The sequence below is a fragment of the Ornithodoros turicata genome, unplaced genomic scaffold (genome assembly GCF_037126465.1).
Source record: "Ornithodoros turicata isolate Travis unplaced genomic scaffold, ASM3712646v1 Chromosome93, whole genome shotgun sequence".
In the NCBI taxonomy this organism is placed as follows: domain Eukaryota; kingdom Metazoa; phylum Arthropoda; class Arachnida; order Ixodida; family Argasidae; genus Ornithodoros; species Ornithodoros turicata.
The window spans coordinates 346,013-418,101 of record NW_026999397.1 but is presented as its reverse complement, the minus strand read 5'-3'; the positions used below and the strand labels follow the sequence as shown (position 1 = coordinate 418,101).

The window sequence follows — 72,089 nt, the reverse complement described above, 5'->3', positions numbered from 1 at the left end:
TACGGGACTTTGGAGGTGTCGGAAGCACCGGCGGGGGCCTTGAATTTCCAAATATCTCGGCAACTGTCAGGATTTCTCAGAAGCCACGAGCATGCAGACGAAGGGGAAAGAAACGGGAATTCGTCACAAAAAAACGCGTCCCGATATGACAGCTGCAGGCCAAGATATTAGACCCGGAAACCCATCGAGCGACAAAGCAACATCGCATGATGGGGTTCAACAAGAGGTTCAAGAGGGCATTCAAGGGCGTTCAAGAGGGCATTGCGGCAGTATGACAGCACGCTCACTGATGTATCCTCTGTTTGTTATTCAGGTACTGATGTCGCTGTGCTGCAACACCTTTCCGGGAGGAAGTCCATTTGCAACCGTGCACATAATTCCAGCTACTAACGCCGACGGTGTGAGCTACGATGTTACGCCGAAGCTACAGTCAACCCTGCTGTGTCCTGATTTTCCACGCCAGAATGTTATCTTCATCTACGCCCCCGCACTATCTACTGTGACGTCATCGGAAGACACGTTAAAAGCACCAGAGCTTCCCCAGTCTGACAGAGGGCATTGCGGCAGTATGACAGCACGCTCACTGATGTATCTTCTGTTTGTTATTCAGGTACTGATGTCGCTGTGCTGCAACACCTTTCCGGGAGGAAGTCCATTTGCAACCGTGCACATAATTCCAGCTACTAACGCCGACGGTGTGAGCTACGATGTTACGCCGAAGCTACAGTCAACCCTGCTGTGTCCTGATTTTCCACGCCAGAATGTTATCTTCATCTACGCCCCCGCACTATCTACTGTGACGTCATCGGAAGACACGTTAAAAGCATCAGAGCTTCCCCAGTCTGACAGAGGGCATTGCGGCAGTATGACAGCACGCTCACTGATGTATCCCCTGTTTGTTATTCAGGTTGGTAAGCGTAACTACCCTTCCTACTCTAGTAATGACTTGTGTTTGATACTGCTGCCGTGCCCTCAAGTTTGCATCGCATTCTATGTCAATATCTCAGAGATGCTCCTCATGTTGTCGGGCGACGTCGAATCAAACCCGGGCCAACGATAGAGGAACAGCTTTCGCTCCTGATTAGTGGTCAACGGGAGATAACCAAACGGATCGAGTCTGTGAATGAAAGTAATAGGAAACTTGAAGCCGTTATCAGTGAATTAAGGATAAGTCAATCTAGTTTAGAAATGAAGATCGAGAGCCTGGCCAGCAATATAGCTACAATTGAGGCTACCGTAGATATGTTAAGTGGAGGCCAAGCTGTCGTGAGTGAGTGTGTGTCTGACATTGCCAGTTTTAAACACACGTTGCAAGAATTTGAACAGAAAGTTGATGACCTTGAAAACCGACAGAGGCGCAACAACCTTATCGTTCACGGCGTACCAGAAGAGGAAGGCGAATCTGAGGGCAACCTAAAAATAAAAGTGCTGAAAGAAATTTTCGAAAATAAGCTTAACGTTACGGTTTCCTCAGTTGAACGTATACACCGATTGGGTAGGCGGTCTTCAAGTAAACCTCGTGTTGTCATACTAAGAGTTTTCGATTTCCGCGAGAAAACTGAGGTGTTGCGTAATGCAAGTAAGCTTAAAAACACGAAGCTGTTCATTACGGAAGACTTCCCTAGTAGAATTAGGGCAACAAGGAAATTGTTATGGGACAGCGCTCGCGATGAAAGGTCACGAGGTGCTAAAGTACGGTCGAGTTATGACAAGTTGTACATAGATGGTGTGTTGTACGTTTGGGACTATGCTTCTGGTCAGCGACGCAAAGCAACCTCTGTAAAGGATGCACCACTGACCAGTACTAATAAAGCTTGACTTAATGGAAAGACTGGTTCTGATAAATTTCGGCTTCTTAATCTAAATGCCAGAAGCATGGTGAACAAAATAGTAGACATAGAAAGTTTGCTTTTGTCTCATGATCCGGATGTGCTCATTGTTACGGAGACTTGGCTTCACAGTGATATTGAAAGTAATGAAATAATTCCACCCAACTATACTGTTGTTCGTAAGGATAGATCCTCTAGAGGTGGAGGCGTCGCTGTTGTCCTAAAAAAAATATTGAGTACATTGTGCTGCCGGAAGTTGTTGATGTCGAAATGGTTTGGGTGAAGCTGTTCCTCTCATTTGGAAATTTGCTTGTAGGCGGCTTTTACAGGCCTCCTTCTGCAGGCATATCCGTTCTGAATAAGCTATCTGATTATATAAACACTCACGTTGCCCGCCATCCCTATGTAATCCTTGGTGGTGACTTTAATTTGCCCAACATTGACTGGTCTGCTCTCGCTGCGTTGACCAACGCTGAATGTTCCCGCGCTCTCGTCGATATGACATTCTCGTTCAATTTACTCCAGCTCGTTAAGGAGCCTACGAGAACGCAGGGCACTACCTCGTCAATATTGGATTTGATGTTTGTATCAAACAAGATATTTACTAGAGAAGCGGAATGCAGCATCCTTGAAGGCATATCGGACCACAGGATGGTACTGTTAGAATTTGGGACCCTTCACCAAAAACGGCAGCAGTTAACAACTCGCGTATTTAATGACTTTTCTAGGGCAGACGACAATAGTGTAATTGATGAGCTTTCCAACTTCTTTGATACCTTCAGTGCCCTAGCAATTTCATCTGTGTCAGTGAACTCCCTGTGGGACCTCTTTAAACGAACAGTGCACGAATGCATCCGGAAGTTCGTGCCCCAACGACGTAAACGGTTTCGTTCCGAAAATCCATGGATAACTCGCTCAATAATTCATAAGAAAAGGAAAGTACAAAGATTAGTTAGGAAGGGCGACAAGAACCTATCTCTTGATATCAGGCGGCTTCGTGCTGAACTGAGAGCGGATATACGGGAATCAAAAACACGGTACTTCAACATAACACTACATAATCTGCTAACATCGGACCCATCCAAGTTCTGGAGGCACGCCTCGCCGAACAAAGATAATCAAATAATGATAGCACATGGCGATAATATTGTTCACGACGGCTGCTCCGTATCCTCTCTACTCAATGAACATTTTGCTGGCATATTTACCATTGACGACGGGTGCTTACCATCTGTGCCCAGTTTTCCCACAGAACCAGTGCCACGACTTAGCATTAGCGAGCAAGGAATCCTTACTCTACTCCTTAACTTAAACGGCAAGAAGGCCATAGGCCCAGACGGCATCCCAAATACTTTTCTAACTCGGTACGCCGAGTGGTGCACCAAGTACCTTTTTCTTATTTTTAACGTATCTTTGACACGTGGGGAGCTCCCGGACGATTGGAAGATAGCCAAGGTTGTTCCTATTCCTAAAACAGGTTCCAAACTAAATATTGCAAATTACCGGCCGATATCCCTTCTGAGCACATGTAGTAAAGTATTAGAACATATCGTATATAAGCATATTTCAAAATATCTGGAAAGTAAGAATTTCTTCTCCACCAGTCAACATGGCTTTCGCCACGGTCTAAGCACAGTGACACAGCTTGTGAACATTACCCATGACCTTGCCAAAGTTGTAGACGCTCGTGGACAAGTCGACGTTATTTTTTTTGATTTCGCTAAAGCATTCGACAGAGTCTCTCACAGTAAATTATTATTAAAATTGAAGGAAATTTTAAATGATGAACTCTTTACCTGGCTTTCCAACTACCTTGACAATAGAAAACAATTTGTCCATGCGAATAACGCCGACTCGTCCTTCGTACCAGTTACATCCGGTGTTCCACAGGGCTCGGTCTTGGGTCCTTTGTTGTTTTTAATTTTTATAAATGATGTTGGTATGGGTATCGATGTTAAAATGAACTTTTTGCCAATGACTGTGTATTGCATAAGGAGATCAATGGGGGTGATGACTATGCATGTTTAAATAATTGTTTGCAGAAAATGGCTGACTGGTGTGAGACATGGCAGTTACCTCTTAACATAAATAAGTGTGTGGTCATGAGTGTCACTCGGAAAAGGAAACCGCTCACCTTCAATTATTGTATTAACTCAGTGAATCTCTCAAGGGTCTCCGAATACAAATACCTGGGCGTTTTTCTTACATCAGACCTGCGCTGGAATAAGCACATCCAGTACATAATAAAGAAGGCTAACAAGAAATTATGGTTCTTAAAACGTCATTTCCGTGAATGCACAGCTCATACTAAGTTAACGGCATTCAAAACATTAGTCCGTCCTATTCTGGAATATAGTGATATTGTTTGGGACCCGTACACCATTGCGAATATTCGACTTCTTGAATCCGTACAAAGGAGAGCGTTACGTTTTATTTTTAAGTCGTACCATCGTCTCACCTCAGTTACTCCTCTTTACGCACGGAGTGGCTTAATACCGCTGGAAGAGCGTAGAAAGACTCATAGGCTCCAGTTTCTTTTTCATTTACTCAATGGTCAATTTCGAATCAATCATCAGGACTATATCACTCCACACGCACCCAGATCAACACGGCTAAGCCATCAGCGCACACTCAAACCATTCCAGTGCAGGACTGACTGCTTTAAATATTCGTTCTTTCCTCGAACCGTCGAAGAATGGAATTCTCTGTCATCTGCTCAGGTCTCACACCGCTCTGTCACGGCATTTGTGAAATGCATTTGTGGCTTGAACGCAGTTACATGATGTGACATATGTGTCCTGTTGTAAATTATTTTGGACTTTCTGTGCCCCTCCTACTGGGACCCTTTCAGGGTTTGTAGTATTTTATAAATAAAAAAAATAAAAAAATAAAAAAATAAACAACCACTGGACGAATCAAAAACGCCAAGTACTGTAATATGCCAAATGTGTGCATGGAACGCACGCATCATTTTATGTTTGATGTTTGGTCGATCAATAATGGACTTGTATGTATGTTCCAAAAATGAATCGAACATCAGTCATTTTAAGCTGCAGCTTAAAATAACTGATGAAACACATATCAGCCCTACTAAAATCAATATAAAATTTTTACATGTATTTTTATAATTTAATTAATTAATTTCTTGATTTAAAATTTTTACATGTAAAACTTTTATATTGATTGATTCCTGCACGTTCTTGCTTGTTTCAGGGTTTCAGGGACTTATAACTGGTCGACAAAGGATGACTCCTATGTGGCCGTATGTGACCCTGTATGACTCCTGCATGGTCTAATATAGGACCCGTGTAACTCCTACATCCTCAATGCAGGAACTTATGGGTCCTGCATGGTCCTACATGACTCCTGCATGGGCTCGTTTAGGATCCCATAATGGCCTACACAGGAGTTATATAGGACCTTATGGCTCCTACGTGACTCCTGCATGGGCTCGTATAGGATCCTATAATGACCTACACAGGAGTTATATAGGTTCCTAAATAACCCATAAGGATCCTGTAGCATCCTATATAATTTTACACAGGATCTATATGAATTACTTATGGGTTTTTTCAATAGGGTACTAACGTGTCTTCGAGGAAGTTACATTGCAACAGTGAGTGGATGTTGTCGGATAATGGTACAGCTTCGTCCAAACTTAACTTGAACACGGCGCCAGCCTGCGGAGAAAGAGGGACGACACCCTAGCGGCTCTAACTGGAATTATCGGGAGAGAGCGTTGAGGGCTGTCCTACTCGCATCACGGGGGTGCCCGTCTGAGAACTGGCGCTCCGCTTCGAATGGGCAATGATTGGAGACGCAAAGCTTCAGCTTGTTTGTAGTGATTACGTGACCTTGTGCCACCTGATATAACTGATCGCTGTGAAGCAACATCAGTTGTCTCAAAATTGCCGTTTCCTTGCTATTAACTGCGCGGGAGAAGCTTTGTGCGTTCAAGCGCCACAAGATAATTTTACTCGCATAACGAACCCGGGTTATTCTTGAAGCAGCATAGAAGTGGTAATGGACAGTGAATACGTGAACAATGCGAGCGAGTAACCATTGTGATGTCACGTGGAAAATTCCATTCTTACGACGTTCTACAAGACTTCCTTTACCATAAATTATTTCGACGTATAGCAAGCTGCTCATCCTCGTTGTTGTTGTTTGAAGAAATAAAGGGTAGAAGGGGGGAAGAAAAATAAAGGGTAACATTCATAAGAGCACCGGCTACTCCACATTATTTAGTTAACATGTTTAACTTCTTCGCTAGCACACTGCGACACAAGGCCCGGCGTCGGGAACTTGGCGCCCCCATCGCCCGGCAGCAGCCGCAGTAGCCCCCTCCTGCACTCACGGTTGGGTCGCCGCAGGAGGGAGACCCCCACGTATAGCTGTGCGTGGCTTTCCCGTGTCTGGGGAAAGTGGGATCCTGGCGGTTGAGTGGACCCGGAGGTTGTTTAGGACCCTTCGGGGCCCCTCGGGGAAAGCAACACACCGCTTTGGCCCCTGCTTCCCATAGTCGGGTGGTCCTGGAAGACCCGGCCAGGATTATTCAGCTAGTCGCCATCTCCCTTTTCATTACTTTCTCTTCCTTGGTCTCCTTCTTCTCTCCTTTCCTCTTTTCACCTGGCTTTGGCGGCAAGGGTCAACCTTGGGCAGTCTTTCACTCTCCAGAAGCTGCGCTTGGGTATAGTGTAGGCGTAACTGCTACTGCGTGAAACGCGGTCCCCTGGTTGGGCTCCGTGGTGTGCGGCAGGACCCTTGCATCGAATTGTATTGTCACCTTTATGGCTTCCTCTTCCTTAAAACCCCGAGATCGGAATCGGAAACGGTTCCGCACCGAGTACCAGCAAATTGATTTAAATACCTCAACACCCGAACCATGGTTTCCAAAGTTTCTCGTTGTCCACTCGAATGACGACACAAGACCACTGCCAAAGGTATCTCCTTTTGTAATAGCGAAAGCACTTGAACAGCTGATAGGTAAAGAATACAATGCCAAGAAACTGGGCTCTGGAGATATCCAAGTCCACGTTGAAAAGCGAGAGCAAAGCAGTGCACTTCTTTCACTGACAAGCATCAGTGGGATATCTGTCACAGTAAGTTCACACCGGAGTCTCAACATTGTTAAAGGAGTAATTTCTGAGAGCGACCTTCTTGACTGTTCGGAATCGGAACTTCAAGAAGGCTTACAACAGCACGGTGTGGTTGCTGTAAAGCGAATAGTCATGCGTAGGGATGGGAAAGAAATCCCAACAAAGCACATAATCCTTTCTTTCAAGCTCCACAAGCTGCCAGACACAATCAAGGCCGGTTACCTCAGTTGCAATGTGAGGGCTTACATCCCCAATCCGAGTCGCTGTTACAAGTGCCAGCGGTTTGGCCACGGTTCTCAGGTATGCCGTGGGCAGCCCGTCTGTGCTAAGTGCTCCGGCAAAGACCATTCGTCAGAGTCGTGCAGCAATGATTTTCAGTGTGCCAATTGCAAGGGTAACCACCCCGTTTACTCCAGATCATGTCCTTGTTGGAAGGAGGAGAAACAGATCCTCAAGCTGAAAACTGAGCAAAATATTACATACAGTGCAGCAATGGCACAATTGGCGTTCCAGAAGAAAGGAACCTTCTCTGATGTGGTGCGCAGGGGAGTGGCACCACTCAGAGTATCGGTGGAGACCCAGACCTCTGGGGCTCCCCTCCACACTCCCCAACACAAAGAGAGGGACACTGAGGGTTCTCCTCCAGTGGCCTCTCAGACGAACAGCCAGGGAGATGCAATGTTAACCTCAGAGGAGGTTGTTGCATCCCCTTCCGTTTGGGACGGGATTGCCATGGGCCTGTCCCAAAACACGAGTCAGAGCATGGATCTCGATGACGACGACTGCTGCTCTCAGAAGTCGTCTTCGAGTCTACCAAGTCTTTCCATGGGCAAGGAACAGAGAGGGAAAAAAGCTGGCCGAGGACGAGGAGGAAAAGCCAAGGAACAACAACAAAGGGTTCCTCCACCGAGAATACAAGCTCCTTAATCCCTCCGCATTCATGGACAGTTGTTCCACAAGGTCTTTACGCCTTAGAGTAGTCGTTCAGTCCATATTCTTTTTCCTCTTCTGTGCATTTCTTATGGGTTCCCAGAGCATTATTCAGTGGAACTGCCGGGGTTTGCTGAAAAATCTTGATGATGTCCATGATTTGGCAGACAAACATCATGCTGTCTGTTTCTGTCTCCAAGAAACAAATTTGATTCCAGACACCCCTTTCCACCTCCGACGGTGGAACGTTTACCGTAAGGACCGAACAGACACGGCACGTGCTTCCGGAGGTGTGGCCATTCTCACGGCCAGAACACTTCCCACGAGAGACGTTCCACTTTCCACAAATCTTGAGGCCATTGCTGTACAGATCTGCACTGACCGTGTAGTGACGGTATGCTCTTTATACCTACCGCCATCAGTCAGGGTCGAACAGAGACAGCTTGAAGACCTTATTAATCAGCTCCCATCGCCTTTTCTACTACTGGGAGATTTCAATGCGCATCATTTCCTCTGGGGTTGTTCCAGAGTTGACACCCGAGGCAAAATGTTTGAGAAATTATTAGCATCCTTGCCAATCTGCCTGCACAATGCAGGAAACGCTACTCATGTTAATGCTGCTTCGCAGTCCTTTTCAGCCATAGATATTTCGTTGTGCAGTCCATCTGTATTTCAGGACATCTCATGGACAGTGGACGAAAACCCCTATGGTAGCGATCACTTCGCTGTCGTTTTAGAGATCAATCGACCATCAGCTGCTATTAGAACCCGCCCACCTCGTTGGAACATACAGTTAGCAGACTGGAACCTCTTTAAACAAGAAGCCACACTTTCTATAGAGTCCCTCCTTGGGCTGAACATTAATGACGCAAATAACTATGTAACAGACACTCTTGTAAAAGCAGCAACCAAGTCCATTCCACAGTCATCAGGTCAACTGCCCAGGCGTTGCAAGCCTTGGTGGTCAGAGGACTGTGGAAATACACGAAAAGAGCAGAACCGTGCTTGGGGCAAGTTCCGGCGGTATCCAACCCCAGCAAATCTACTGGCGTTTAAGAGAGCTCGAGCAAAAGCGAGGTGGACACGCCGGCAAGCAAAGAGTGAATCGTGGAAGGGTTTTGTCTCCTCCTTGAATAGCAACTAAGGTTGTGTGGGATCGATTAAAGAAAATAAAGGGCAGTTACACAAGCTTCTCTATTCCTCTCTTGGAGAGGAATGGTACGGTGTGCCAAACTTTAGAAGAACAAGCAGATGTGTTGGGAGAACACTTCCAGAGCGTTTCTTCCTCCTCTCACTACACTAAGGATTTCTTAAAAGTCAAAGATGATGCTGAGAAATTCAAAATTACATATGGCACCAATGACAGACATGCTTTTAATAAACCATTTTGTTTGATGGAGCTGCTGCGTGCTCTGTCGTCTCCAAAACAAACAGCACCAGGGCCAGATCGAATCACGTACAGCATGTTGCAGCACTTATCAAAAACATCACTAGAAGGTCTTCTGCACTTTTTCAATTCAGTTTGGAATCAGGGTGAACTCCCATCTCGTTGGAAAGTGGCGACAGTCGTTCCACTTTTGAAGCCAGGGAAAGATCCTTCCAACGCATGTAGCTACAGGCCTATAGCCCTTACAAGCTGTTTAGGCAAAACCTTCGAGCGCATGGTTAACTACCGCCTGATGTACTTCCTCGAAGAAAATGGATGTCTCGACAGGTATCAGTGCGGATTTAGAGCCGCCCACTCAACCACTGATCATCTGCTGCGGCTGGAAACTGTCATCAGGGAAGCGTTTGTCAGAAAACAGCATTGTATTTCCATATTTTTCGATCTTCAAAAAGCGTACGATACAGCATGGCGATATGGTATCGTTCGCGACTTGTACAATTTCGGTGTACGCGGTCGTATGCTCCGCTGCATCGCAAATTTTCTACAGGACAGAACTTTTAGGGTCCAGTTGGGCACATCACTCTCACGTTCTTTTATTCAGGAGAACGGTGTGCCACAGGGTTCCGTTCTGAGTGTCACACTCTTCATAGTCAAAATGAACTCTATTGTGCACGCTATTCCGCCATCCGTCATGTACTCACTATACGTTGACGATGTTCAGATATCTTGTTCCTCTACAAGCATTTCAAAATGTGAGAGACAACTCCAGCTCTGTGTGAACAAATTAGCAAAATGGTCATCTGAGAATGGGTTTAATTTCTCACCTGAGAAAACGGTTTGCGTGCCCTTCTCAAGAGTAAGGGGTATGTTTCCTGAGCCAGAATTTAAATTGAATGGCCAAGATATTACGGTCAAATCTGAGCACAAATTCCTGGGTATACTTTTTGACCGCAAACTCACTTTCAACCCTCACATAAGGAACCTAAAAAGTAAATGTGGGAAATCACTGAACATTCTCAAAATCTTGTCACATAGATCCTGGGGTGCAGACCGTGAGGTTCTGCGTCGCATCTACACATCTTGCATCCGTTCCAAGCTTGACTATGGATCTGTCATGTACGGCTCTGCACGAAAGTCCGTCTTGAAAGCTCTAGACCCTGTCCACCACCAGGGACTGCGACTGGTCATTGGAGCGTTTCGCACATCGCCGGTCGAGAGTCTCTATGTGGAGTGCAACGAGTGGTCATTAGAAAGGCGGAGATTTTACCTTGCCTCCACATATGCACTAAAAGTACGAAGTTATCCACAGCACCCAGCTTTCTCTTGTGTTATTCAGACACGCTGCAAACAGTTATTTCTTAACAAACCGTCATGTACACCTCCTTTCAACTTGCGAATCCTTCAGGAAATTGAAACACAATGTTTTTCAGAGTACGATTCTACGCCTGTAGGAACTAGTGGGAGGATTGCTCCTTGGCAACCACCGCCCGAACACAATACATCTTTATTGCAGTACAAGAAAAACGAAACCCCCACAGCCGTACTCCTGCAAGAGTTTCTGTCTATAAAAGAAGGTTTTGGGGACCATGTCGCATTTTACACAGATGGTTCCAGAACGGACACCGGCGTCTCATGTGCAATGGTTACAGACACATCTTGTAGATCGCATCGATTGCCAAACACAGCTTCCATTTTCACCGCAGAAGTCTATGGCGTAATCTTGGCACTTAATCATATACTACAACTTTCCATCAGGTCATCAGTTGTGTATACTGATTCACTTAGTTGCCTGCAGGCTATATGTAGCCTGCAGCCACCAAAAAACCTGCTCGTTCTGCGAGCAAAACACCTGTCTAGCCGCATAATAAACAGAGGTCTTTCCTTGGCACTTTGCTGGGTGCCCAGCCACGTCGGGATACCCGGTAACGAGCTCGCGGACGCAGCGGCTACCAACGCACTCTCAGGTGACATAACCCCCTTCGACGTACCAGCACAGGATCTGAGGTCTGCCTTGCGTAGAGCAATTAACTTAAAATGGTAACACGACTGGGACACACAGACAAATAATAAATTACATTTGATCAAGTGCAACGTAGGTAAGCCTGCAGGAGTTTTCAAAGAGAGGCTTTATGAAGTAGTCATGTCTCGTTTGCGTATCGGCCACACATTTCTCACACATGGGTTTTTAATTCTCCAGAGGGACCCACCTCAGTGTGTGCACTGTGCTGAGCAGTTGTCTATTCTTCACATTCTCATCAGCTGCCCTCTCCAGGAACATCATCGCCAAACTCATTTTTCTGAGTTCTACCGGTATAGAATTCCTCTTCACCCAGCCCTTTTGCTGGGCGATGAGCCGCTTGTAAGTTTTAGCAGAGTTTACAAGTTTTTTAGGGACACTGGATACCTAAGAGATATCTGAATTCACATATTTTTTTACGTATATATCAGTTTTAAATTGATCGTTATCTTTTAACTGGTAAAGAGATCACATATCACAGTATTGGCGCATTATAGCCTTAGTTGCTCATGCGCCATAAAAACCCGAATCATCATCATCATGCGACACAAGGGGAATCACTGGGAGAATGGAACAAGCTTGTCAACTGGCTGGCCATCGCGAACATATGATACAATATGGCGCGGAATGCAGTGCTTTAAGCAACAATCTTTTCCAGCATAATGCATTTACGTGTATTATTATTCCATTGATTTCATTCGTTTGCTTAATTCCAATCAATGTGACGCCGCTACAGCAATATGACGCATACCAATGACATGGTTGCTAACGGCGCGGACAATCACTATCAGATGGCGAAGATTTCAATCGCCCGCAACAATCTTCAGAACAGACTGGAACGATGTGAAGATAACAAATATCCACGTAAAAGCCAGCGCCCGTTCGAAGCGGAGCACCAGTTCTCAGACGGGCACCCCTGTGATGCGAGTAGGACAGCCTTCAACGCTCTCTCCCGATAATTCCAGTTAGAGCCGCTAGGGTGTCGTCCCTCTTGCTCCGCAGGCCGCCGCCGTGTTCAAGTTAAGTTTGGACGAATTTGGACGAATGCTCAATTTGACTTGCATATGATTTCACAACATTACCCAGCATAAATTTACACTGTTCAAAGACAGCTCTGGCCACGCTGTGAGGCAGACTGTGCGTCTCAGCTACAATAAGAAAGAACATGCACATTGTCTTCCTCTCCTCGTTGCAAAAGTCATTAAGTGAGCGTACTGACTCGACTGGCTGCCCAGTATCATGGTAGACGCCGTCGGGGTTACGTGAGTCCGCACATTCTGCAGCAACTTCGTAGTCCTTGCATAACGCAGCGCTGGCGTCTGTGCCTCCCAAAGCACATTCTTCGGCAGGTACTTCGATGTTGCTCCCGTGTTCCCACAGTGCTTGAGGGTGCTTACGGTATAGGTGACTCTTATTGCGTTGTATCCCGTGTTGCTGTTCAGGCAACCATCAATTCCACAAGTGACAGAGAAATTCGGTTTCCAACTGTGGCGAGTCCAAATGTGGTTCACCACCGTGATTAGCCTTTGAGAGAAGAAAGGACATCTTGGATAGCTGGTCACATTCGTGGCTTTCGCCTGCGTTTTGTGCGAATGCTAAAATGCAACTTACCCTTTTGATCGCACACCACAGTAACGCAAGCTTACAGAAACGTGACCATGTTGAGTAAAAGCAATAGTAAAAACGCAACTGCTGTCATGTTGTCGCCCTGGGTTGTGCGTACGCGTACAGTGCTCTGTGCAAGAAAATGTGCGAACCGGGTACTCTACCAACGCTACTGCGCCGGCTTAAACGCCGACTTATTCCTACCTTGAAAAAGGGTAAAGCAAAACGGCAATTCCTTTTTGCCCATTATGTAATGACCATTACGTATTGTTCATAGTTTTAGGAAATGAATAGGGCAACGTGATGCATGTAGTACCTCAGCGTTGTTATGGTCTTTCGTAGTGCAAAAAGAGCCTTACTTTTGGCAAAAATGGAACATACGACACAGAAGACTGTTTCTACTTACAAGCTATTGTGCTATTTTATCAGCTGTGGTCACTTGATCGCAGTGAGGGTATTCGATGAAGGAATATCTGTCATCGTGTCACTCGCCCATTATCTTAATTGAGAGGCGCGAATCGGTTAACATCGCCGATACAGTCGCAATGATGACGGCACGTTTCCTACTTGAACAAATTGTGTATGCACTCTACTGTCAGGGACGACGTTGGGGTAAATTGGGCGGCTGACGTGGGGTTTTGACGAGAACGACAAATATGAAACATGAAAAAGAAATAAAAAAAGAAGTAAATATACATTAATTGCAGATAGTTGTGCCACCCACAAATACCAGCGCACAACCGTCTGGAGCGGCTTCCAATTCAATCAGTTCCCATCGCGTCCAGAGCGACTCTTGACGCCCATCCTCGACGTTCAAAGACAGCAGGTGGAACGGTGAGAGTCGATACGCAGCGATAGGAGGGCGATGAGAAATCTAACTCTTCAGGGAGCCCAACACTAACTTTGCATGAACGCCATTGCGGCTTTCCAAGTTTCGGGTACGCATACAGAGTCACAGGGTACAAGTTGCTTAGACACGCTGTCCTCCTGAAGGGACGTTAAATACGGGGTGCCGTGTGGTGAGCTTTCATCGCACGTTAAACAACCCTCAGGTGGGCAAAAAAAAAAATCCACAGACCGACCGCTGTGGCGTCGCTCATGATCTCAGTTGTCTCGCGACGTGAAACCCCCAATTATCATTATCATACATAGTCACATTGCACAAGTCAATGCAATACGCTATAAACCTGCAATAGTGTACAAGAATGCAATCAATATCAAAATAATAAGATATAAATATTACCTATATCCTCAATATAATTCGCTGGGGAAGCTATTGCTTAACTGAAGCGTTCGTGAGCAAGACGCTCTTACGAAATTGAGAAGAAAGTTACCACGGTGACTATACACTGTCATTTATTAGTATAGATGTGGAGAATACATAGAGTAAAGTGAGTGTGGTTTTACCCATGCACAACCTCGATAACGACGCACTCAGTTGACATCGAGGCGGTCGTTTATCCAGTTACATATTGCACTGTACATAGGACGAAAATTAAGGGCTGTTGGGGCGTAGGGGGACCTGGATAAGTCACTACAACCAAGTATACCTGCTATTCGTGAAATAAGTGCTTTGTCGCCTATATTCTGTCACTTATCTTTTCTCGCCATTCTGAGAAATGGGTAGTTTCATTTTAAATCGAACAACGTGTGAAAGTCGTATTTTTTAATTCGCCCAGAAAAAATATATGTTTGAGGACAGTTCAAACGACGCAAATCGCGCCACGAGCGACGCTCGTGCGTGGAGTAGTTTCCGCGTAGGAGAGGGGAAAGTCTGAGGCTGCTTGAGCACGCTTTCTTCTGGACCGACTTTGACGAGATCTAGCACCGCTAATTTTATCTCTAGGAACTGGACGGTTTTTGTAATTATAGGCTACACCATAGACATTGTCGACAGTCACCCACAGAACTCTGAGAGCCACAGATTTTCTGTTAAAAAATGCCAAACTTGGCGTAAACGTTCAAAAAGGCCAAACTTTGTTACCAAGTTTCTTCATGACCGAACGTCTGAGAAGATCGAGCTTAGTGCCATTCGATAGGACATTGAAAGAGCTTTCGTGCTGTACAGAATTAATTTTTCTCAGCCCAGTTGTTTCTGTGTTATTAGCTTGAGAATCACACATGGTAGGCAAAAATTGCCAATGTTGCATCTCAATTTTCTCAAAAATGCCATCTTCGATTTCCTTGATTATTTTTCAAAAGGTGGCGTCATGTCTCTACTTTAGACCCCAAGTGAGACAATCTTTTATTTTTGCCTGAGAGACGCGCAGCGATTTTTTTTGTCAGGCAGGGTGCACGAGGCTGCGGCCTTGCGCGCCCCACCCACGAGCACGCGACCTTCAACCTCTTCTTCGCTACATGTTTCGCGTTGACGGAGAAATCAATGACCACACGGCGTGAGCTTGTTGTAGTGTCCCCAGAGCATCACTTTACGTTTACCCAATGGTCTCTCAGTTCCGTCAGGCTCATTCAAACCGTGGGAGAGTACATGAGTTGCCTGTGCGTCCTTCACAAGAAGCCCCAGTTCGACGAACATAACGACAAAGCAGTGAGAGGAAACGAAGCGCTTCGTAGAGATCTTTATCCACTGGTAACATCTTAGCTTTTGTTTCAGGTTGCCGCCAGTCCCTCAGGCAGTGTGAAAGGCACATCCTTTTCATTGGTAAAAGAACGAAAACCGAAAGTTTCGAAAAACGTAAAATGTGCCTATTGCGAGACCCCTGCAGGTGGTGGCTGCCACCATTGGATTAGCATCATCCGATAGCTTTAGACATGACCTTTCACATGATATAAAGTGACTGGGTTCAAGCGCATTCTTTGTCCGCCTAGTATCGCAAAACCACGAATGGTACGCGAAAATTTTGCATGTTCGATCATAATATATTTTTCACGATTTATTCCACAGGGGCAGAACTATGCCGGTACTTTGCGCTGCTGGTAAAGTACCTTTTCTCTTTTTGATTGAGACGTAGGGCTACCTTTCCGCGGAGCGATTTTTCCACACAAAGGAGCTCTTCGTATGTTTACGAGCGCGTTTTGCTTCGTAGTCTTTGCTTTGTAGTTTAATGCCCAGATGTTGCGTTATGTACTTCTTTTGCACTTATGGTACGTATGTTTATTTTTTCCTTTGGAGACGCAGGACAATACCTTTGTGGGCGACTTGAACTTGCTATTACGCACTTTCATGGGAGTCGCACGCACGACGTGTGCGTATACGCACGTGCGCATATTCACTATTCTCCCGCACATGTGCTTGAGGCAATGCACATACGCACGCTATGAGGCTGTCATGCGAGTTAATATTAAGAAGGCAGAACTACGGCCACAGGGGACAGAAAGTTACAACACCTGAGAATACAAATTTGTGGTCGCGTGGTTGCAGTCGCCTCTTAACTTGGGCGCAATAAGTGATAGTTCCGAAGGTGTGCATGCTCTCTTGAGTTAGTTCTATGCTCCCTAGCGTTATTTCGGAACCACGACGAGTGGTACAAAACCCGTAAGACCGCTGTGATGACAGTTGCAGCTCTCAAGTATAACACGTTCGCCCTCACCGAGATGTGTAAGTGTCACGGTGGGAATCAAAATTTCCGACAGAACAACGCACAACTAAATTCCCTCGTTTCCGGTAGCCGTAGGTACCTTAAACCCTTGGTGTGGTCTTCAGTAGTCCTTCTGGCATCCATGCGCTTGAACCCATTCACTTTATATCATGTGAAAGGACATGTGTAAAGCTATCGGATGATGCTTATTTAATGGTGGCAGCCACCACCTGCAGGGATCTCGCAATGGGCACATTTTACGTTGTTGGAAACTTCCGTTTTTCGTTCTTTTACCAATGAAAAGGATGTGACTTGCACACTTCCTGGGGGACTGGTGGCAACCTGAAACAAAAGCTAAGATGTTTCCAGTGGATAAACATCTCTACGAAGCGCTTCGTTACTTCTCACTGCTTTCTCGGTATGTTCGTCGAACTGGGGCTTCTCGTCAAGGGCGCACAAGCAACTCATGTACTCTCCTACGGTTTGAATGAGCCTGACGGAACTGGAAGGCCATTGTGTAAACGTAAAGTGATGCTCTGGGGACACTACAACAAGCTCACGCAGTGTGGTCATTGATTTCTCCGTCAGCGGGATACCTGTAGCAAAGAAGAGGTTGAAAGTCGCGCGCTCGTGGGTGGGGCTCGCAAGGCCGCAGCCTCGTGCACCCTCCCTGACAAAAAAATCGCTGCGCGTCTCTCAGGCAAAACTAAAATATTGTCTCACTTGGCGTCTAAAGTAGAGACATGACGCCACCTTTTCAAAAATAATCAAGGAAATCGAAGATGGCATTTTTGAGAAAACTGAGATGCAACATTGGCAATTTTCGCCTACTATGTGTGATTCTCAAGTTAATAACACAAAAAAAACTGGTATGAGAAAAATGAGCTCTATACAGCACGAAAGCTCTTTCAATGTCCTATCGAATGGCACTAAGCTCGATGTTCTCAGAGGTTCTGTCATGAAGCAAATTGGTAACAAAGTTTGGCCTTTTTGAACGTTTGCGCCAAGCTCGGCATTTTTTAACAGAAAATCTGTGGCTCTCAGAGTTCTATGGGTGACTGTCGACAATGTCTATGGTGTAGCCTATAAACACAAAAAACCTCCAGTTCCTAGAGATAAAATTAGCGGCGCTAGATCCCGTCAAAGTCGGTCCAGAAGAAAGCGTGCTCAAGCAGCCTCAGACTTTCCCCCTCTCCTACGCGGAAACTACTATACGCACGAGCATCGCACGTGGCGCGATTTGCGTCGTTTGAGCTGTCCTCTAACATATATTTTTTCTGGGCGAATTAAAAAATACGACTTTCACACGTTGTTCGATTTAAAATGGAACTACCCAAATGTCTTTCTCAGTCTGGTTTCAGACTAACGTTTTTTTTTTTTTTTTTTTGCGTTCATGTTCACTCCTTCACTATATACAGCGCCATACATTTGATGGGACCGTTCCTTGTCCCTGAACAAAAGCTCACGGGCAGAAAACGTTTCTGTGAAATCGGCGTAATCAACAGGCGTATCTGTTCTCGAAGGAAGTAACATGGTCTCCGGAACGAGACAGCTGGCTTGAGGAAACAATATTCCACGATCTGCGATTTTAGGGGATGGTGACAGAACACGAGGGCTAAGTACGTACACTGTACCAGCAATTTTTCTGCTTAACTCCTACAATTCCCACATCCCCATCCATGAGCGGAGTTCTGCGGATGAATCGGAAATGCAAGAAATTTTGCTGACTTACGGTTTTCGGATTGTGTCGGTCTCGTCCAAAAACCCGGTAATCTGTTCCGCTTTTCTTTTTTGATAAACCTAGACTAATAACCTAAGAATGCGCTCCACTTACTTTCGACAATATTAAATTTGCCTCGCGAAACACGGATTGTTAAAGGGTCTCTGACCAGAAGCCTGAGAGCTTTTTCCGCAGTGGCTACCGATAGAATACACAAAAGCAACTTCACATACGAAAATGCATGCCTCAACACCTCGTTGTTTTCGTAAACTCGAATTTTGAACATCGCGGTTCACGCCGACGCTGGCACACCTAGCGTCAAACCAAGAAAACGTACGCATATATAGAAAACTCATCTGGTCATCCCACAGGGATGACGTCAATCGCCCATGCAATCAGCGTGCAGAATGCCGTCACGTTGCCGTCACAATGTCGTCACAACATTTTTACGCCGATGTACTGTTGTCACAATGTCTGGAAATAAAAGTATGTATATACTTCGAAATCTACGACCTGCTTTATAACTGCGATAATCCAATTAGCGACTTCCGTGGGAAGAGGAGCTACAAGGCTACGAGCTACGATCCAGCGCGCTATTTCACAGCGTTCGCGTAATGTGTGTGTATTTCCAAGTTTTCTTTATTTATATCTTTTGGAACAGCGACCAGTTTATCGAGGTACACAGACTTCATTTGCATAGACATGCCTCGGTTGTGTCGTCAAAGCGAGATTTCTCGGCGGGCATTCAGTTCCGTACGAAACTGCGCGTTCAACCGCAGCGGCAGGTATGGTTGGCAGCGGATTTTGCCAATCGTATTTGAAGAATGCAGGGTCATTCCGCATGAAGCGATCCAATTGGGTGGCTCGACCCCCGCGGAAATCGCTGATTTTCGGATTCCTTGTTCTGATAGTTGAGAAATTAACAACCAATAAATATTTTCGCGGAATTCGGCGGCATTTTTTTCGCTACGTGCCCCTAAATGTCGGGAATTGCGTCAAAAACGAGGCGCGTTTGATTGCTTTTCCAGAGAAAACGACAAAATGTTTTTCAGGTTCGTAAACGATAAAGTGACCCAAAAGGATGTTTCTTTCACCCACATCCGAGAAACGTCGTTTTGATGTTGCTTTCAGGACGTAATCTAGAGACAAAAATGCGCGTTTTCGGTGAATGTTTGACATTTTCTGCTGACTCACCGCCTACGAACTGAAGCTTGAAATTTGGTAGCCATGGAGTTGATGACTCGACCAGTCAACGGAAAAAAAATTATTGCTTAGGTGCCAAATGAGACCCGGATATAATTAGGCAAATATGCCGAATTTAAAGAAATCGGCATAATACAACAAAAAATAAACAAATGTGGCCAACGCGATACGAACAATCTGTCAAAGCGAAAGTGAAGATAAATGTGTCATCTAAAACATAACTAAAAATCTAAAGGGTACTTTTTGTTCTTTTTCAGCAAATAATTTTTGAATGAAGCACAGTTACGACAAGGGGCGTATAGGGCGAAGTTGCGTGGCTTTATGTGACTGGGATGAATAAATAGACACAATATGCCAAAAAAAAAGAGTATTTAGGGTAAAAAGGGTTTATTAGGGAATCGTATTGAAAACAATCGGTAACAAACATCTTCTAAGTGAGTAGGAGTTCTGTAATTTCAATCTGTACACAGGCGAACCTAGCAATGCGGCTTCCGAACGTTATACACCTTGGCCTTTGCGGATGACGATGTAACACGAACCCTCACTTTTCCTGTCGATAGGGGTTCAAAGCAGTGGAAATCGCGAGTGCCTGGTATGGCTTTTGCCATCTGGTAACGTGCTTTCAATGCGCCCTGTTCAAGGGTCACATCACTACATGACACCCAAATTGGAACTATACGCTCTAGATTCCCTTGAGCCCAGAGGAAAAGGTCGTGTGCGATGAGTATCTGGCGGTCGAATGGTCCCTGCAGGCTTGCCTTTGCTGGAAGTCGCTTGACGGTGCTTCCAATTCCGTCACACGCTCCTTTGCCGTGAGAGGTACCGAAGAAGTGCCATGTCGCTGCAATACCAAAATCCTCTTCGCGATAGCCCAGTTTTATGAAGTTCTTCTTGTTTTTGTACTGGGAAGCGGCACCATCGGAAAAATAGTGCAACTTTTTGATGTGGGGATGATCTGCGAGGAACCGTTCTAAACATAACTTTTGATACAAGTGAACAGATGCATTGTCATGGGCGAGGGACTCTGATATCACCACGAAGGAGAGATTTTGCAATACTTGATCTTGATCCCTGAAATATACCACAATCGGGTGCACCGTTGCCTGCGACGTATTCCAGTAAAACGACTGGGGTTAATTCTGGGCAATGAAAGAGTAGTTTTTTTGAAAAATATAATTGCATGATGGCCTCATCATGGGGAAGACTGTCTTTTAGTTGCTTCATGTAAACAGACTGTGACGAGCAGATGAAGTGATGTTTCTTTAAGGCTGAAAGTGCACATAGCAGGTTGTGATGAAACTCCTCTACTTGGACAACAAATGTTTGAAGCGACGCACGAACTCCAGGCACCCACTGCTGGTACGTGATATTGTCACAAAACTCTGACATCAGCTGGAGCTTTGTATCCAGTACGCTCTTGACTCCCGGTAATCCCGGACAGTCAGTACAGCTGCCCAGCATGCACTGTTCGCGTTCAGCGCTGCATACCATTGTACCAAGGAGTTCCTTGTAGCCGTTTTCTATCCCAGCCGCGTGGAGCATCATCTTCACATTCTGGTGGTAACTGCAAACACACACAGAATGCGTTCCTGGGTCCCCTGCGAGGACGCACCAGGGTGGCCTTAAGGAAGCAAATGTCGAAAAACCAGCTTTCAATGTAGGATTGTTGGCACGCCACATGATGAAAGCTTCCTTCAGGCTGGCGAGCATGAGACGTTTCTGGTGCCCTTTCAACACGTCTTTCTTCCCCGGCATACAGTATGATATCAGATCGTCCTCGTAGAATTGAAGCACAGATTGCTTTGTGTCGTTGTCTAGAGCTGGTTTTCCCCTAGAGGTGCTTGGTTCGCTGAGGATTCCAGCATTTTTCTTCATTTCCCTAGCTTTCCGCACCATACGATCAGACGCTCCAAAATAACTGGCTGTCTGCTGTCTCGACCATGACGGCGGTGCCAGTGTCAATATCATAACTTTCCGCGATTTATTATCTTTTTCAGCAAATTTGTGTCGCAGTTCATCGAGCACAGTTGTGTAATCTTCGATCAGTACGGGACACGGTCCTTGTGATGTAGTCGGCTCGTCTGTCCCAACCCCCAATGATGTTTCCAATGCCTTCCTGGCTTTTGATTCTATTTTGCGCAGTTTGGCTTGTGCATAGCCTTTTCGTTGCTCCAGGGCTCTTTTTCGCGTCACTGGTGTTTCGCCACGAAGTCCCAGGGACTCGTTGAGCGTCTGCAGATCTTGATCGATGTTGCTCGATATCTGTACCGGACTGGCCCCAGGTTCCGCCTCAATTGAAGTGTCCTCGTCATGATATTTCGCACACTCTATGTAACACTTAGGACAAAACCGATCGCCCGGAGTCAGCTGGAGCGACAGTGCATGTTTCGACAGTGTGGAAGATATTATTTTCGTCCCGCTCACATTCTTCTTGTGTTTGCTGAACGGGTCGACACAACATCTTGAAGCGAGCTTTTGGCTGTATTTTCGTGTGTATATCAAATGATGGTCCTTGCAAATGCCAATGATTGAAGCAGCGGTGCGTTTAGCTCGAGCAGAAATCAGTGACTGTTCCTCTTGACTCAACTCGCTGAACTTCGTGACGGAAGGGGTACGAACATATTTGTTGCAACCCTTTGGGCCAAAAGAGCAGAGCGTACTGTCACTCACATTGGTCGATGTAGATGGTGCATCCATGGTCGGAGCCGAGAGCTCCAGAAGGTGAGTAAACAAACGCCAACCGTAAGCTTCGGGTAAGATGACTGGTCATCTGGCTAGTGAGGATGACTGCCCATGTCAGTCGCAGCAAACTTTCGGAGGTTGCGGCATTCCTCACAGGCCACTAAAGCCGGAAGTGTCGCGACATTGAAGGCCACGCAGGCGTGTGTTGAGCAGTGTGTTTGGGTACCAGGTATTCACGGACCACGCATGAAACAATTCTGTAGACAATTCTCTCTCGCTTGTCTAGCTCAAAACAGACGACAGCTTGGGAGCATCTTTATTTTTCAACGGGTACTCTTCTTTCGAGGATGTACATATGATACCTGATATTGGATCACATAAACAGTTTGGTGTTCTTCTGAATCATGCGGCGGACTGGCGTCGTGCTTTTTTCTTTGGGCTAAAGTGCGCGAGTTCAATTGTTCACACTTCTAATACGAATAATGCAACGAAATAATGTTACGGTTATGAAAAATGTCAGTCTTTACATGTACCGTCCAAGGGAAGATGCCTTCCCTGTGAGAGGGCGAAAATTACGTAAAAGGAAGATGAAGAAAATTTGCTTGCACGTTGCTTTTGAGAACGAATTGCTTCCATTACACTACTGTAGTCATCAGAATTTATCGTTTATTCTGTTTTTTTGTTGTTGTTGTAAAGTTGCGTGTTTATTCATCCCAGTCACATAACGGCACGCAACTTCGCCCTATACGCCCCTTGTCGTAACTGTGCTTCATTCAAAAATTATTTGCTGAAAAAGAATAAAAAGTACCCTTTAGATTTTTAGTTATGTTTTAGATGACACATTTATCTTCACTTTCCCTTTGACAGAGTGTTCGTATCGCGTTGGCCACATTTGTTTATTTTTTGTTGTATTATGCCGATTTCTTAAAATTCGGCATATTTGCCTAATTTTATCCGGGTTTCATTTGGCACCTAAGCAATATTTTTTTTTTCGTTGATTGGTCGAGTCACCAACTCAATGGCTACCAAATTTCAAGCTTCAGTTCGTAGGCAGTGAGTCAGCAGAAAATGTCAAACATTCACCGAAAACACGCATTTTTGTCTCGGGATGACGTCCTGAAAGCCACATCAAAACAAGGTTTCTCGGATGTGGGTGAAAGAAACATCCTTTTTGGGTCACTTTATCGTTTACGAATCTGAAAAACATTTTGTCATTTTCTCTGGAGAAGCAATCAAACGCACCTCGTTTTTGACGCAATTCGCGACCTTTAGCGGCACGTAGCGAAAAAAATGCCGCCGAATTCCACGAAAATATTTCTTGGGTGTTAATTTCTCAACTATTGGAACAAGGAATCCGAAAATCAGCGATTTCCGCGGGGGTCGAGCCACCCGATTGCATCGCTTCATGTGGAATGACCCTGCAGACTATGAGACGGACCCCTCAGTTTGAGTACAAAGAACCTCCGCCTATAGCAGTCCGCAGTGCTTTCCTTGAATCTATCTTCCAAGACTGTTGCATCTGGACGTGACGAGGTTAGTGTCTTCTGTATAATTTATACAGTTATTACTCTCCTTGTGAGAATTACGTTGTGGCATGCAGATGTTAGGAGACCATTTACGCAACAAAGAAAAATACGGATTAAAGAAAAATTGAAGTTTACACACTAAATCAGAAGACTATTCCACAATTCCGAGTGTTGTTGAATGCAGCCATGTCAATGCAGAAAGCAACATCCACAGTACGTAACATGAAGCTGTGTATTCCGCATCTACACTGTAAACTGAAAAACACCCTTATGGGTGTAAATGGCTTGTCCTATAACTGACACCTCTTTTTACACCATATGGTCTTAGAACACCCTTTTCAGAGGGTGTATTCTGTGTAAGACACCCTTTGAAAGGGTGCTTTTCCTTGAAAATGCCTTCTTTTGCACCCTTTAAGCACCCTTCTAGGAGGGTGTAAAGTTGTTAAACACCCTCCTAAAAGGGTGTTTAAAGGGTGCAAAAGAAGGCATTTTCAAGGAAAAGCACCCTTTCAAAGGGTGTCTTACACAGAATACACCCTCTGAAAAGGGTGTTCTAAGACCATATGGTGTAAAAAGAGGTGTCAGTTATAGGACAAGCCATTTACACCCATAAGGGTGTTTTTCAGTTTACAGTGTAGGTGTAACATTATAATTGTCACAGCAGTGTGCACCAATGTAGTTCATGACTTCCTTGGACAAGATGTGGAACCAAATGTTGGAAATACAAGGCAGGGATCAGATAGAAGTTTTCTTCTATTTGTTTTCCTTATAATATGCAGCATACTGCACATAGTAAAGAAGGGCTCTGGATTCTAAACCAACGCAGTTGAAATCCTTAGTTTACCCCAAGCTGTAACATTGTTGTCTAATCTGGGGAAACACCACAGAGTGCAACTACGATAAAATTGCAGTGCACAAAAAAAAAGAAAGAAAGCCTAGTGTACGACAACCATGTCTACAGGTGCAATGTGATGGACCCTCGTTGCAAGGAGGCCCACCAGGGGTGCCACTACAATCCATCCATTCAGCCCCTCAGCTCCTTCAAGACATGAAAAATACAGTAGACAAAGTGTTCACTTAGAAATCAGACATTTACACAAAATGGCCTTGCAAATTCAGGATCTTTTAGCGACATCCCAAGCACTTGTCATTACGGTATGAAATTCACCACTGTACCACCTTACAAGGTTCCACTGTTACGAACCAACTACAGAAATCAGCAGAAACCGTTCCTCTTCCGAACAAATTTTTTCAGCTGATTGGAAACGGCCTTCCTGTGTCCAGTTTCAAAACAGAGTTACACAAACTTGTTGAAGAGTTATTAGAGACAGGCCACTCTGTTATGTATTTGTGTGTGTGTGTGTGTGTGAAAATATGCACAGCTCGGTGCAATTGTGTATTTTATTTATGTTGTTGTGATTTGCTGTATGCTCGTAGTGGTAATATCTCAGTTATCGCATTTATATGGCTTTTTTTAACAATGTTAGGGTGATGACTTCATGGAAGTGGAAGGAACAGGAGAGGAAGACATCTGCAATGGTCATAACAGTTGTCCGTCAGGTACGGGACCAATTTCTTTTATAAATGTGGTATATAGCGTGAAGTTGTTACTAACAAAAGGTTTTTTGTTCCCTTTAAAGGAATCTACAGGTGGCCAGCACGTGTAAGGAATTGACATATCTCAATACAACTTAGACCTGCCTGTTGCACATGAGATGTGTGACTCTACTTACACACACAAGCTTCTGCAGGTTCGATCATGTATATTTTGAAACATGAAAGACACAGTGCTAAAAATATATCTGAGGTGAAAAATTGAGCAGGTCATTGCAGTAATTCTATTAATTTATTTTCACCATTTTGGGAAAAATATAGTGATGGCAAGATTACCTGTGTTGTACTGCCAGACCATTTGCTATCGGAGTTCCATGTCCCAGTTATTATATATAATAGCTGTTTGAGGCTATTACATATTTATTATGCAAGTTTTGTGCCTGTGAGTTCCTGTAAATGTGCTCTGCGGTGATCATACTGGACAGAGAGCTATGCCTGTATAATAACAGTGACTAATGTTCTCCTGCTCATAAACCTATTCCTAGGGTACATCCGCACCCTTGGAAGTCACTGGAGAATCGTGTTAGCTTAGCTCAATTGGTAAGGGCCCTGGATCGGTAACACAGAATATGTGGGTTCAAGTCCTACTACTGGCTAACCTTTCCAGTGACTCCCTTCTTTCATAATTTATTTCTTAGGCACTTGATGCTTTGTATGTATTTGTCTTTTCTATGTGTTCCAGTCTCAGAACATCAACTGCCATGTTCACAAGAACTGGAATATGCCTCTGCAATCTAGAACCCATCCCAACATCTCTTAATCGACAAAGTAGAATTTGTACAGAACCGCACGGTTTGTTGCCCGTGATTATCATCCTTTTCCCAGCGTCTCGGCCATTAAAGCCAAACTCTTTCTTACTCCTTTGATTACCAGATGAAAGGTATCAGGCCTGGCATTCTTTCATAAGTTATATTATGGTAACACTCCTCCCGACCTCACTTACTGTCAATAACCTCACAAGCTACTTCCAAGACTTGATGACCCGCACCAAGTCCCAGCAAACACACATCATTCCCAGATCATCCCGTTTTCATCGCACGGCCTCATCGGGATGAGTTGATTCATGCGCCATCTCCCGGATCTCGGGGAGCGAGCAATAGGAAATCGTCCCGTATTCATCCCTGTGAGAGCTGCGTGCGAAATGCAGACGCCGCGAACCCTCCGCGTCTCCAACTGCGCTTGCGCGGTACGCAACTGTGGCTGCATTTGGTAACATTATTATGGGGTCCTTAATATGATCGTTACCGAACACGATATGTACAGTTTATCAATTTAATTCTTCATGTTTTCGCATCGGAACATCCAGTATTTTTCGGTTTTAATGAAGATACGTGGCTTGCCCTGCTTCTAGGCGTCCAGTGGGAGCGAGGTTCAAACGTTCAAACCGTTAGCAAGCTCGTCCTGGTCGCAGGCTGGAGGTGTTGTGGTGTGATGTTACAATTGTGAGCGAGTTTCGGAAGTCCATCATTTGCCACTGTGCGGAGCTAAGATGGCTACTAGCGACAAATGTTCATTTCTTTGACTGCTTGTGAGTGTAGCTGGGAGAAAAGATACCACACTGGAACCAGACTGATTAAGGTTGACTGTACGTAGAAGTGCCAAAAAAAAATGTGGCTGCCATCACGCACATTTCGACGAAATGTCAGTGTCCCCGTGAGTGAGAGCCTGCAAGCAATATGTTCCGTAAGGTACAGCGGCGAAACTAACAATGTGACGGCAACGAGGGTAGCCTCAGTCCAACAGCGATCCAATGCTCTTGGAACCATAGGTCGGCGCGATCATGGTCGCGGCAGCCTTGCCAGTGCTTCGTGATCGCACTTATGATCGCGATCATCAGGCTTTGATAAGGCATTTCGATCATGATTGCGCCGACCTATGCTTGGAACACGGCGCGTTTCTATCCTGCAATTCTCAAACAAGCGGTTTGCATGTCAGGCACATTTATCAAGACGGTTCCGACGAAGCTACAGAAGGAGAAATACATGTGTTACACCAGTGAGGGACAGATATGCCTCATTTGAGCAACGCTTGCACGGAACAGGCGTTACAGATCGCAAAGTGGCGATGGCTAAAGTGCATAGACGCTTGTACCGACGTTGTCAGAGTACAATTCTGAGGGACGCTCTCCACTGACACACATGGACTTGACCAACGTTCAAGGTAAATTAATCTTCATTACCACAATTTGGGGGATTCTTGAGAGCAGCGAATAATGTGTCAGTACATTGTTCTTTGTAGAAAATTCTGTCACGCCAACTTCTGCACCATGACTGTTCCCCCACACTGAAAGACCTGGTGAAGTGAGACATTGTTACAGAACACGATCACTCCTCGTTGAAAATAGGAGAAATGCTGTCACGCTGTCTTTGCTGCAGCATCAAAAAGCGCAGACCAATCCAGGGTGTGCGGTACGTCTCTACCTACGTGGTAACCTGATTGATTTTTAAAAGGAAAAAAATGGCAACCTTATTCTCACTGTATGATTCATTCCGCTGTTTTGTGGCCTTACATGGAACTTGTTGTACTTTAACGCTGGTAAAATTACAGATATTCGTCATGCAGTGAATGGAGCTGGGCATCCCGACCTTAAATTTCCCATCGGGGTACGCAGAGCCCCGATGTATTGTTATGTATTTCCAGCCAAGCAAAACGCTTTTGAACATGCTTTCAGGATGGTCGGCAAGCAAATCCAACCCAAATTTCAGAACCGCTGGATGACCTTGACAGTTTATGCGGTTCATATCGCTTTCGACATTCACACAGAGTCCCACACAGTCCGCACAGTATACAAGGATGCAGTGGTAGACGAGGGAAATGGATGACCGTCTACATCAGCCAGTGAGGGAGTCAGCCCAGCTGTCTCAGTCCCAGCCAATGAGGCAACCAGACGCGCAAACTTCACAGCATGGTAAGCCAATAGAGATGCTCCCAAACGATATTGTGATGCGTTGACTGTTGCATGGTGAACTAACTACAAAGCAAACCGTTTCAGCTGTGCGTATCCCAAGCAGAAGTCAACAAGATGAGCGGACTCTCCCCCGTACTGCTGCAGTGTATATCCTGCACACGGTAGGAACATTTTCTTGTAGGTTAGAAGTGCATTACATATCATAATTCCGTAGTCAACATCATAAAAAAGAAAAAAAGAACGCGTACTATACCAAGCATACGATTCCCTTTGTCATTAATTTCTTTCGTTTTCTTTCTCCCAGATATTGTGCATGAGTAGCTGGTGCTCTTAACGAGTGCCTACATCTCAATTTTTGTTCTTTGTTATTCCATTCATGTTGCACATATTTCCAAATCTGTAAACACATTTCTAACACTCTGTACTCAAGAAACAATCATGTGCTTTGACGTAAAAAAATGTCATCTCCTGTTTAGATGCCAACGTCTTGCGCACGTCAGCGGAGCAGATGCTTGGCACATCGGTCACAGGTATGTAGCTTTCAACGTTTTCCTTAATTTTGCGCAGACTGCATCTTTTGTACATTGTTTCTTCTTCTAGGTCTTAGGGAGTTAATACGTGCTTCTCGAGGGCCGTCTCAGGAGATCTCCCCACATCGGAAGTATATACCTCAACCTTGCTTCTTTGCTTCCAGCGAAAGGGCACAAAGCAATTTATATAATAAATTTTAGCCTTTACAGCTGAAGTGCACAGAATGGTGCATACCATGATGCTTATTCAGGAGCACCACACCGCGCGGCTTGACCTCGTATTGGCCAAGTTAACAACGGCACCAACGGAAGGGCCTGCAGAAAACGACATCTTGAGGGAGCCATTCTAATATCGTCAAGATCTTCTGCGATTCGATGTCTCGCTTTACCATCACAAAGGCTATAATTGGTACGTTCTGCACAATCCACGCGCATTGTCTACATGTATTTGGGATAAGGTTGTGCGTAAAGTTCTGTTTTCGTCAGTTGAGTAGCTCAGGGCTTTTCTTAATGTTGCGAGGGCACGTTCTTCTGAGTGGTGGGGGCAGTGACGAAAGAGACACCACTAGACTGATTTTATGTCAACTGATGTCAGAGGATGTGGCACAGAACTTCGGTTACAAGGGTCGTAATGGAAAAAAAAAAAAGAACTCCAGCGCCCTCAATCTGGGGCAAGATTGTCATTCGTATGTGCTTTACTCTGCATACTAAAGCGCTTTTAACACTCAAACCATCCATTTGCAGCCTTGAAACTGTCTTGTCCTGTTCTCATGCATGCTCAAACGACTAATACACGACTAGAATGTTGCCCACTAGAAGGTTCATCCAGTGTATAAATTTGTGGATGGATTATTTGCCTCCTGTAACCCTGTTTTCTCTCGTGGGGTTTCATATCCGCAGTGGTACATAATACTTACTTGAGTACTACAGTAATAATAAAGTTGTTATTAATAAAACTATAATAAAGTAATTGCAGGTAATAAAGTATTGAGTACTACATCCACTGCAGCACAATCTTTTTCTTTGCTAGAGATCTCTATTGAAAAGAACGTTTATGCAGGCGAGTTGCAATGCGATACTTTTTCGCAGTCGAGTAGATCTGCTTGCCAAAAGTGCAGAGGGGAGTTATACTGTGATATTTTCTGGAGCAGAGTTTTTCCAATTGGAGTATTGTACACCATATTTCCTTGTAACCTGACTAGAAACGTTGTTCCTTGAAACTCGTTTATGCCAGGGGAAAATCGAAAACTTTCGTGATGTACAGTATGTCTCAGCTACGTATGATGGAACAAGGAACGTAACAAGAAAAGGCGATAAGTGTTGTATATCAAGAACAGTTGTTGAATGTCTCGAAAAGTAGTATGCTTTGTTCACATGTATCTTTTCCTTGAGACGAAGTGTGAGTAATTTGTACTATCTCGAATAATTAGTTTTGGGCCGAGCTGTACGTTCGAAGGTTGTAGACTGTCATGAGTAAACACACATTACATGTGTTTGCTGCGATGCATGCCTTGCGTAGACGATGTTCGCAGCAAAAAGATCGCGAAATTACCACAATACGAAATAATATCAGAAGTGACAATCTGTTTTAGCGAGCTTTGTGCGTTTCGATAGCATAGCGTCCACGCGTATGTGAGAAAAATTTCTGTGGATTTTCAGGTTGTAACGCGGTGCATTTTTCATGAAAAAAAAATGTGTACTTTGACTGAGACACGGGGGTAGGTGTTTCTCAACGCAGTCTAAACCTTCTGGTTCACACATCGACCCTATATAATAAGTGAAAAAGTTTGCTTTGTTATCCCTAAGTTATTTATTAGCAGCAGTGAAGGAAAAAAACGGGTAGGCGGATCACGCTGTTAACAAGGTTCAGCAGTTGCTGTTCGCGTAGAAGCTTCGCCTGTTTTAAAACCGCGGTTCACATGAGCTCAGATACCCGGTATACAAACATTCCTCAGTTTGCTGTTCAACCCACCCCTTTACTATTTTCTCTTCCGAGAGAGATGAGAGAAGTTTGTGAATGTGTTTGTGAAGCGAGAATAGGTGGAAGCTTGCACCTCCACTGTGCTTCAGAGGTTTTTCCAACAGTGTGTTTATGTGCTCTCATTTGTAGTACGTGGTGTGTACAAGGCCATTTGTGGTTGGTAAATAAATATGTTTTACTGATATTCGAAAGCAGTAGTTTCATTGATCTGCGCCATTCTTTGCCCCGGCACTGGGCGGGTAGCGGGAGGAGGTGCTACCGCGATCTGTGTCCTGCATGCATGCTTCACTGCAATACCTCAAAAGACGCACGCAGTATCATCCCAGCTTGATCGCTCGGGTGATCCGTGGGAGGCTTGCAGGGACGTTACTCGGGTGGCCAAGTTGTGCGTTTTTCGGAGTTTTTTCGGGGATTGGCATTCCTACCGGGAATGAACGCATCGCCCCAATGCGTGGTTCGGGGTTCATCGCAGGTATGGATTTTGGTTTGCTGGGGTACTTGCTCCACCTACACAAACAAAAAAATTCCTCTACTCTCCGCACCAGCTAATGGTGTCAAACTGGAATGACCTTCCTGCCCACATAGCATCAGAACAAAATGTATCGCCATTTATTTCCAAGTGCTGTGATCGTTTTCAAATCGAATGAATTTCTTTGTGGTGAGTGAACGAATTTTGTGTACGTCATTTTGGTATTTGTCTTTTTTGGATAAAAACCTCCCCCTTTATGTAAATCCCTTCACAAGGGTCTTTAAAGTAAACAAATGAAATGAAGAACTTCATGATACTTTCATAGTTGGAGCATTTTTAATGCATATTTTAAAACAGTGGCTGCTAAAAATGTGTCAGACACCGTTACAAAGGCTGCCGTCTGTATCAGGTGAATCATGATTTTTCCCAGAAGCCCAATAATGTATGACGCTGCATTACATATGCTATTTTGGAGCAATCTCTGCAGACATATTATGAAGATATTATCTGAGTGCCACAATAAACTATATGAACCACATTTCATGTTACATCATCTTTGACTACTACATGCCTATTTGAGTATTTGAGCAGCCCAAGATACAAAGCTTGATTCCTCAAGGTCTACATCCTACTCGAACTGGGTGCGCACTTTGCACACAAAAGGAAGATTGAGCATGAAAAGATGGCTAGGAAGCAAGCGAACTGGGGTTTTTCATCATGCATGGAACATTGAGGTTTTCGATAGTCAACTTATGTAGTGAGCACTTCTGGAGGACTGAGAGCAGGAACCGGAGGTCACACACAGGGCAACCTGCATAACAGTCTGATTTACTTCCACATAACGATCATTAAAATACTTGAGGTGCTTAAACAATACTATTTGGGTGCTATCAGACAGTAAGAGTTCGAACAACACTTACGAGATATTGACTGAATGGGTGGACAAAAGGATGCGTCAGAACAGGATTGGATTTGTGTCTGTGGTGGAATTGAGAACCCAATGTAATTCTTACCAGGCGGAGCAGGCTGATGAGATTGTGCTTTGTGTCAGGGGTCAGCACAGTGGTTTATCCAGAATCCCAAGCATGGAGGAGTGTTGAAAAAAGTTCGGGGGGTCATTATTATAGTTACATCATTACCGACATGTGTCTACAGCTGAAATTGCAAGGGCACCCCCTGTAGGGGGTACTTCCACCTAGTATCTTGGGTATTTAAAGCATGTAGTAGTTACTATATGGGAAAGGCTTTGCGCATCCTGTTCACCGCGCAGACTGGTATAACGATTCTCTTTTTTTTTTTTTTTTTTCAAGTTTGTGCAACACCCATCTCACGAACTGTTGATATGTAGTGTATCTATTTCCTGTATGAGACACGCAAGCTTTAAACAAAGCTAAAGCTAGTAGGACGCCGAGTATTAATTCAGCTGCACTCTTTATGAATAAGTGACTGTTCATGTGCTTCATCGTGATGGATGCTGAAAGCTCATCTAACAGTCTGTCGTCGGTACTTCCTCTTCATGCTGAAGTCGATTCGCGGCTCAACATTTCAAAAGCAAGGCCTCCAAACTCTGCTGCACGTAGCAGGTGCCTCTCAGCTGCTGAAAGATAGCTGGAAAAGCTGACTTGTTGACTCCGCTGTGCTTCCGCGTCCATATTGAAAAAGCACCCAGCAATACGGAAGTTGCGGAAACCACCCCAATTCCGGTGTGGACTTTACACCAATAAACGTCGCGGGCGTTTGACGTCATACACATGGGAAAACCACTGCATAATAGCTAGAGTTTTGCGCTGATCGCACGAGTTGAGGGCAGAAATCGAAACCTCTTTTCGGCTCCTTGTTTGGAATAGTTGGCGGCTCCGCAGAGACGAAACGTTTCAGTTGTAACTTGGAGGCACCATGTAGGTTCGTTATCCATACAAACAAAGACATTGACCAGGTTCTGGTCAGAGACCCTTTAAATCACATACTAACTTCTAAAAACTGAGGCTTGGCGTTACTCGTCATCGAAAGCTCTTTACATGACACATGTTCCCCAGAACACATTGCATAATATTTTCGATAACTCTAACAGCTACTTGTTTGTTTCGCACTTCAGCGATATTCTAATTAAATAGAGACACACGTCAGCTGCGCAAAATCTCGCTTACGCATATGGCAACATTGGGGCACACCATCATCGAGGATTGGCGAGTAATTACTTGCCGCGCGTGATACGTCTTGGAGGTTTTGGATCGCTTACGTCTCTCACGTTGTTCGGTGACTGCGTTTCTTTTACTTTCCCTGGGGCGCCTTGGAGTGTCGGCCTTTCCTCGGTGATTTGTTACACTTCGATTTCAACCATGTCTGCCATAAAAGTACTGGTTTCGTATACCCGTGTATTCACACGAGCACCTTTCCTGACTGCGCAGCGACTGAAGGAGGAGAAGGAGGTATCAGCTTAATCACGCAATCATCCAACCACCATCATATATGCGGAGAAGTGTACTTTACGTTGAGGCCATGTTGCGTTATTGAATGCGAGTAATGTTGTTGTAGTAACAATGTGCCAAATTAGATATTCCACTTCTTTCTCATTTTCGCATGTTCGTTTTCTTCCTTGTCTCTTCATCAGCAGAGCCGTATATTAAATGGGAGTCTGGCCATTAATGGGTCATGCCTATGCCATTCAGTCGCGGGCGGGGCTTATCGTACAGCAGAATCTGTGAAGCGCGCAAGTTTTTATCTTATTTTTGGCGAGATATGAAAGAGCCTTGTGCAACATCACTGCGCTCGGCAGCTCCGTTCGTCAGAAACAACCACACGGATAGTTTGTTCACGAGGCACAGGATCTGACAACTGACGCGCAGGGCTTTCCGGGAGGACGAAAGAAAAAAGAAAAAAAAAAGCCACCCTCTGTTGCCAACGTGACAAGCTCTTTTGTTCTTTATCTAATACACCTGGTAGAGCAACAACTGATTTTGTGGAAACTTGCTGATGATGAGAAATGTAGCAAGGAAACATGCCATATGGGAAAAGATCGCTTTTGAAATGGAAAAGAGACACCCGGATGTCGAAGCAACGGTAGCCATGTACACCAAAGCACTTTTTGGGTCCCCATATTCACGGCGAAGTCGTCGTTTCAGTTGAGAACGTGTTAATTGTTAACAACGAGTTGGCTGCATGCTCGCGTTCCAAACCAGAAGGTATCGGCCCAGTTTCGTTTAAAAACGAGAAAATGTGTGAGCAGTATGTCGCACGCCAGGTAGCCAAAGGGACTCAAAATTTAATCCACGAGCCGGCCACTGCGGGGGTTGCGCATATTAATAGTTGTCTGGCATCATAAATTAACCATGTAATGCTATAATATTTTAGGGCTGTCATTACACAAGATTACAGGTAGCACCCCGAGGTCACCATCACCTTCATGCGGTACGTTTGCGGGAGGCCACTGTGTGCATACATTGTGTTCTGACAAGCATCAACGAGGACGAACAGTTGTCATAAAGGCAGCCAGTTTACTTCGGTTTCACTATCTTTACGTGTTTCCCATCCATCGCAGCAACACAGTTTGGGAACTGCCACAGCGCTTCAAAGTAACGTGTTTTATCCCTGGATAAAGCTAGTAGTAAAAATGCAACATATTGACGTACCTACGTTATAGCGTTTCACTTTGCAATGGCATTACTTCGTAATTATTCACTGGGGGAGCTTCTTATACAACGCGATACGCAAAAAGTACGAATTCGTAAATTTCGTGTTTTTTCATAACATTATATGTATGTATGGGGCGGTAACGTAACCCCCCACACACACACACACAAAAAAGAGGAAGAAAAGATCAGGAAAAATCGTAAGGGCTGTTTGAGTGGCAGCGGATTATTTCCAAGAGAGGTTCTTTTACCGTTCTAATTGCACTACCAACGGTGAAGGTTCATGGTGGTGAACTCTACCTCGGTATGCCACCGTTATATGCGATGAACGTTTTATTGCAATGAGTAGTGTATGATGGCAGTAGACACAAAAACATGGCCTGTCCAACGCCTAAAGCAATGGGGGCAATGAAACGCAGAAATTGGAAGCTACCAGAGGAGGGGATCGGACTTGAACCATCCAATTTCTGCACTCTAAAAACCGAACTTCGCGGCATAGCACGCTATGCGCCAAAAAAAGAAAAGAAAGAGAACAGTAAGAGCCACCATTTTTCGCCTTCTTTCGTCCATTGAGTACCAAGCGCCGTGCACATAAAATTAATGCTGCAACCTTCAACCGCAGCGCGAACGTTATCCCCGGCTGCTAAGCTGACAGCACAATGGAACACTATCCAAGGTACATAGAGATGGTAGCGAAGCATGCATTGGCCACCACGTCTTCAAGGGCGGCCATGATAAAGACCGTCAGCGCCATCCATCCGTTGCGGGGCAAACCACAAATTCCGTCATAATGACGTCACCTGGTACGTCACCATACGTATAGCGCGGGGCGGGCGCTCGCGCTGCGCGTTCGTTCCATCACGATGTCGAGCCGCGGAATGTCAGAACCGCTGTTGAAAGCAAATCCAAGAGCAAAAACTCAAACAATTTGTAAACAGAGAAGAATCAACACTAGCGACATGCGTACAACAAAGGACACAGGAGACCAGGTGGTTCTTTTATCACAGGTAAATTCGCCATGCCGTTGTAAACAGTATATATACCCACATGAGACAATTGATGTTCTGAGGCTGGAACACAGTGACTTTTCAGTGACTTCCATCTTTCATCATAGATACCCACGACAGAATAATGTGCAAAATAACCAGTATCACAGTCCATGTACTGAATAAGCACGAAAGGATAATGTACAAATTCCAGCAAACACAGGTGGGACCCAGGTCCTTAATGTCCAATGCATGCTGCTATAGCTGTCCTGGTGTACATCTGGAACTTTCCACATATCTCTTATACAAAGAAGGTGGAAGTGAACATATTTGCACTTGAAGGTCACATTATATGATATTTGCATACTGTGTGGTGCTATGTCTGCCCACAGTTTTTGGCACTGTAACGAATGTTATGGGGGAATAAGAAGGCACAAGTCCATTACCTCATTTTAGAAGAAGATACTTTATAAAGTAGAAGATACTTTATCTTGCAAAACAGCCACAACAGTATCAGCATCCAGCAATGACAACCTTGTTCAGTGTGTGTACACCCTGCTGATGTCTACTTCTACTTTGATTACAGCAGCATTTTTGTATTAAAGGAATGTCAAAGCATCGACAATGTTCTGTGCTTCTGCTATTTTGTGCACATTTTGCCATGTGGTGTATATTTGCAAGCTGCACAAGGTGCTTAGCCCTGCACATAACTGCACCTACATACTTGCACACAACTACTGGACTCAGCGCAGGATTCAAAATTTAAAATTACGTGCTAGGGATCTATGTACACAGGTATACACTTAATACATATCAAAGAATAGGCGAACTGCTGAAAATTCAAAATAGAAAATGTATACTAGGTATCTATGTACACAGGTGTACAAACACTAAACATATAAATAATTGGCACAGACTACTGAACTCTGCACGGCTGTCAAAATACAAATAACACAGTAAGGAGTGTTTGTGCAAAAGTGCACTTTGACAAATCGTATGCTTGACAGGACTGAAGGAATGACAAGAGTGTGTAATCTAGGTTACAACTGAAAGCACTGGATAGACAACAGAACTATGCATATCCCTTTGCATGGAAAGAAAACTTCTGGTTACATCACAACAACGTGCAGAGATTACGAACTTAGTCTCGCTGCCTGCTGCAGTGCCTTCTGACGTAACGTACTACTTCGTACTTCCTCATTCCTTTCTCGTGCAAACCAGAACAGTCGTGCCCTCGGAAAAAAGTGAAATATATCATCACACACCCATGAAGAACACAAACTCAATGTCTTTGGCACAAGTGTGTCCAAGACTTCACACTGCTTGGGCCTGACCCCTTGCGGGGTGAGGAATGTCTGAACGTTGGCTTTGGAGGCTTCCTCACACGCACCCACAAACGTCGCAAAGGCAGGAAAAGGAACCGACAGCTCCAAAGTCAGTACTGTCCACATTCTTGACACTCATATAAAGCGATAGCTGGCTACTGTCCTGAAATGCGGCATTCCTCCGAGGAATGTCCCAAGTTGGACTTGGTGGTTTGAAATTTAAAAGACGACGATGAAGAAGAAAATGGCTATGAACAGTCACAAAGTGCGCAGTCAACGTACAGCAAACTCGTAGCTAACAACATGGAGAGCGACAGGAACCGGAAGAGTACTCGGCTCTGTCTATAATCTTGCGTATTACTGGCAGACCGCGCGAATTGCTACATCAAAAACCTGCATATTGTATTAGTACAGACATTATTCGCGCCTCCGATTAAATTATTTTTGTTTACCTTCGTAGTTTGCCCCTCAACAACCACGCTCGCATGTGTATCATGAAGGGCGCAGGGTTGCTAACATAGATTTCGTATTTTTTCCCGCCTTCGCTACCATTTATATTTACCTTGCACTATCTGTGTAGGCATTCCAGGAGGGCGTAGCCTCAGCGCCTTATCATTTACCCTCTCGCTCCTGAATACACGGTAATTCACGTAAGCTGCTGGTTGCCGGTCAAGATGGGTGCACGATCCATGGTATAATAATTCCTATATCAACACGGATGGGATGGGCTTGAGCCAACTTGAAGTCTTTATAAATAATTTAATGTTGCAAACACGACAGTGCATCAATCGTCTTTGTCATATAACGTAAATGAAACTCATCTTCGACTCAACTACTCATCTTAAAAATAAAGTTGTTGTTTTCGTCTCCAGGCCTTATTTATAACGTCATCCATTATATATCCCTATTGAAAATAATTCCTGACGTTACCTCAGAGTCTGAGGTCTTGAGGTATTATGGGACATCTGAGGTCTTGAGGTTGCCTCAGAGCTTGAGGTCCTGGGGTTACCTCGGGGCCTGAGGTTTCCACAGATTGGACCTGAAAGCATTGGACAACACAGAGCGCCCGTAGCACGACGTCGTGTTCAAATACTTTTTATTGGTATTGAGGTCATCAGGTTCTAAATATTTTTCAGACACTCTTCATTTTCTTTCTGGTTTCTTCGCCTTCCTCTGTTCTGCTCTTGAAGCACTGGAGGTATGCACATAGAGATAAAATTCAGTTCAGGTACCACAACCAAAGAGGTAATACAAAATAATGCACTAAATTCCGAATAGTGATTACCAAATTGAGTGAGCATGTCTGCATCTACAAAAGTAATTTGCCCCACGCAGTGACAAAAATATAAAAGTTCAGTACGGTAAATTGCCGTACTCAAAATGGTGACGGTTGCGACAACAGGCATACCTAGAGTCTCCAAATAAGTATAGTAGATCTATGCATTCCAAGAATATGCGTATACGTTTTCAACGAGAAAAAGTAAATATAAATGCTTGTTAAACCAGAGGGATAAACAGTCTGGTGAGCTCGTCCCTCAGGCACGTTGTCGAATGGAAAGCAACAGAAGGACAGAAATTTGGTGCCGATAATACACCGTTCAAGGTAAGGGAATCTGAAAATACGGTATCACAAATACTAGAAATTCAAAGTTACATCAACTTCTAAAGCGTCACTTTCCATTCACGAGATATTCAGGCATATTTTTTCCTCTGAAACAAGACACACGCACGCACGCACACACATACAGTAAAAACTATATACAACAAAATATTTCCCTTCACGTGCCTTCCAGAAAGAAGCTTCCACGGGTTTTCTCGCCGTCCTTCCGGAAAATAGCGTGCTCTGGATATTCCGTGTTCCGACTGAAAATCTGTGCGATCGTTGTCTTCAGAAAAATTACTCACGTCGTCCCCGGAAGTAACAACTGGAATGTCGTCAAGAAACTCACGTTTACACACCTCATCGTCGCACCTTATTAATAAGCGGCACACAGGACGAAGCAAATACACACGCATGCCATGGGAGCTGGCGCGTAACTGCTCAAAGCAGAGGCAGGCGATTCCGAGAACTCGTTACAAAAGCGGTAACTTAGTGCACGGTCCCCGAGCAAAAAAGAAAAAAAGAGGGAGAAATAAGGATGCGTGGCTGGAGCGAAGCCGCTGAATGGAGCTGTAAAAATGACACCGACGCATGTTTCCCGCCTTGTGTGTGTGTTTTTTTTTTCCGAACCAAACGAATGGAGATATTCCATCTTTTGTATATTCCTTGCACAACATTTCATTGTGGCGTACGCCAACTTGTGTGAAGCTCATAGAAGCAGAAAGTATCGCAACAACTCCTGCTTGCAATTTTATCCATCCATTATAGCCTCTAATATAGAAATACACGTGAGAATCTACCGTTTACCCTATATTGCCCTTAAATTGTGTTTTCAGATGACTGGTCATGCAAAAATCGGTAGTGTATTTTTCACACGAGTAATGTGATTTCTGTTTGCATATTACCGAAACCCTGGAGACCAGGGAGCTACGCAAACAGACGCACGCGGACTGTGTCCGGCTTTTTTTCGTAGTTCCCTAGCCTCGGGTTTTAGTAATATGAATTATAATCTCCAGCTCCCTTACTCTTCAGCAATTTTTTCATTGTGACTTTGTGTAACGTTCCAATAGGGATATATATCAAACTAACACGCATGTAGTACACGGAAACGCGAACTAATAGCTCCACAATGTCAACTAAAATCCCTCCTCCTAAAATGCCTCCTAGGGGTCCAAAAGTGGCATATCGTTGGTTCCACAGTGTAGAACCACGACACGCACGCTTGGCGGCAGCGAATCTACTTCCTCCAGACAATCCATGATCTTTCCTCCGCTGCGGCATACAAACATCGTTGGCATCAGTCGAGACCTGGGATTAAAATGATGATGTAAGCATTTGGTCTGAGAGTCTCCAAGAACAGCAATAAGGGGGGCAAAAGAAGAGTACTTCGTGACAATCTGTTCTTGTCTTGCGGCGGCCATTGTAGAAACGTAGGTTGACGTAAACAGATTATCAAACGGCCACGAAGTTTTACAGAAGTTGAAGAAAAAAGAAAAAGAAGACGCGGATACAGTTTTATACTAGTGTATTACATAGGGAGACGTCAAACAGTAAAATGGGCAAGGAGTCGACGTTTCGACAGTGGCACTGTCTTAGTCAGGACAAAAGATGCGTAGGTGGTTACACATTACTTAAATAGGTTTGGAACGTGACGTCCTTATCGGTACGTCATACGTACGTCATAGGTACGTGACGTCGTAATCGATACAAGTTTATTACATAGGCAGACGTCAAAAAGTAAAATGGGCAACGGGTCGACGTTTCGACAGTGGCACTGTCTTCGTCAGGACGAAAGATGCGTAGGTGGTTACACGTTACATAAATAGGTTTGGTACGTGACGTCATAATCGGTACGGGCACGCCACAGGCGTTTGTCAGTGAGTGAGATTCGGGAATATTCCAGAAGGTCAAGTCCGGGTGGTGATGTCATTTGCCTTTGCTCACTGTCCGCTTTGGGGAAAATTCCTGGGCAGGGTGAGCACTGCTTCGAATTTTGCTAAAAAAAAAGAAACGGAAATAGCTCATCTAGGCGGCCAGATTTCTTACCGTTGAAAGTTCTCCGAGATCTTCGTTAATGGTTGATTGGAATTTCTAAATGAGATAAGATTCGCATTGTTCCCTGCACCGATCTCAGCTAAAATTTGACTGGGGTATGAAAAGTGACACATTATTTAGTGAATGACCTGGTTGTTTGAAATGGCGAGAGACCGGGAGGCTTGGCTTTTTTGTAACGTCAGATCGGTGGTTGTTGAACCTGATCCGAAATGATGTTTTAGTCTGACCTACGTATTGTGCTTGGCACATGTCCCACTGAATGGCATAAATGATGTTAGATGAATTACAGTCGAAGTCAGTATTAATTTTGACGGAAAATTGGAATTAGTGCCTTTAAGGTTGGGTTGAGTTGGTCGTTGGTAAAATAACAAATAGTGCCTTTAAGTACTTGGGTTTTTTGCATTAATTTGCATATTTGACACCTGCGACCATCGCACGGGTGGCAGCCGCTTCCTGGATGCGCTGCTTGGCTAACCTTAGAGCTAACTAGATTATCGTGCAGGATGCGCGCGCGACTGTAGTTTACCCGCGGTGCCTCAGAGAAAATTTGTCCCATGCGCTCCGATTGGAGAAGGATACTATGGTGACGGTTTAGTATACTGTTAACGCTTGGAATATTGCTGCTAAATGTTAAGATGAGGTTTACGGAACCGTTATCTAACATGCCTTTGTGGTTTTGGAACAGGGCTTTGCGATCTGCTTTGCGGGCTTTGTTTAGTGCGTCGTCAACAAAGCTAGGTGGAAATTGACGACCGATGAATGTTTCCCTAAGTTCAACTAGATTTCTGTCCAAGTCATCGTCACTGGAACAGATGCGCCTCTATCGAAGTGCTTGGCTGTAAGGGATGGCAAGTTTAATATGACGCGGGTGTCAACTGTTATATGCTAGATACTGTTGAGAGTCCGTAGGATTACGGAACAGGTTTGTGGACAAGACCCCGTTGGTTAACTTTACTTAGATACACGTATATATATATATATACACACACACACACACACACACACACACACACATGTATATATATATATATATATATATAACGAAGGGGGAAAAGCCATTAAAGGGAGACTCCGCACCAAAAGCGTTATGAACTAACAATGCTACTTCAATCTATATCGTATGACGTTTCAGTGGTCGGAATATCTCATCTCCAGGTGACATAGATAATTAGAAAACGATTTTTTTCCATCCAGTGATTCGGCGATTTTTCCATGGAACGGCAGTCTAGCAACACTGTGCTTCACGTCACCGGTAGTCTTCTCGAGCGCGCGCTTTTCTGTTTCTTCTGCTTCGTTCTGTTCTATCGTTGGCGAGTACTTTGCGTGATATTTTTCATTATAAATTCCTGTGCCGTCAGTGGCTGAGGAAAGACGTTCACCGAGCGGAATGGTTGGGACAATGTGTTGCGCTAAAGGCTGCAAAAGCAAGCACCCGACGACGCCCGATGTTTCGTTCTTTCACTTTCCGAAAGACAGTGATTGTTTTCGTCAGTGGGTGGCCGCTATTCCGCCGAAAACGAGGAGTTGGCATCCGACAACTCACAGCAGACTTTGCTCCAAACACTTCAGTCGCAATATGTTCGATCCCTCGACCGAACTCATGTTCAATATGGGCTGCAGCAACAAACGGCGATCTCTCGTGCCCGGCGCCGTGCCCACGATTTTCGGAAGGCATATGGAACTACCTGCGCGTGCATCGTACGACGAGCAAAGGCGGAAACAGGTGAGGTTAATTTGTAATGTGTGTTCACAAACTAAAATTTGCTAATTTTGTGTGCAGCTTGTCGACGAAGCACTCAGTGCGTACGAGCTGAGCACACCCACAGTACCTGCAAACACGGATGCGGAAGATCACTTCAGTGCCGAATGTGGTGAGTGCAGCATAAGTTTGCAGTTGGAAGAACACTGTGAATGAGTGTTCTTGATGCTGTTACGTTTCGTGTTCACTTAATTGCATTGTATTCGCTATTGGCTTCGCTATCACGAAATACACTGAACGTATTTAGCAGATATCGGTGGAGTCATTTGTGACACTGGTGGCGATGTGGAGACAGCACCGTTGTCCCCACCTGCTACTCAGGTAGTGTCACCTGTGTTACCCAGCCCAGTCAGGCCAACATACACGGAGCATGGAACACAAACTTTGGAGAACAGTGGTAAGATTTCTTTGCTTTTCATAGGAATATGGATAGGGATACTATCTGCAAATTTACTTTTCTTGATTAGTTCCACAAGTCATCGTGCAAACGCGACCGCCTCCTCAGCTCAGTGACGCATCTTGTCAGACAGAGCCAGTTCTATTCTATGACGACGTGCGACGCACTTCAACTCCAGTTTTTGATGGTCCCATCCTCCCTCCTGATGGTCCCGTCAACCATGATGGTGTCCCCATGAATGATGTCCCCATGGATGATGTCCCCATGGATGATGGTCCCCATTCTGATGATGAAGACAGCATGGCAGAGTAGGTCTATTTACACTTATACCGGATTGTATTTTCTGTGTTCATGCAGCCCATTTCTGAATGCATAAGTGTACGTATATTGACTGTACACTGATTTTGTGCAGGATGTTGGATCCTAATGATGCTAGCTACGTTCCAAACCAGACAGATGGGTATGGTACTTTTCAATGTCACATTTGTACATGGGTAGGTATGGTACTAATGGTATTTCCTCATTATGGAATTTTCATAGGACATTGGAGTCGTCATATTTTGAAGCCCCGCTTGAGGCCCCACTTGAGGAACCTGATCTGCTGGAACTGTAAGTGCACTACTCGTTTGCTTTGTGCACTGCAGTTACACAGATGCACATGTCATTCAGGTTGGGTACAAGGAAGTAGTCATTTATATGCTGAAGTACACACGAAGGAACAGGCACATGTGACATGGTTCCAGTGTTTCAATTCCGTTAGCCTTCCCACCCACTTCTGCATCATTTCTAAAAAGCTATTCAGAATTAGCATGCTAAGTCAACTAAATTTATGTTGCTGAACCATTTCCAGTTTAACCTCATTTCCACACTTCGCAACAAGTTCACTAGCCGCAATAGAGTCAATGCCTCACCCAGTCTATATAATCAAAAGGGAACATTGTGGTCAAAACAGAGCACTTTAAAGTAGAGTATTTAGAGTACAGTTCAGGAATTTAAGCATTGTAGACAATAACATATTTCATTTGCAAGATTCATTGACAAATGGTTCAAACAATAAAGTATATCTTCTGTTATTCTTATCATTTGAATACAGTTTAGGTGTTGCAACACTATGCATTGTTTACCCATGTGTTTGTGTTTACTCTCTTTGCTTCACATATTTGTGATATGGAGATCCATCAGCCCATATACAAGCTGCTTATTAAGAATTTCCTTGTAACCCTTGTAATGCATATTTCTCCAGGCCTCCCAATGCCGACACTGATGAGCAGCCAAGCTGCAGTGCAGAAGATGAGGATGATGAGAACAGGTACACTGACTTGTCTGTACTAGGGAGTGAGAGCATCTGTTGCTTGATTCAAATGAAATCTTGCATGTTAACATAAGCTGGAAACAAGCTGAGAAGGATATGTTCCCAGTGCAGAACATATCCTCAAACACAACCACCTTTGTAGTGGAGATAAGGGAGCAACTTCTAGTGAGGTGACCAGTTAAAAAAAGGGAAAAAAAAAGTTGGATGTTGATCTAAGCTTGAGGTAGATGTGCTTTGGCCATTGAGTGTTGTTCGATAAACATTTTTGCATCGAGCGAGTTACATTACTAATTACGAGAATGATCCCATTCACATTATAATAGAGACATTATTGTAATGTACTGGTGACAGTGAAAATCATGCCAGCTATATTGAAGCCTTATACTTATGATGTCCTAATTTCAGGTTTGAAAGCGTACCTGACTCCAAAGGCCTGAGGGAGAACTTTTACATGGTTGCAGAATCTAACCTCCTTGACCTGCTCCGCATCTGCCCAACGTGCCTGACAGACCAAACAAAAGTCAGCCTCAGCTGCAAGGGATCCTTGCTGCGTGCAAGTGTCACATGCAAAAAGGAACACACAAGAGTGTGGCATAGCCAGCCGCTTTTGGGTGCAAAGCCAGTAGGGAATGTCCTAATGTGTGCTGCCATTTTATTTGCCGGGTGCTGTCCAACAAAAGTGCTCCGCATGTTTGACTTCCTACACCTGGCGAGCATCAAGAAGACACAGTACTACAGAATGCAGCACTGCTACCTTTTCCCTGCAATTAATGAGGTGAATAATGAGGTGACATTAGGGTTTCTGCTGATGAATGTATTATCCATAAACTGGTCCTTACAACTCTCCAATCTGGCTTCAAGAAAATCAACCCATAGTGAGACAAATGGTTAGCAGTAAATACTGACAAATGTAGCAGAATATCCTTTACACGATCCCAAATCCGCTTACACTCTTATCACATGGGTCCCCATGCTCTCCAACATGTTGGCTCCCATAAATATATTGGTCTATGCATTACTTCCAAAATGTCTTGTTCTCTCCAAATCTCCCATATCTTACTGAGTGCCAACTGCAGCCTCGGATATCTACACTATAATTTCTGTTAGCTCATAATCACTCTAAAGCAGATAGTCATTGAGTGCCACTTATATTTCCGGTGTGTCCAGATCTCGTTATTTCGGATAACACTTGCAGTATATTTTGTCCATTGTGGTATCCTTCGTAACATTGTGAAATTTATTATCTGCTCGTCCTGTATGACATTTCCTGTCTAAGTACTTATTGATGTATACTTGTGTCCCATTGCGATAGGTAATGTCCTTGCAGCGCCCTAAACGTATCATCCAAAATAAATAAATATACTTCCTTTTCAGCGTATTTGCGTTATTTCTGCATGCTAATGAAAATACATTTCTTTTAGGCGTGGCTCTCTGAGCAACAGGCACTCATCCAGAGGGTGAGGGGCAGAAAACTAATGTTAGCTGGAGATGCTCGGTGTGACTCTCCAGGCCACAACGCGCTCATGGGGACATACACTCTACTGGAGACATCCGTCAACAAGATATTACACTTTGAATTGATCATGGTATGTGGAAATAACAACATAACTGACAAAAATGTGATTTGGTCTCTTGTGTAATCACTAGAGGGAGAGAAACTCTACTAATATAAAAACATACGTTCCAGTCTCCACAGGTTGTCTGCAGCAACAACATGGAAAAGAAAGGACTTGAGCAGGCCTTGGCATTTCTTGATGAACATGAACTGTCCACGGACCTGCTTGTCACTGACAGACACACTGGTGTCAAGGCTTTCTTGAAATCAAAGCACACCAATATTCGTCATCGTTTCGACGTCTGGCACGTGGCAAAGGGTAGGGATTTATCTCTACATTAGTGTTTCTTGACAGATATGGTTTGGTACAGTACAACATAATTCGAAAATTTTAGGTATAAAGAAGAAAATGCTGGCAGTAGCAAAATCAAGGCACCATCGAGATGTGGCCCTCTGGTGTGAGAGCATTGTTAGACACCTGTACTGGTGTGCACGAACAAGTGGGGACAGTGGAGAAGAGCTGCTCGCAAAATGGGTGTCCGTCATCCGTCATGTTGTGAATGTTCACACCCACCCTAATCCTCTTCATCCGGTGTGCTACCATGGTGATATCGGGGACAGACTGTGGCTGCGTGAAGGTAACTCCCTGGTTCACTGTTATACTATCTACTTCATATGCTTCGTATATATGCTTTCGTCTTGCACTTGAGATGAGCCATTCTTGCGAAGGGTCTCCAATAGTCTTTTCATAAACATAACATACCGGGTGTTTCAGTTAAATCCCCGGGCTAAATATTACGTATTTTTGTCGCGGCTGGTCGCGGCGCAGCCCAAAAGGACGCTCTTTCACTCCCTTATCCATCAATAAATTACGTCCTTACATTAATGAATTACACCAATGAATTACACCAATGAAATACGCCCTTTTGCGCTTCGCCGCGACCAGCCGCGACAAAAATACGTAAACCGAAACCAATTAATTACTGCCACAAATGATCCGCTTCGGTGGCAGATTTTTCTCTAAAAGGTGTCCACTGAAGGTCCCAAAAGGGGTAGTACACATTTTAATGCCGACAGCGCCCTGCTTTAGAAGGTACGCTTTTTGACGAAACTCATTTGCATTTTTATTTTAATAATGAGCGCCTCCCACTCATTCACACGGTGTGCAGCTTGTAGGTGGTATCGGACAGATACTTGTAAAAAAGAAAGTTCGTGGATTGGTGCACCCGTTCGCGAATTATTTAGCCCGGGGATTTAACTGAAACACCCAGTATACCGCAATCAGTGTACATTTTGTGGTACGCACAATCATACAATGTTTGTGGTATGGGCTGTCTGGTACATTGCCACGCCGAAATTCTTCATACTATTTGTTTTATAACCAATGAAGTGTGTTGCAAGCATATGTGTTCTCGTCAGCCATTCATCATGTGCGTTGTGTAGAACTTTGTGTGTGTTAACTTTTTCTTTCAGGTTCAGACACATTCAGGAAACTCCACGACATCATTATGGCGAAGAGTCTTCTCGCTGACATCCCTAGGCTTTCACCACGAGAGCAAACGTTCGGCTTGGAAGCATTCCACGGACTGCTGATCAATTTTGCGCCAAAATCACGGAGTTACTCATTTGAAGGCATGAAAGCAAGGTAATAATTCAAAGTGTTATTGTTTATTTCTTATAATATATTATGAGTAATACAACAGTCTCTTATACCACATAATCTTCAAAGGACACAAATCACTGCCTTGCACTACAACTACAACTCCGACCGGGTAGTGCTGCAGAATGATGATGGGAGCAACAAGTGCCGTCTCAAGCCATGTAAGCCAAGGAAGCAGTGGGTCGTTGTTCCCTTGAAAGAAGCAACATCATATGGTTAGTCAATTTGTGAGATGCAAACGTATCCACATAATTTATTGGACTTCCTAATTCAAAGTAATCATCATTTTAATATTTCTCCCTAGGTTATGTTGATAACCTGTTTGACCATGTCGTGAGGTGCCTGGAAAAGTGGCCATCCTATGACGCTGCTGAAAGGTCCAACCCTCGAGTTTCTATGCCAACACTCTGCAGCTCATATGGTGAAAAACCAAGTCTAGAAGATGCTGCCAAGGCACATCGTTCAAGGTTCAGCACAGACGCAGACTGCTCCTCGTTTGAGTCAGCCTAAAGGATTAGGTATTATAGGTCATACATTTCTTTTCAGTATATTTATTTTTGCCAGCAGTGTAACGGATATTACAAGATGCAAAATTACTCTTCAGCAGCCTTGGAAATGCAGAAGCTCAAGCAAACCAGCGAGGAAATGCTAAGGGAAGAGTCTGGGAGATTTCGAGCAGAGGCTGTTCTACTTGGGCTTCCCTCCCAGCCTTTCCACTGGCATGGTATTTAAAGGGTTAGGGATGACATGTTAATGGGTGTTACAGATGGGTCATTTGACCCATGTCAGAATATTTTTGTTGTTCAACAGGGTGTCTACTGAATTGGAGCCTTGAAGTTTACTGACTTTTCCCTATTTTCACTGACTATTGCAAGCAAATATCCTGACCAAAAACAAGTGGGAGCGTCATGGCTGCTGCTATATTTTAGTGCAGATCCCTCATAAAAGAGATCACTACTCGGTTGCCCTACTTTTCTGCCTTGAGCTTGTCGTACTGACGGTTTGCTACTTGCGGCAACGTTGCAGCAGCGTGGTTGCTCAACCATTGGTTGGCAATCGCAATTTGTCGTGCATCGTCACAGCTCTTGTTTTAGACTTTCTCTGATTTCAGATGCCTTCTGGAAATCCCCTGACTTTTCCAGTCATATCCGAATTCCCTCATAACTTCTGGTTTTCGAGGTTGCTTGGTAGACACCCTGTTCAAAAACTTTGTTTCAGTCCAGTGTGAGGGCCTTGCAGTGGAATTCGGTTAGAAAGGAACCTGGGTAATCTCATTGTCAAAGTGTACTGCAGAGTTCTAGTGTGTGTGCGAAGGACCTTGTTTTCTAGGGACCATATAAAAAAATTGGCATACATGGGTGAAACTTCGTGGACTTTTCATGGTGCTTCATGTGCAAAGGCCCCTGTGGGAAAACTGCTATTACATTGCATGGCATGCTGGTATGGTCACATTCACCTGCTGGCCTGCTTGTTTGTCTGGGTGGTGATTGCCTTCCAAGGGAGCAGTACATCTGGAGTGTAGAGTTCGTGTAGGTGTACTTCGTCAATTGAACCTCTGTATGCAATAAGGGGATAAGTTGACTTATCTCCTTTTTACAATTTTTGCTGCGTTCACATCTATATTCCAGTATGCACCTATGAATGAAAATTTAGGACCGTATTGTGATTTGCTGGCCTGCTACAGCATGGTGAAAAACGGGAAATGCATGTATGTCAATGGGACGGACAATCAGACCAGGCCCCTGTTCTCGGTTTGCTGTACTACGAGGGGAGACCCAAAAGAAACCGGAATTATTTTCTAAAAAATTGTGTTTTTATTGTTGCATGCTCTAATTTCAAACACCTTCAAAGTAATCTCCCTTTGTTGCAATGCACCTGCCCAGACGTTTTTTCCACTGCTCAAAACACTTTTGGAACTCGTCGACGTTGATGCTTTTTAGTGCTTCTGCCGTTTTCTTTTTAACTTCCTCGGCATCGGCAAAACATTTCCCTTTGAGGACTTTCTTCATTTGAGGGAAGAGAAAAAAGTCGCAGGGGGCGAGATCAGGTGAGCAGGCAGGGTGGGCACAGCGGTCATGCCATTTTTGGTCAGAAACTGCTGAATACTCAGCGCGGTGTGGGCAGGTGCGTGTCATGATGAAAGAACCAGTCACCTGACTGCCACAACTCGACACGTTTCTTCCGTAGATCGTGGCGCAGCCTTCTTAAAACTTCCAAATAGAAGCTTTGGTTCACTGTTTGACCCTGAGGAACAAATTCGGAGTGCAAAAGCCCCCTCACATCAAAGTAGCACATCACCATTGTCTTGACGTGCGACTTCACTTGTCATGCTTTCTTGGGTCGTGGGGAACTGGCTGTTTTCCATTGGCTAGACTGCTGTTTCGATTCGGGGTCGCAACCGTAGCACGAAGATTCGTCTCCGGTTATGATTTTAGAAAGAAAGACGGGGTCCGTCTCCAACTGGTCCTTCAAAGCATGGCATGCAGCCATGCGATTCTCTGTTTGTTCGGGCGTGAGCAGTTGAAGCATACATTTCACTGCAACTCGTTCCATGTGCAAATCGTTCGATAAAATTCGCTCACATGAGCTCCATGACACCCCTGTTAACCCCCCAAGCTCATCAATGGTCCGACGGCGTTCTTGCAAGACGGCTTGACGAATTCTGTCGACATTTTCTTCAGTACGGCTGATTGAAGGCCGTCCAGAACGATGTTGATCGTCAATCGACATTTCGCCTCGTTTAAATTGAGAAACCCATTCGTACACTTGTGTTTTGCTCAAAGCAGCCTCCTTGTAAGCCGTCTGTAGCATAACTGCCGTTTCCTGATACGTTTTTGCCCAACAGAAAACAAAATTGCACTTCCGCACGTCGTTCGTGCAAATCAGCCATCACGAAATAGGCAAACGCGTTGAAGTGGTCTAGAAATAGAATTCACTCAAGCCGAATGCAGCGTTGCACAACAACGCCATCTGGTGCACCGATGCAAAACAGTTCGTAAAACTCTCAGCTAGTGGTGGAATCCTGTATTACAAGGAATGCGCCCTCCCGAGGACAGTTCCGGTTTCTTTTGGGTCCCCCCTCGTATTTCTTTTCCAAGGAGCATTGCTGTAATGCTATCTAAATGCTAAAAAAATAGAACGCAAATGTTGCTTCCACATTGCACTTTGCAGGAGCATCGTAAAGTGGATAGTAACATTGGCCCACTTTTGTGGGCCAATATTTTGGTACCAAATGTTTTGGTAATATTACAATAATGTTAACGAGTGTTGCAAAACTTTCCTCTCTAGTGCAATATTGCTTCAATGTCACGGCAACAATGTGTGCTACTAGGGATATTTCATTGTTTGTACTAGAGTTTCTGGGTTGGCTATATTATGATCAGACTCTGGTGTGCGAAGGTCAAGAGTGTTTGTTTATTGTGCTTATGTTGTGTTCGATTGTAGCAAGATGTGGTGCTAATGTTTGAACTCCACTGCAACAACATTCATGCAGCATGTGTACACATTTTCATTTTTCAATGCGTGTGAAGCCAGATTTTGGAGATCTGTATTGTCATCGAGCAGGAGAGCGACCTATGGGGGTAGACTTCATTGGGGGGGACCGCTTGAGCATATCACCAGATCAAGCATATACTTAAACACACACTGTTTGGATAATTTTAAGTATAGCGAGGTGTAAAATATTTGTAACAGTGACAATGATGCATCCTTGCAATTAACCCATGTATCTACAATGAGTCAAGCATACCAATCAACATTCCTAGCATCCCTTCCTGTCAGGTACCATGTTTTGAAGTCACGCTTGTACTACATAGGATATATTAACTGCGAGGAGTGCACAAGAACCCCTCTCAAAAGACAGTATGAATTTGTTTCCCGAAATGTTGTATTTTGGTTCCAAGAGACATTGCTGTAACACTGTCTAAATGTTGCAGAAATACAACGCAGATGTTGCCTCCACATCATATTTGGTGTAACGCTGTCTCTGTGTTGCAGAAACAGAAGACAAATATTGCCTTCATATTGCATTTGCACTGAACTTATGCGGCTGTAATACAGTCTCAATGTTGCAGAAATACAACACACATGTTGCGTGCACATTGTATCTGTGCTGGAGAAATATGGCTTTAACACCGTCTCTATGTTGGAGAGGCATAACGCAAGCTTTGCTTCCATATTTTATTTGCATTGACGGAATATGGTTGTGACGCTGTCTCAATGCTACGGAAATCTTATCCAGCATCGTTACTGGAAAAAAATTTCAATGGGACGTTATCCGGGTTCGCACAATATTTGCGCTAACGGTTCCACAACGGTCTTGCAAAATATTGTGCTACGATAGGGTACGCATGAGTAATGTTGCTCGAAGGTGACTGAGGAACATTGAAACACTGTTCCCTAGCAACACTAGAGAAATATTAAGCTGTCACATTGCGAGAATAACGTGAAATGGATAGTAACATTGGCCCACTTTTGGCAATATTATAACAATGTTAACAAATGTTGCAAAACTTTGCTCCACGTGGGACGACATTTGGATAGACAAATGCAGATGCACAGCCTAAACCTCAATGTGATACACTGATGTGATGCATACCTCTATACCCAAGCAAAGTGGGTGTATGCAGTTGAGGGGAAGGCTTCTCGTATCCGCCTTAGGGCACAGCCTGGAATTCGGCGTCTGTTGCCCTTACCGAGGCCACCCCAAATGCAGTACACAAATTCCCTGTACGCTGTAAACCGGAGGACACTGCATGGACAAAAATAAAATACCTATACATATTGGTACTTCTCTACATTACTCTCTCATAGTTCCCATGCATCATGCTAAATAACTGCAAACCCTACATACCGATGCATGTAGTCAATGCTGCTATCGTCGTCTCCACATCTCTCCATATAGATAGGGCAGTCTGCCCTCAGCACTCGTGAGCGCATTTCGAGCTGCTTTCTATGCAGACAAAGCATGGAGAACAACTCATGTTCTGTGATGCATTCAATCACTTCTTCATCACACACGGCTGAAACCTCATCTATTTCTTGGCAGCACAGGTTCTCATCGTCTTCCATTGGACGGCAGCGGCCACATGAGCACCTAAAAATGCAGTGCATGCAAAAACAGTGCATATGCTTACTGAGTGACTTATTGGTTGTGTTGTAAAGCTTTCTACAAAATATAATATCTATGCAATCCTAGGCAATAACATGTGTAACATATGTACAATTGTTTGTGTGAATATTTCATAAAAGTTTTGCCCACTGAATTGATAGTCTGTTACCGTGTGTCCCATTTCTGCAAGCAAGTTTGTGAGCACTGCCAAATAAATGTTAATTACATGTGTAACGCCCGAGGCTCCCTTCCAGTTGTGCTGGACTGGGTGGCCCCTCCTGCACCCCATCTAACCCCAAAGGGGGACAGGGTCACAAACTGCTTGGGGACCCCAAGAACGGATATGGGAAGTGTAGTTGCTTGCTGAGTGCAACAGAATAAACCCGTATTCTTCGCGTGACTCTCTCGTCTGTTGTCTCCTTCGTCACATATATGTCCTTGTAGCTTGCAAAATATTCTTGAAGTAAACTTTTGCAAAATGCATATCATAAAGAATAACAGTAAAAACGCACATCATACTGCTAAGCATTACTTGCTAAGCAAGCATGTATGCTGCAGAGCATCAACTCACACAATCGCCCGAACGGTGCCGCTGTCTGGTTATGCAATGAACTTCCAAAATACACCGAATTCAAAATCTTGGCGGGAGCACTCCCCACGTGCAGTCAGCATGCCACTGTGCGCTTGTTAATGTGTGTGTGTGTCTCGGCTGAAAGACTGCACTGGTGGATGGGCTAGGATCGCAGCGTGCAGTCGTACCAAGTATCGTGCATTGTTCGTACGAATTCACGAACCCTCACACTATACACTATAGTTTCAGTTTTATTAACGTCGCCCGCAACAAAAGAAATGTCAAACCGTACTGATATAGCAGAAACATATACGCTGTTACTCACCATAGACTAGCATCCACACGATCACAATTGCTTTCGCTTTCCTCGCTGCGGCCTCGTTGGCTTGGCATGGGATCAGTCATGAACGGCGATTCCTCATCGTCTATGCATACGTTTTGTTCGTTGAAATGAATTTCTTCGTCTGAACTGTAGTCACACTCAGATGAAGAAATGGAGGAAGCAGATGATTCGTTATCCATGTTCCACCGAGAAGCTATAACGCGCGCGTACCCGAAACTGATGCAGACGGCAGCCTGCGGCCCGCGGGAGACTACCGGTGACGTCACACAGGGTACGGGAGGCCGGAGAGGAAGCCGTCTGGAGTTTCGGTTTCGGTATACAATTTTCGGCTTTTATTGCAACTAATACGTCTCCGACCGCCAAACCAACTTTGCTTCTAATTTCTAAACCATATTTGGGACTCATATGCACATTTACTACGATAGTTTCGATTTCTCCCGGAGTCTCCCTATAAAGAAACAAGTAAATCACACTAGACGTATCTGAAATTAAAAATTACAAATTAAGATGGCTTCTTATATATATATATATTCAATAAGGATCAGAAGTGGTGGCAGTGCTTCTACAGGACAAGGAATAAAAGGGGACTTTATTAAAAACTAAGAGGGGGTATTCGACGTTTCATATATATATATATATATATTGCTCATGAAGATGCAATAAGGCCGAAACAGCTGTCCAATGCTGGTGTGGCGACGTTTGGGGCTTATAAACATATATATATATATATATAAGTTGAAATAAACGAATGCGGTTGACCACGAATATATATATATATATATATATATATATATAAGCAGGAAAAATCAGAAGACGACAAAGAGACGCTGCTCTCTTTCCCTTGTACATAACCCTCTCCCATATATAAAGCTTGTTCTTGTCACCAAACCCCAGTCCCGTCGAAGGCAGCGCTGACTGCCGAAACGTCGACCCCTATCCCTATATGTCTTAATAAACTCCCCTTTGTGTTTTCCTGTAAGCTCTTTGTCGTCTTCTGATTTTTCCTGCTTATTTCATTCTCTTGGTCAACCGCCCTCCTAAGCTTCTAATCTATATATATATATATATATATATATATATATATAGATACTCATTGAACGATGCGACAGCACCAGAGGACACGTGTTTCGCCGTGTTTGCGGCTCGTCGGCCCTGGGTAGCTGCGCATCGTTCGAGATTGGCAAACCAGGGGTCACTCAGTGAGCGATATACACCTGGGAGGGTGACAGAGCACTCCTCAATGCCACAGTGCAAGCCAGTGAATTATAAAGAAGGGGGAAAAGCCATTTAAAAAAAATAAGTAAATGATGCTACACGTGTTTGAAATTCAAACTTACAGATTAAAATGGCTTCTATGGCTGCACGTAGAGAAACAGATACTCATTGAACGATGCGACAGCACCAGAGGACACGTGTTTCGCCGTGTTTGCGGCTCGTCGGCCCTGGGTAGCTGCGCATCGTTCGAGATTGGCAAACCAGGGGTCACTCAGCGAGCGATATACACCTGGGAGGGTGACAGAGCACTCCTCAATGCCACAGTGCAAGCCAGTGAATTATAAAGAAGGGGGAAAAGCCATTTAAATAAAATAAGTAAATGATGCTACACGTGTTTGAAATTCAAACTTACAGATTAAAATGGCTTCTATGGCTGCACGTAGAGAAACAGATACTCATTGAACGATGCGACAGCACCAGAGGACACGTGTTTCGCCGTGTTTGCGGCACGTCGGATCGTCGCTTTGCGTCGCTTTGCGGCTCGTCGCATCGTTCAATGAGTATCTGTTTCTCTATGTGCAGCCATAGAAGCCATTTTAATCTGTAAGTTTGAATTTCAAACACGTGTAGCATCATTTACTTATTTTTTTTAAATGGCTTTTCCCCCTTCTTTATAATTCACTGGCTTGCACTGTGGCATTGAGGAGTGCTCTGTCACCCTCCCAGGTGTATATCGCTCGCTGAGTGACCCCTGGTTTGCCAATCTCGAACGATGCGCAGCTACCCAGGGCCGACGAGCCGCAAACACGGCGAAACACGTGTCCTCTGGTGCTGTCGCATCGTTCAATGAGTATCTGTTTCTCTACGTGCAGCCATAGAAGCCATTTTAATCTGTAAGTTTGAATTTCAAACACGTGTAGCATCATTTACTTATTTTTTTTAAATGGCTTTTCCCCCTTCTTTATAATTCACTGGCTTGCACTGTGGCATTGAGGAGTGCTCTGTCACCCTCCCAGGTGTATATCGCTCACTGAGTGACCCCTGGTTTGCCAATCTCGAACGATGCGCAGCTACCCAGGGCCGACGAGCCGCAAACACGGCGAAACACGTGTCCTCTGGTGCTGTCGCATCGTTCAATGAGTATCTGTTTCTCTACGTGCAGCCATAGAAGCCATTTTAATCTGTAAGTTTGAATTTCAAACACGTGTACCATCATTTACTTATTTTTTTTAAATGGCTTTTCCCCCTTCTTTATAATTCACTGGCTTGCACTGTGGCATTGAGGAGTGCTCTGTCACCCTCCCAGGTGTATATCGCTCGCTGAGTGACCCCTGGTTTGGCAATCTCGAACGATGCGCAGCTACCCAGGGCCGACGAGCCGCAAACACGGCGAAACACGTGTCCTCTGGTGCTGTCGCATCGTTCAATGAGTATCTGTTTCTCTACGTGCAGCCATAGAAGCCATTTTAATCTGTAAGTTTGAATTTCAAACACGTGTACCATCATTTACTTATTTTTTTTAAATGGCTTTTCCCCCTTCTTTATAATTCACTGGCTTGCACTGTGGCATTGAGGAGTGCTCTGTCACCCTCCCAGGTGTATATCGCTCGCTGAGTGACCCCTGGTTTGGCAATCTCGAACGATGCGCAGCTACCCAGGGCCGACGAGCCGCAAACACGGCGAAACACGTGTCCTCTGGTGCTGTCGCATCGTTCAATGAGTATCTGTTTCTCTACGTGCAGCCATAGAAGCCATTTTAATCTGTAAGTTTGAATTTCAAACACGTGTAGCATCATTTACTTATTTTTTTTAATGGCTTTTCCCCCTTCTTTATAATCCACTGGCTTGCACTGTGGCATTGAGGAGTGCTCTGTCACCCTCCCAGGTGTATATCGCTCGCTGAGTGACCCCTGGTTTGCCAATCTCGAACGATGCGCAGCTACCCAGGGGCGACGAGCCGCAAACACGGCGAAACACGTGTCCTCTGGTGCTGTCGCATCGTTCAATGAGTATCTGTTTCTCTACGTGCAGCCATGGAAGCCATTTTAATCTGTAAGTTTGAATTTCAAACACGTGTAGCATCATTTACTTATTTTTTTTAAATGGCTTTTCCCCCTTCTTTATATATATATATATACTCATTGAACGATGCGACAGCACCAGAGGACACGTGTTTCGCCGTGTTTGCGGCTCGTCTGCCCTGGGTAGCTGCGCATCGTTCGGGATTGGCAAACCAGGGGTCACTCAGCGAGCGATATACACCTGGGAGGGTGACTGAGCACTCCTCAATGCCACAGTGCAAGCCAGTGCATTATAAAGAGGGGGAAAAGCCATTGAAAAATAAGTATATGATGCTAGACGTGTTTGAAATTCAAATTTACAGATTAAAATGGCTTCTATAGCTGCACGCAGAGAAACAGATACTCATTGAACGATGCGACAGCACCAGAGGACACGTGTTTCGCCGTATTTGCGGCTCGTCGGCCCTGGGTAGCTGCGCGTCGTTCGGGATTGGCAAACCAGGGGTCACTCAGCGAGCGATATACACCTGGGAGGGTGACTGAGCACTCCTCAATGCCACAGTGCAAGCCAGTGAATTATAAAGAGGGGGGAAAGCCATTAAAAAAATAAGTAAATGATGCTAGACGTTTGAAATTCAAACTTACAGATTAAAATGGCTTCTATGGCTGCACGCAGAGAAACAGATACTCATTGAACGATGCGACAGCACCAGAGGACACGTGTTTCGCCGTGTTTGCGGCTTGTCGGCCCTGGGTAGCTGCGTATCGTTCGGAATTGGCAAACCAGGGGTCACTCAGCGAGCGATATACACCTGGGAGGGTGACTGAGCACTCCTCAATGCCACAGTGCAAGCCAGTGAATTATAAAGAGGGGGGAAAAGCCATTAAAAAAATAAGTAAATGATGCTAGACGTGTTTGAAATTCAAACTTACAGATTAAAATGGCATCTATGGCTGCACGCAGAGAAACAGATACTCATTGAACGATGCGACAGCACCAGAGGACACGTGTTTCGCCGTGTTTGCGGCTCGTCGGCCCTGGGTAGCTGCGCATCGTTCGGGATTGGCAAACCAGGGGTCACTCAGCGAGCGATATACACCTGGCAGGGTGACTGAGCACTCCTCAATGCCACAGTGCAAGCCAGTGAATTATAAAGAGGGGGAAAAGCCATTAAAAAAATAAGTAAATGATGCTAGACGTGTTTGAAATTCAAACTTACAGATTACGTTTCTCTTTCTTTCTTTTTTTTTTCAGCAAGGTTTGAAGCAGCGCTCACCCTGCCCGGAATTTTCCCCAAAGCGGACAGTGACCTACGGCGAATGACATTTTATAGACCGAACAACACTGTTCACGTTTGGGGCGAGTTTGCGGAGCCCCCGTTGTTCAAGAAAACAACATCTTGAGAAAAACTTCATATCCTACATACACCCCCGCTAAGGGAATACAATTTTTTTTAGCGAAATGGGGTCAAGCTCCAACACTAGCTGGTTTTGTCCAGAATGGCTCATCTGTCATCGAATTCTTATTACTCTCAAAGGGTGGAACCCTGTCCAGGTTGCCAGAGTGCTGCAGCGAATGCAGTAAAAGAAGTACATTCTACACTCCGTCCTTGTGTCAGTACACTGAACCCAGTGAGAAGCTAACAGGGGCTATCATATCTCGACTTACGTACTGTCTGTGTTGAGCTGTACCCAATTAATGATGCTCTTGTTGGCACTGGCTTCCGCAATATGAATGAGTGCAGCTCCATGAGGACCCTACACAGTACGTTGCTGGCGTTTTGCAACATCGTTGCATTTCGAATTAATTCAAATATTTAAAAACATAGAATACGGGTGACTTCATACCCCAAAAACACTCGCGATCCTCAGGACGTCCTCAAAGTGTCATCGCGTCCTCGTCCGTGATGGGATATCCGGAGGAGATCCGGAGAGTGTCATTATGGGATCTTCCCGTGATAGTCATTTGCGTACATCCTGCGGCCGCCAGCCAGAGGACATATATAGGAGAAGTAAATTAGTTTAATAATGCGATGTGCATTTCTATGCCTGCGCCCATTAATTAGTGTTTCGGTTTGTTTGTCATAACCAAATTCAACCAAATCAGCAGTGATCATTTATAAACTACAAAAATACCACAAAGAGAAATACAAAAAATACAGTGATACAAATACAAATTGAATGATTTCAACGGATACTCTATGCACTGGGTTCAATGTGCGATAAAATATAGCTTGCTAGACCTTTCATTGTGATCTTGTTGCCATGAACATCCGTGCAATATCCCTGATTGGATGCTGCACGGAGCATTTCCGTGGAAGATACAGAAAAGTGATGGCATATTACAACGTGTGCTTGAGTTTCGGTGGATGTTTTAAATCAACTAAGTAGGAAACACGGACATTACCTTGGTTGTATCCCTATCATCCAAGGAATTCGTCACTGGTGTGTTGCTTATACATGCAATTGAATTAAACTTAGGTACCTCACCCTTGGTTTTGACTGCGATGCTAGGAGGACTCTCGCCCATGCGGGAGTTTGCAAGATAAGCAATATATAGTATATGTTTTATCTGCGAAAGGAAATGCCAGTGTTAGATATTCCTTTCAAAGTCGGCTGTCTTAGTCTTACACTTAGTGGCACATGGCCTTTTATATTTTTTGCTTTTTATACCACGGCACCCATTGTTCGTCATCGAAAAACAATCAAAAATGAGAGACGGAAAATGACAAGCTGGTGGCCGAGGTTGAAAACTGCAAGAGAGAGAGCCCGTTTCCACTGTAAACGTCTGCACACTTCTAGAAGTAAGAAATGAAAGCAGATTTACTGGAGGATTTTACATGATCCTATAGTGCTCCTGAGAGTATCCCAGTCTTGTCCCCAGATGTTGTCCCTAGGACCATCTCTGGAGTCTCATTCTAACACTTGTCTAACAAATTGAGGATAATGTGGGGATATCCCCAGGATGTCACTGCTGTCCCGCAATGACATCCTCAGGATGAGTGAGGGATATCAGCGTGTTCTTGGGGTATGGGCACCTAGAGAGGACAAAACCGAAATACCGGTACTCTGAGATATTGGCATATGAGATATTGAGATATAATTATTGAGACTCTCTCGTTGTCTCAATTATTCGCGATTTGGGAAAGAAGAATATTTATAAAATATGTCGCAATGAACGCAGTGTGCTCTTGCATCGTTGAACCCATTGGCGTGGGGATCCTGGATGTCTGAGGCTGAGGATTTGTGGAGGTTCCGGCACGCATAATATCAAGCTTCTATATATATAAAGAAAAAAACTGACCAACCGATCCCTGAAACGGTGTAGAATCGCCGTCCAGTTATGACAGCGTTGCGAAGGCGTGCAAAATGTAAGCTAAAGCAGCGAAACTCCTAAAAGAATTGTCCTCAGTGGGTTCCTACGACATCCTGATGCTGATTCATGCCAAACTACAGCCCCTGTATCTCATCGTCCTCAATATTTGGTGCCAACCTGACCTGGACAAAATTCGCAGAAACTGGCCTTTTGTGAAACTCTGAGCTTCTACGGTGGTTTTTGAAGGCAGATCTCGTAATATCTCCTCTTTGCTCTTGCTCCAGTCAAGGAGAATCGAGACAGGAGGCCTCTCAAAACGTCTACAAGAATGTCAAGCTTCGTTCGCCGAACTCCATCGCTCAGTTCTTTCGAGGTCGAGCACCGTATCAGTTGAATTGTACAACCTGCGTTAGTATATCGAACGCTCATGCGCATGGTCAGAGAACGTAGAGTGAACGTAGTGCGAAACAGTTACGTAGTTGTGATAGAGAAGTTGAATGCATTGAAGCTGGTGCGCTTCAGCTACTTTTCGTCGGACTGACAACGAGGTCCCTTAAAAAGTCGTCGCGCGCTAGGCTCTTGGTACTCCAAAAAGCATGTGTTCGACTATTTTTTCCGATTGTATGGCTCCTCAATGTCTCTGTCAGTTATCATGAACTTGAATAAACTTGGCACGCGCTTCACATGTGCGGGATAAAAAAGCGCCCCTTACTTGGCAAATTTTCGAGTTCAGTTCGTAAGACTTGACCTAATAGAACTCAAATTAGATGACATTCACATCAGGAGGTGGTAAAATCCTAGTAAGAACAAATGCTGCTGACCACGTGATTCTAGGTGGCGTAGTTTTTATGACACGTTTTCTGAGACATCCTGCATATTGACGCTAAGCACTGAAATACAATGTAACAGAAACGGGAAGCATTTTCAGGAAATGTGTGCACGAGTTTGTTTTCTTACTAAGGCATTCTTTTGGCTAAAGCAATAGGCCGCCTGACACAGAGGCGTCATCCTAGTATGCATGATCAGGTACAGCAGTGCAACAATTATGAAAGCGTCCTTAGTCTGAAAATATTTAGGTATTCAAGTGGCTGTATTCTGTATCTGCTCTTGCTTTCAGCTTTAGCTCGGTAAGGCGAATAGGCCGTACATGTAAGAAATCGTGCTTTGTGCCTCGTGGTTATTCCTGTTCAACAGATAAGAGGAGGCATCTTTTTATTGACTTCTTGGATGGCGACATTCAGGCGGTCTTCAGCAGTCAATTCCAAGAAGTAGACCCATGCAGAACCTCCGGACACGGGAATGAGGAGTCAAGTAATCTTCTGAAGAAATCTTAGGAGAGAAGTAATCTTATGGAAGAAAAAAAGCAGCGGATCAGAATGACCTACTCGTTGATGCGGCTTTTTTTTTCGAACATCCTCGAGACCGTAATCCTCGAGAATGGAGCGCAAGTGAGCATTAACATAAAGGAAGAACAAACCAGCGGTTATCAACGCCCGTTCACAAAACAGTCACTTATTCGAATATAGATCTCACTTCTTTTTGAGGGATAATCACCCCAAACGTGTAATCGACGGGAATCGATTGACAAACGAAGGTCAATCTGTAATAGTGAACACAGTACGTAGTCAACCAAGAGAAGAGAGTCGGCGAACACGCTCTATTCGTAATTTTCGATGTAGCTTCTCGCATCGTTGTACGTATGTGCTTACTTTGTCGTTCTTTGGATTCGGTCAATGGCAACCGTCTCCCATGCAGCACTCAATAATCTTTCTGAGGCATCTTATGATATTTTGATTCCGCACTCATGATCTTATTTTCTGAGGACGAAATCGGACGTCGTACACTAGAACTAATATCCGGGTTCGGGAGGCGATATTGTGAACAGGGAATATTCGTCATGAGCCTTAAGATGGCCTGTGTTCGCAATATCTACTCGGGACGTGAGGCTTCACCCTAGGCGTTCTGTTCAGTGGTTGTATCTGAGCGTGTTAAAGCTGTGTCTTTAACGTGCGTCTTCTTACCTGGGCTTGCGTCCCTAACGCCGAGGTGGATCTTGTGGACTGTAGCGTCGATGACAGCACCTGCAGAAAATAGGAAGCTGCCAGTGAAGAAGTATTATTTCTGGAGTACGAGTCCTCCCACGAAACACTCACAGAAAATGACCAGGAGAAACACGACGATGACGGCCTTCATGATGACTGTCTTGAAGTCCTGATACACGTAAAAGGGTCCCAACTGACCTGTTCCCTATTGTAAAGACAGAGCTTCACCACATAACGCGCTATCTATTCCACAGTACAATAACGCTACCGATCTTGATTTCAGGGGAGAGAGCGGGGCATACGAGTACGTCCTTCTGTGAAAGCACCTCAATAGCGCGTACGCCTCTAACTTTCAACCAGTCAGGAGAGAGAATGATAGCATTGCGAAATATGATTGGTTAGTCTCCAGTGCCTGCTCCCTTTCTACCGCATAAGAATGGTTGGGAAATACACACTCTGGAAGGCTACCTACGGCGAGGGCTTCACATTTATGGTAGTGATTATCAATGTAGTTATCGTTACAACCAGGGAAGGGCAACGGAAGTATTTTCATTACCGTTTCCATTTTCGCATGTTCCGTTATCCGTTTCTGATACCAGCTTTTAATTTCGTTTCTGTTATTTTTCCGTTACTGTTTCCGGTAATGGAAAGGCTGTTACAGAGCTTCGAGAGGACAGCCCGTCCGGATATGTCAGCAACCTGTTTTGCCCAAGTACTGCTTGGGTGTCACGCGTACACACAACTGAAGTAATTTTGCGTCGTTGGGATGCGCACTTCCTGCAAAATTGTTAAACAAGTGTAGGACATGTCTTCAATCTAGCGTCGCTATCTCGTCGCTATCGTCAATATCTGTCACTCTGAGTCTAGCAACCCAAGATGGGCGAAACCTTCATCCAGTGTCACATTCATAGGTGGACGCTCTCAGTAGTAAATAATATTGCCATAGCCGCGGTGAAATGAAGAAAGTAAAAATAAAAATAAAAAATCATATGCTGTCATCCTCGTAGTATGGCGGTGTAGAGTGCTTGGAGTTTATATTGTGTAAGTCTCAGGTCTTGATGTCATGTAGGTAGGTAATGCCACGGGTAGGAAAGCGAGTGATGCATCCTCGATATCCAATACTGCGCTTTATTTCCATGCTGTCATGCAGTATTTAGAGCATTACAGGGAATGCAGTCTCGAAATACAAAAATAAAATTAAAAGTCACTGAAATGTCATCGCTCAACAGTAATAGCCATTACCCGAATTGAATTCCGGTCGATAATTTTCGTATCCGTTTCTCTTTCCGGTAATGGAGGACAATGGTATGCATTTCCGCTCCAATTTCGGTAATATACCGTTCCTGTTACCATTACCGCTACCCTGCCCTGGTTACAACTATTACCTTAAATGATTTGTAAAGACAACCTGATCCAGATTGGCTCACATGCGAAAAGAAGTCACTTACCAGACGTCAATGCAGAAGAATGATTTATCGAGGGGCCGTTCCTGCCTTTTATACGGAAGTTCCTTCTCACACTTCCGCACGGGTACAATGACACGAAGTACGGGACGCTACTTGTTTCTTATTGGCTGTTGTGATTAAAGATTTGCACGACATGATCGGCAAAGTTGGCGTGGAGAATATGAGGGAGGGAAGGGTTGTCTTTAGGAAACGGAGCCCGTTGTAGTGGAAACTTTCAAGGAATGAATATCTAGATGGCAAAACGTATTATTCCTGGATGAACTGAAGAAATCTTGATGACATCTGATTTCATTTTGTGTATTAAAAGGCGAACAAGCTTACAACTTATGGTAAAACGGAAATATTTGAACACTATGCTATGGGAACTCCCTTAAAATTCTTGATAACTGGCCGCTTAGCTAGGTGAAGATGGATGGACGGATGTGACTAACATCTGATACGGTGTTCACGCCATTCACTTTGACGAAAAGTAGCAACCAGAAATATGCCTTAAGTGTGCTGCAGAGTAATTGTTTCATGAGTTGCCTTCCTTATATGTAAATGTTAAGAATGTGACTTTTACAAGTAAATTGTTCTTATGAGTAAAAAGGAATTTCACCTAGCATTTGCATCTTATTTGCAATTTAAATAGAAGATACATTAACAAAATCATCAGACACACATAAATCGACATGATAAAAAAAAAAGCGATTAAGATATCAATGAAATATTTTCACCCGCAGAGCTGGTCCCTGGCGCAGTGGTTCTGCATGGAGCGTGCCTAGAATCTGTACTTCAACATATCCCTAGCCCTTCAGTGCCAAATGCGGTCCACTGCACACACACACAAACAAAAAATAAATAATGATAATAACAATAATAATATTTTCCAGCGCATCCAACATAGCGGTTTCCCATTTTCTTAGAATCATGAAGCGGAATTTCTGATCTACCGAATGAAATAGTTCCGTGATTTTTATCTGAACTACAACCTCCCGGCAATTGTGGTCGAAAAATGCGAAAATCCATTTTATTTTATTTCAAACCTTGTTCACGTAGAAATTATTCCACGCAAAAACGCAAAACTTTATTTGGGGATATTTGATATTCCCTTTCCCATGCCCGCCTCGAGTTCCCAAGCGGGTGAGAATCCCGACACTAGAAGATGACGAGAAAGAGTACTTCCTCAATTTTCAGTATTTTGTCTAGCCTCACATATCTTATGCTTTCATATGTTTTAATGTTAATTGATGGCTGCTCTTTGGTGTAGGAGCTCTGCGTGTTGCGCCAGTATTTTCTACAACGTGGTTCAATCAACATAAACTTGTCAATACATTTTCTCAAATAAGTGCAAGTTCTTTCGCAGAATTTGCTAACATAAGAACGTTTATTGAGGCCGCTTTAAAAAACAGTCTCGTTTTGGAAGTACGCAAGGTGAACGGATGAGAATCTCGCGACAATGCCCGTGACTGTTCACTGATCATTTAAAAAAAGAACCCCAATAAAAGGCATGCTACACAAAAATGGAGTAGCTGTGCTACTTGTGGTACTCGCAGCTGGAATACAACGACAACTACTTTGAGCGGTGAAACGAGAAAAAACAGCTCGGATGATCGGAGAAGAGAAGGCACATCAAGCACAGGCAGACCAGCATAGAAGAGCTTTGTCGTTTTTATTTCTATTTTTCTTAATACATACATCCCCTCAAATGAGTGTAGAAGACAAGGCTAGACATGCAGAAGCGGAAGGGGAAAGAAGACCCAGAAGTACAGAAAGCACAGCGAGCCAGAAACAACGAGAAGGCGAAAGCGCTATCTGTGACGGACAGCGCACGCACGCTATCAGATGCTCATCTCCGCATATACAGCTGCCGCTGTAAAATGATATTTAATTGCAGCGAGCGTTTGCCATGAACAACAAGTGGTTTATCAGATTTCAATTGAAAGACAAGTAATCTCGCGAATTCCACTCCGAAGTTGGTCAAGCCAATGTAACATTCTCTGTCAGAAAGAGAGAGCTCATGAAGCATTTACTTCATTACAATACGGAATATATTCCTTAATACAATAGTAATAGCTGATAGAACGGTAATTTGCGCGTCTCGAAAGGACTGCTTTTCGCCTTTTTTAGCTACTATAGCAGTAAAGAATTTAGTATGCTAGGGAATATACCTTTCGATACAATGGGGTACATCTGAAACACGCTTTTAGATTAAAAAGTTAGCAAAATTACTTGTAGTACTTGACGGATGTTTCCTAGAGATAAATATCGCTGATCACATAATTTCTCACATCGTAGTTTCGTCTTCAAAAACGTTTCGAGATGAGTACTGCAACACCCTTCATACAGGCTGTCGTGGAATGGTTGTTAGCATGATCACTTCCACGCCGAGACTGGGAGGTGACACGGATTCGAATACTGGCACCGGCTGTGCTGTCTGAGGTTTTCCCAGGTTTTTCCGAATACTTTCCGAAGGATATATGTGGGTCTCACACTAGAGTAGTTTGTCATATCTCTGTTAGTTCCTGGAGAACCTATGGCCTTCTAAGATGAGAGAAGAAAACTTGTCTATTTATAAAAGTCAACCAAGCTACCCAAGCTATGTAATAAATATGTTGTTTTTTGCTGTAAAACTGTCGTCTCTCAATTCGCCATTATACAAATGGAGCATTCGCATTAGCGACATTTCGATGTTGCATCTTCTTCATATTTCCAGCAAAGTATCGGGCAAAGTATCGCGTTATTTTATAGTAACGGTAGCGGTAGTCCGTTACCTTCAAAAAGAAGTATCGATACCGGATTCCATATCGATACCATATTTCGGAAACGCGTACAACATTACTTGTCACGCAGGACCACGCGTTTTACCTTGAGCCATTCCACTGCCAGTCTGCCACATTGTCGCTTCAATGTGTTGGTATCCTGATATTCCCGGGTTTCGGCATCACTATGAAGGAATGGCAATCGGCAACGTTAAGAATGTTACTAACGAGGAAGGCTCAAGGTGCACGATACTGCGAATGCCTTTTAATCCGTCTGAACCCAGTAAAAAAACCGTTTGCGCCGTACTACAACACCTGGTTCGGGTCCCTGCAATGGCACACGCTGCCAAATTTGTAATGTTATTTCTACCTGCACCTCGGTCTCCAGTACCATAAACAACTACACCTTTCAAATTAAACAATCTTTGCACTGTAACTCCTTTAACATTTGTTATCTAATAACATGTATGAAATGCAATATTCAGTATATTGGTGAAACCTCCAACACCATGCGTCAGAGGTTTTACGGTCATAAATCCGACATTGTCAATAATCGCCCCACTCCCGTTGCCATACATTTTAATCTTCCCGGGCACGACATGGATACACACCTGTCTATTGCAATTCTAGAATCTGGCTACACCACCGATTGCAAACGCAAAAATCACGAGTCCTTCTTCATTTCTAAATTTTCTTCTTTAAAACCACGGGGACTAAACGTTCACGGCGGTCCTCTGCAGTTGTTCAACCCATCATCCAGCTAAGCTACTTCATTCACCTTCTGTTCTTAGCATTCTTAGCTCCATTTTCCCTTCAGCCCATAAGGTCACCCGTACCTTCCCACGCAGTTCAACAAAAGCTGTGTTCTTCTCGTACACGGCTAGACATCCACCTGTGCCCCCGTTTTTTCACCACCAAATCTTTGAACCCCAAATCTCCGAATGTCTCATTTACCCGGACACTTTCTCTTTCCTGATTCTTATGTGACGGTTGCTCACGTGATGCATTGTATTACTTTCTGGTTGTTTTGTGTTTACTTAGTTCTGGAAACCTGTTTTATTGTATCTGTTCACTTGGTATATATACTCGTGTCGCACTTAGTGTAACCTGAAGAAGTGCAGTCTCTTGCACGAAAGTTCTTGTTCGAATAAATATTAGTTGCTCCTAACCGTTTTTCATGTTACGTGTGTGATTCCCTTTTCGCGGGCTCCTTGACAGTGTTTCTTTTTTCCCCTTTTCGACGTATCCGTTCGCCATGTCAAGTCCCAACGGGGTTGAGCATCTTCCTCGGACTGCGATCATCGGCAACTCCTTACTCAAACTAGTGCCCAAGTTTTTGAACTCCAGCGATACCATTATGAAGTCTGTTCCTGGTGCCAAGATTCCGGACCTAATCAACATCGTGAACGACCTCTCGCAATATGTAGACGTCGTCTTCCTTCAAGTCGGCTCAATAGACATCGGTGAGAACTCAGTTTTCTCCTGTGTGGAATTTTTTTACCTTCTGCTGTCTCACATCCGCTCGACCCGTCCACACGTTTTGTGGTCCTCTCCAGCATACCGCCACGACTTCCTTCTGCATATGTGTCCCCTGACCAACGCTTTTTTACCCGAGAGACCAACCGTAAAATTCAACTTATCAACCAGCATTTCTGGTATTTGTCCATTATGAACGACCGTGTTGGCTTTATCCGCCACAGTCGTGTCGAACAATCGCCGTGGGACTTTTTAGCTATCGACGGCCACCACGTGAATCTCCGGGGCGCTAGAGTGCTGGGTTCCAATTACTGAAGCTGTATCAGGCTTCATTTCCGCCCAACCACGCGCTCCGTACGACAAGAGGTTTTCGTCTTCCCACATCCTGATGATTTCCCGCCTCTGCCCCCTTCAATGGCTTTAACCCCTCAGTCCATAGGACCAAACACGGCCCCTGCTGCTGTTCCTGACCTACACCCGCACACTCCGCACCTTCCATCAGTTCCCCCCGCGCGCTGTACCCAACGCTCCTCGTCTGCCTCACCTGTGCTCCCTTCACCCCGGTTCTCCCCACCTAACCAAGTACCTCATCCTTCGTCATGTCCTGCGCTTCTCGTTTGTGGTCACAGTGACCGCCTCAGTCCCACCAGCTCACCTGGAACGCCCAGTTCCCCCGAAGAACATCAACATGATCACAGACACCAATCCGTGGACGACAGTGCTACAGTGCCGCAAAACAGTGTGAACGCTCCAGTGAACTCAGTTGAGTCCACCATCCTCTCCAGAACCACATCTGCTCTAAATGCGGATAGACAACCCACCAAGAAACTTCGGAACGTCACTAGGAGGTATAACACCAGGAGCTCTCGGTGACTGGACATGGACAATAACAGGTCTGCTTCCTTCCTCAAAGCACGTAAATTAATCGATAAGAAAGCTAGATTTGTGTCTCATCTTCATTACTATTCCGACTGCATAGCACAGAATATTGTTCCCAAAGGTTTGCTTGTACATGCGTCCCCAGCATTTACATTCCACTCTCCTCGAAGCTCTAGAAGATGATCTAGCTCATTAAAGCATGCATCTATAGAATTGTTAAAAAATTTGCGTACTGAGAGTTCGTACCGAATTAAGGACATTGACAACCAACTCCGGCAACTAGCACTAATACTACGGCCCAACGAAGTGACGGAACTGAGAATCTTTGCGTCTGATAAGCTCTCAAAACTACAATCTGTAAAATCCAAGAAAGCTAAACGTGACAAGCTAGACCTCACACCCGTTAATGATCTCAATATCTGCAATATTTTAGTTGATATTACATATCCCACGGCATGCTCAAATGACATAGTTTTTAATTGTCCAGTGCCACGCTAAATCAAGCTGATATTAATGTTTTGTCTAAGGGTCTTAGCTTTGTCCCCACCTTCTGTTGATGAGTTCGACATACTGAATGATTTACAAAGCTTAGGTAGGAGGATGCATTTGCAGACATTTTTTTCATGGCAGCGCAATTACCCACAAGAACCCTTTTAAGAAGCCCTCCATTTGGACACCTGACGCATCACAAACTAGTCCCATGATCGACAACTACATCAAGGCGGTCTATAACGATATCAATAAGCTAGTCGGCGAGTCAATTAACGTTAAAAATCCTAACTTATCCAAAGCTAAGAGGATTGCTTTACGTAATCTTAAAACACGGGATGACATAGTGATCAGGCCTGCGGATAAAGGAGGGGGAATTGTGATCATGGACACTTCCGACTATATTAATGAGGCCAATAAACATCTCAACGACACTACTTTCTACAGGGTTCTTGATAATGATCCTACACCCTTGTTTTGTCAGATAATCAACAAAAAGATTTCCGCACTCGCTAATGACAATTTAATTCCACGCCACATAGCAAAATTCATCAAGCCTAAAAACGTTAATCCTGGTTCATTTTATCTCCTTATAAAAGTCCACAAGGAAAATAACCCTGGCAGGCCTATAATATCAGGCATTCACACACCAACAGAAAAGATTTCCCTTCTGATAGACCATTGTATAAAACATGTACCTCCGCTACTTCCTTCATACGTCAAAGACACAAATGATTTTCTCCTTAAAATTAATTCTATCAACAACCAGTTCTCAGATCTGACCAATATGACACTGGTAACCATGGACGTAAAATCATTGTATACTAACATCCCCACGATGAGGGCCTGAACGCAGTGGAATCCTTTCTCCTTTCTTTTCCCTCCGACATCCTCCACACTTCTGCGGTCATCCCACTACTTGAATTGGTCCTAAAGTATAATAACTTTGAGTTTAATGGCAGACATTTTGTCCAAGTACATGGCGCAGCGATGGCATCCCGCGTGTCACCTAACTATGCAAACCTCTTCATGGGTCAATTTGAAAAGAGGGCCCTTGAATCCTTCCCCGTACAGCCGCTCATTTTCCTGAGGTACATCGACGACATTTTTGTTGTGTGGCCAGGTGACAACTCTTCCTTGTTGTCTTTCTTTGAACACTTCAACTCCTTGCATAGCACTATCCAATTCACCTGCAACTATTCCAATGTTTCAATCAATTTTCTTGATGTCACTGTTTCCATTCGGTCTGGAAAACTAGTCACCGACCTTTATAAGAAACCAACCGATAGACGCCAGTATCTTCATTTTAATAGTTATCACCCCAATGTCCAGAAAAGAAATATTCCTTTTGGGCAGTTCACACGGCTCAAGCGCATACGTTCCAATACCGACGATTTCCACAGACGCGCTCACGAAATGTCTGCTGATTTCAGAAAGCGTAACTATCCCAGCAATCTAATTGAAAATGCTTTCACCAAATCATGCTCGCTGGACAGAGAGGTACTTCTTTCCAGCCAACCTAACGAAGAACACAGAAATATTACTTTCGTGACCACCTACAACAAAGCCCTTCGTAACACGAAAACTATTTTCCAGCGCCATCTTAACATTCTACACAGTGACGAAAAATTGAAAGAACTATTTCCTTCTGCCCCCATTGTTACATTCCGCAGGTCAAGGAATATCCGGAATATCCTTACTTCTTCGCGTTTGCGCCGTACTACAACACCTGGTTCGGGTCCCTGCAATGGCACACGCTTCCAAATTTGTAATCTTATTTCTACCTGCACCTCGGTCTCCAGTACCATAAACAACTACACCTTTCAAATTAAACAATCTTTGCACTGTAACTCCTTTAACATCTGTTATCTAATAACGTGTATGAAATGCAATGTTCAGTACATTGGTGAAACCTCCAACACCATGCGTCAGAGGTTTTAAGGTCATAAATCCGACATTGTCAATAATCGCTCCACTCCCGTTGCTATACATTTTAATCTTCCCGGGCACGACATGGATACACACCTGTCCATTGCAATTCTGGAATCTGGCTACACCACCGATTGCAAACGCAAAAATCGCGAGTCCTTCTTCATTTCTAAATTTTCTTCTTTAAAACCACGGGGACTAAACGTTCATGGCGGTCCTCTGCAGTTGTTCAACCCATCATCCAGCTAAGCTACTTCATTCACCTTCTGTTCTTAGCATTCTTAGCTCCATTTTCCCTTCAGCCCATAAGGTCACCCGTACCTTCCCACGCAGTTCAACAAAAGATGTGTTCCCCCCCTACACGGCTAGACATCCACCTGTGCCCCTGTTTTTTCACCACCAAATCCTTTGAACCCCAATTCTCCGAATGTCTCATTTACCCGTACACTTTCTCTTTCCTGATTCTTATATGACGGTTGCTCACGTGATGCATTGTATTACTGTCTGGTTGTTTTGTGTTTACTTAGTTCTGGAAACCTGTTTTATTGTATCTGTTCACTTGGTATATATAGTCGTGTCGCACTTAGTTGTGTAACCTGAAGAAGTGCAGTCTCTTGCACGAAAGTTCTTGTTCGAATAAATATTAGTTGCTCCTAACCGTTTTTCATGTTACGTGTGTGATTCCCTCTTCGCGGGCTCCTTGACAGTGTTTCTTTTTCCCCCTTTTCGACGTAAAAAAATACAGAGTGAATCTGTTCGAATGCGTTCCGCGTGACTGCACAGTCCAGGTTCTCCTCTTCGCTTCGTTGTTTCGTGACGAAAATCAAAATCCAGAATTCGCCATCCATAACAGCTGCCATTACATCATTATGCCTAAGTATGGTTTGCCGGGTTCGGCTATCACATTTCCGTACGTGACCCCCTAAGAGGAAGCGTTAATGAGTTTTATGTTAGGCTTTCACAAACAGGATGTACAGTGTACGTTCAGATATCACTTGTCGAGTTTCGACTATCACAGCTACACGCAGGGCTTCAGGAAACAGGATGTAGACTAAATGCCTCTTTCAGTTGCGGAGTCTTAAGTCCTTTTAAGGAACAGGATGCACGACTTTCCATGGTGTACAACGCACGGTACCGCAATATTTCTTTGCATGCACATTACATGCGCACATCT

At 44.3% G+C, this 72,089-nt stretch overlaps 3 long non-coding RNA genes across 3 annotated transcripts; all 3 read right to left on the bottom strand.

The window, feature by feature from the left end:
- Positions 1–38,057: 38,057 nt before the first annotated feature.
- Positions 38,058–39,030, bottom strand: LOC135374655 (uncharacterized). Its single transcript, XR_010417053.1, has 3 exons — positions 38,929–39,030; positions 38,766–38,850; positions 38,058–38,171 (listed from the first exon to the last, which is right to left on the bottom strand). It is a non-coding gene; the product is annotated as an uncharacterized LOC135374655 (long non-coding RNA).
- Positions 39,031–47,303: 8,273 nt separating this feature from the next.
- LOC135374653 (uncharacterized) lies at positions 47,304–52,361 on the bottom strand. Its single transcript, XR_010417051.1, has 3 exons — positions 52,170–52,361; positions 51,915–52,067; positions 47,304–47,509 (listed from the first exon to the last, which is right to left on the bottom strand). It is a non-coding gene; the product is annotated as an uncharacterized LOC135374653 (long non-coding RNA).
- Positions 52,362–61,050: 8,689 nt separating this feature from the next.
- Positions 61,051–62,417, bottom strand: LOC135374668 (uncharacterized). Its single transcript, XR_010417061.1, has 3 exons — positions 62,047–62,417; positions 61,915–61,974; positions 61,051–61,239 (listed from the first exon to the last, which is right to left on the bottom strand). It is a non-coding gene; the product is annotated as an uncharacterized LOC135374668 (long non-coding RNA).
- Positions 62,418–72,089: the final 9,672 nt, after the last annotated feature.